We start from the raw sequence: 69088 nt of genomic DNA, 5'->3' as shown, positions 1-69088 counted from the left end.
CAGTTACATAAACGGGACTAAGGGGCTTACGAACCGTGAGTGAAGACACTTTCTCCAGCAGTGTAAGAGCTCCTTTAATTCATAGGATGGGTAAAGAATTTTCGTAGGATTTAGATTGTTGTTGATTTTTTCCTACATATCCCTCTAATTCATAAAAAGGAAGAAAAATTTGTATACCAACCAAGAGGTGCGACCTGTTTGTAAACTTTCCTTTGTTTTTCCTATTGCGCTCCTATTATATTATCCTGTATTTATTTTATTCTTGTAGGATTTGAAAATCATACTAAAGTTTCTTCTATCCTACGAATCTAATGAGACCTCTTATAGAAAGTTTTGTTCCTTCGCACTAGATATCTCTAATTTTCTACAAATTTCCTCCATTCTAAAGAGCCCTACACACACGTCATTATTCATCCCCACACCGAAATTGAAGTTGATCAAATTGCTATGATAGCGATAGCGCTCGCCAAACAACCCCAACCGGTGGACCCCTCGTCGAGATATGTAGTACTCACTCCGTCCCAAAATAAGTAGTTTTGTACTATTCACGTTCAACGTTTAACCGTTCGTTTTATTTGAAATTTTTTATGATTAGTATTTTTATTGCTATTAGATGATAAAACATAAATAGTACTTTATATGTGACTAAATATTTTCACAATTTTTTTAAATAAGATGAATGGTCAATCGTTAGGCACGGATATCTACGGCTGCACTTATTTTGGGACGGGGTAGTAGTACATATTGTACTATGTGTCTTAAGGACACCCACAATGTATGAAAAAGATAGCCTTAAAATATTGATTGTACTTATAAAATAATCCATAATAGTTTATTATTTATGAGCTCACTCTTAAGGTTGCACTACATCTTAAACAATGATCTTGCCCTAACACAATGTCTAATGTATCTCATGCATGTGTAGCCGCCCGGACGTAGCGCTAGCCCGATCGGTTCCGAGTTCCGACTACGACTTTGCGAGACGGCTGCGTCTGCGTTGTACTTTCACGCCACACCCGCGCGCACCACAGAAAACTCACGCTCTCAGCCTCCAAGCCTCCGGCGGCGCGTCGGCTTGACGGACTGAACATGAACAGAGAGGCAAGCGGGGGCGCAGCCGCGCAGGCAGCGCACATCCGCAGGCGCAGGGGGCGCGCATTGAAGCGTTCCGCTGCCGCGGAGGCAATCTACGGGGCCCAAACGGGGCGCGGTGGCGGGGGCGCACATGCATCCGCTGGGCGCGGCGCGCGCACAGCCACAACAAAACAAAGGGGGAAGGGAAGGACGTAACAAAAGCTGCACAGTGCGCGCGTCCGGCCCGGCGTCCGCTGTAGGCGGCATGCATTGCCTGATGGATGAACAAGGGGGTGGGGTGTGGTGGACTGGTGGGGTGGCCGGCCGGCGTCCATGATTCCGTAGGTCGGTAGGTTATTGTTGCCGGGCGGTGCGTCTCTGTTCAAGTGTTGGTCCTTTGGGGTTTCAGGTTTGACTCCGTATAGGTGACGTCGTTACCGATTGCACCAAACCTTGGATTACATGTGCATGCGAGAGATTGTGTGAGCCTACTACTAGTAACGAAAACAACCGTGCAGTTCTATTTCATTGTTTTAGAAATCAAGAGCATGCACTGTTGTGACTTGTGCGCCCTTTTGCTCACGAAGCTAGTACAGCGTTTTCTCAAACAAGGAAAAGAGAAACTGTACTCCTACACTCTACAGCTACGTAGGAGTAGCAAAGTACTAGCACGGCTAGTTTAGCAGGTCTACGACAAGAGGAATTGCGCTACATCGTGGCTGCTGCTGCAACCATTCCGTACACTCTCCGTAGCACAGAGACACAGTCACGCAGACAGGTTGGCCTGCGAACGGGCCAAAGCCACGTACTGTCGCCGTTGGACTCGATAAAAGCCTGGGGGCGCACAGCCTGCGTCGCCCACATGGGCGTGACGAGGCCTGCTACTGTGGGCCCTTACCTTGGGGCCCACCACCTCTCGCTCTCTGTCAAACGCCCTTTTTACCCCCTCGCGTATCTGGGCCTGCGGCCCACCCTTGATCTACCGCACGTAGTAGTAGTACAACTAGTAGTAACGCTGTTCTCTCTCGCGGTGCAACGGACGATAGAGACTTGATGAGTGAGAGGCATCATGGTCATCAGGTATCCGTCGATGTGCACGCCCAAAACGACAAGGCAGGTTGCAGCGTTTACTTATAGGCAAAGTCAAGACAAATCGAGCGATCATCAAGTTGATCACCATACCTACCTTGTTATAGGGTGTCCATGCCTAGCTTATTGCATGGAGTATTTGCATGTCGGCTTGATTGGAAGATTTTGCGGCGCTCCAGTTTGGGCCACAAGTTGGCATCACAGTAACCAGAAGGGATGGGAAACTATCAGCTTAATTAAAAGACGCCATTCATTCCAACCCTTGGCTTGGGGCCCAATATCATTTTTACAGATTGACAAATTAGTTGGGATAACTTTCTTTCTATAGAGCAATGACTAGACAGCTACAGTAATAGATGGTATAGTAATCTACAGATTCATTCAGCAAGATCTGAAAAAAAAAATAAAAAGGAGGTTCAAAGAACAAAGAAAAGGTGTCCTTTGTACAAGTGGCCTGCATCTGCTGAGGGGCGCAAATAACGCTGGTCGGCAGCTGACCGAGGAGGTGTGAGTGGGATCTTGCCACTCTCCTGATCAAACAACATGGCCAAGTAGGAGAACCAAAGAGATATTTTAGTACTAGCACAGGTAAAAATACTTCACAGACCACTTCTTGCCATGGCCATGTGATCCTTCTCCGGCTTCTTCTGGGATTATTTGCACTTGTCCATGATATTTGCATCCCCTGAAGCTAGCAGGATGCACCTGTGTTACATCTGACTTATATAGAAGCTGTTACTGGCCTTGTTTACTAGTTACTTCACAGTTAGTGCCTACAACTTAGATGAACAACTGGGTAAACATCAACTATATATGTTGTTGATGGCAGTTGTAATTGAGTACTACTAGTATATCTAATATTATAAGGGGGTAACACTGGATTGCTTATATATATTAAGTATCTCACAACACTGCATGTCTGCATCTACTGGCTTTTTTTCCTAGTCAAAGGCTAATGGCATCTTCACTTGTGGTTTTAATAGAGCTACCCACTAAAAAGGGCAACCAAAAAGAAATAAACAAGGGAGCTAACACTATGCTGACACTTCACTCCTTTTCTCCTATATTCCACTATCGCTTTTCTTTTGCTTCTTGTGTTCCTGTCACAGACAAATAGAAAAAAGGAGCGGAAAGAAAACAAGACAGCAAAATCAGAAGGTGAAAGGCTTATTATTTTGGAAGCATAGTGGGAATAAAGGAAGGATTAAGTGCTTACTATGATTAGGCTGGGGGATTCACTCATCCATTGCAGAGAACTTTACATCCCAATCGCTCCGTGATCAGAGGCCAGCCTGCTTATTGCGTTCACCAAATCATTTCAAGCATCGATCACAAGATATCGGATCCATCAATATAATCACAGTACATGCCATACCTGGAAACCGAGAAGAAGTCTCTTGGCGAAGGTATATCCAAAGTAGAGGGCCGCAGATGGTTGATTCCACCTCCAGCATTAGTGCCCGCGCTGATGCCTACATGAGATGCACTGCAGCTACTTGTCGCGACGACACCGGTATCAGTGGTGGTGAAACTTTGGTGAGCTGAGACAGAGGACTTAGTCGGCGAAGCAAACGGGCTGTCCGGCAAATTGTGCTCCAAGCTGCAGAATATCCATATCAAATGAAAGCCATGAGCCACTGAAGCAGCCCAACCTTTTCAGCTTCTATGTGCATCAAATCATGAAAGCTAACTGCAAGAATAATAAGCAAACAGAATGATGATGATGGTCTGTCTAGTGTAGTTTAGTAAGATCCACCTTTGGTCGCTATCAGCATTCAGGCTCGCCTCACCAGCAGATTCTTCCTTATCACCTCCTCCGTTGACCATTTTCCTCTCTTCTGTGAAGTAACCTGTTCCCTTGAGCTGCTCGCCTATAAACGACCAAGAAATTACAAGGATCAGTAGTGTCGAATGAGTGGATGAACTCGTCTTACAATGCTTGACAGGCAGACCGACCGAAGTAACACATACCAGAATCAGGCGGTGACTCGACCATGGTGGTGGCAAGAGGCTGACTGGAACCGAAGGCATTGGCGGTGGGAATTGTCATCGCCATTGCTGTTGTGACAGCAGCTGCGGCTCTATTCTTGAGGTCGAGCAGCTGGAGGTCCATGAGACGGCGACTGTGGAGTTCGATGGCCTGTTGCAGCTCGGCAGCCTGCTGCTGCTCCTCCAGTTTCCTACGAAGCATCATCTCGTTTGTGCTATTGGAGTGCTGCAGCATCCTCGCACCTGCCAGGCACCAAACTTCACATCAGCAGATCGCTCTAATACACCATACCAAAGATCAAGCAGGAAGGCATTGAGGCTGTTCGTTTGTGCGACTTGCAGCTGCGTTACAGCTGCAGCAACAGTATCCACTATGAAACAATGAACTACAGCTGTGCTGCCACAGCTAGCACAAACGATCGGAGCGAGCTAGGATATTTTTACCGAGCTGATGCAGATCGAATGGGTCTCTGCCGTCCAGGCCAGTGGGGGTCGTGCAGCCGGAGAAGTCACCTTGATGTTTCCTGCAAGATGAGTGGAAAAAAAATTATAAGCAACCAGGAAAACTGCATGCACGGATACAGTTGCAGTTTAAAGATGCGGAATTAAAACGCCGGAGCGTGTTCCAAGCGTGCCTGTACTTGTCGGGGACCTTGCCCTTCTCCTTGTAAGGCTTGACGAGCACGCGGGCGTCGCAGATGAAATGCGGATTGCCCTTGGCCAAGATCAGCTTCACCGTCTCAGGGTACACGAAGGTGACGAACCCGAACATGCGCTTCTGCTGGTACGGGATGCGCACGTCGTGCACCGGACCGTAGATGCTGCAGCGCGGGCGCATTGCCAAGAACAGCAAACATGCCAATCAGATCGCGTTCTACCGAGTCCGCCATGAAAGAAGAAACATCATTGCAACATCGCATTATACCTGAAGTAGTTGGAGACGTCCTCCTCGCGGAACGTGCTGTCGGCCGGGAAGGTGAGGTAAATCTGGCGCGATCCGGGGTTCATCATGCTGGCAAAGTCGACGCGGTCCAGGCGCGGCCGCCCCATGAACTTGTGCGCCTCGTCGCTGCCGCCGAGCATCAGCGCCGCCGCCGCCGCGGCTCTGCACACGCGCAACCAAACAACAAAGGTTGGAACTTTGAAAGCTTCGAGCTTGGAATATGGAGGTTGTAAAAGGCGGTCGGTACCTTTGGTTGTCGTTGTGCTGCTGCTGCAGCAAGAGGCTGAGGCACTTGGTGGCGGCGGATGGCGAGCCGGGGAGCGACCCTGTGGGTGAATAGGGGAAGGCAGCAGGGCCGAGGCGCTGGCTCTTGGAACGGAGGAGGAAATCCTGGCACTGCTGCTGCTCGGCGGTGGCCGCGTCCATGGCGGCGCCCGTCAGAGCGGCGGCGTCGTCGCCGTGGACGAACCTGCAGCTGCTGCCGTTCTTGCAGAACCCGCGCGCGTAGTACAGGCAAGGCTTCCACCCGAAGCCGTCGCTGCTGCCGCCGCCGAGGCAGAGCTCGTTGACCGACGCGCTCCGGCGGTGCCCAGGGCCACCGTTTGCCCAGCCGAGACCGTACGGGAACATCCCGCCGCCCTCGCCGGGACCGGGGCTCCGGCACTCCGCTCCATCGAACCCCTGGAGAGGGTGGCTGGGGTTGACGCCCCCCTCGTTGAGGAACGCGAGCTGCTCCTGCAGCTGGAAGTCGTCCAGGAGCACGTCCCCACCCCGAGGAAAGAAGGGCGGCGCGTTCGCCGCGGCGCCTCCCCCGCTGTTCGCCGGGCTGATTAGCTCCTCCCCAGCGCCCACCACCTCATCCACGGACCCATTGCTCCTCGAGAACGGCTGCGCCTGCGCCCACGAGGACGGCGAGGACGCGGACAGCGGCGACGGCGACGGCGCGGGGCCGCGGCCGGAGTTCTGCCGCGACAGCAGGAACGGCGAGTGGGCCGCCGGCACGGTGGGCGACGACGACGACGGCGGCGGCGGCGGCGGGAGGAGGGCGAGCTCCTTGCGAGCCTGCGCCATGACGCTGTGGAGCAGCGCCTCGGGGCCGAAGGCGAGGCGTATCATCTCCTTGTCGCCGTGGTCCTGGATGAGCAGGAGGCCCATGATCTTGGCGGCGTGGTCAGGGTCCAGCGCCTGGATCCGGGAGAACACCACCTTGGTCGCCTCGTAGGCGTCCATGGCCGCGCCCAAGAAACGCCCGGAGCAACAAGTTCTCCTTCTCCTTCTTCTTCTTCCCCTCCCTTCGCCCCACGCACACACACACACACACACACACACCGCTGCTGCTCACGAGCTTCTCGCTTCTCCCCTCGCCTTCACCTCACACACCTTTACCCCTCCTTTTCCGCTGGTGTTGTGTAGTGCCTACAGCCTTAAGTAGCGCAGTTGCCGCAGCAAAAACAAAACTAGCTGGCGCTGCTTTGGCTCGGTCCGGTTGCTCGGTAGCCTCCGCTTCCCGGAGCTGCGGCAGCGAGCAGCTCCATTTCCGAAACTTTGGTGCTTAGCCGCGGCCTATCACCACACCGTGCACCTCACGCTCCCTCTATTAAGCAAAGCAAAGCAGGCACAGCGGATGGCCTGGCCTCTTCGCCTCGCTTCTCGTCTCCTCTCTTCTCCTCGGGGGTCGGTTGACAGGGGACGGGGGACCGGCGAGGGTGGGTTTCTTGGGGCTTGGGACTTTGTACTGTTGCGGGACGAGCGAGTACGGGGCTGATGGGGCGGTGTGTAATTGCCATTGTTTTTTAAGGGGTTCCGGGGCAATGTTTGCTTCTGAAATTTGGGGTCTAGTAGTATCAGAGAGGAACAAATTAAATGTTGGCTCCATTTCCCCACCGGTTAACCACACACACCGCAGCTCCCTCCTTCTCCGCCCCCCGTCGCTTTTATGTCGTCACCGTTTCCCTAAGCACACGACTTCATCCGTCACGCTTTGTTTCGACCCTCAGCAATTCCCGACGTAATACCATAACTTAGCCCCTTTTATTCGTAGAAAAATTATAAGATATTTGGAGGATTTCAATCCTTCGAAAAAAAATTCCTATGAAACTCCTATTGAATGAGTAATGCTATAGAGATTTTGAAGAAAAGTTTGTAACAGATTCAACCTGTTGGAAAATTTTCTTTGAGTGTCTATTTCATTCGATTCCTGTATTTTTTGTGATCCAATTTAACAGTTATTCTTGTTTTTTTGTTTTTTTCTAGTATTTTGTAACTTTTACACTTACATTACTGTCATAGACCTCCGGTTTTCCTATTCCTTCGTTTTTCCATTTCTACGATTCAAATAGCCCCTTAAATGTATTTTATGGTAGATATTTGACAAAAAGAATAGGAGTATGTCTTACTCCCTATGTTCCATTTTTAAGTGTAGCCATGGTTTTTCGCGTCCAACTTTAAACATCCGTCTTATTTAAAAAAATTTGAAAAAAAATAAAAACATAAGTCACGAGTAAAGTATTATTCATATTTTATTATCTCGTAATAACAAAAATACTAATTATAAAAAAATAATACGGACGATGAAAGTTGAGCACGAATACTTATGATTGCATTTAAAATAGGACGGAGGGAGTAACTCTTAAGAAAATAATGGTTTTTTGCCATACCATAATTTGGATGTTATTTTACTATGACTTTGGCAATATAAATAGGGATCAAAAGTCGGCAATATATCTTACACGTGACATTTGTTTCGAATAGTAGATTTTTTTTTCATATTAATGAATAAAATGCCAGCTAACATAAATTCAGCATGTGCCAAATTTATTGAAGTATTACATTTAAACATGAGCTTTGATCATTGGTTTTATTGACTCCCTCCATTCCAAAATTTGATATTTAAAAGTGTATTAGGGTTAAGGATTGGGGTAAAAGATCTACTTGTCTCTAAATAATGTCATATAGGATTGGGAGATGGGAATTAAAATAGTCTTGTTGGAAAGATCAGGTCCACCGGGAGCTGTTTGGAAAGTAATGAGAGAAAAGCCATTTTTTACATGTCATGTGTACTTTTATTTAGGACAAAAAAGCTAAAATTAGCTTATTTGGGGATAAATGGATTGTCATTTATTTGTTAGGACTTATTTTTACCATTAAAGGTAAACTTTGCGTATTTATACCAAATATTTCTAAACTAGATAAATGATAAAGTATTATGTGAAAAAGTTAACAATATCATATATTAAAAAACAAGTCCAAAAGTTCAGTAGCTTCGTATAATTTAAAACGAAGGCCTTGTCGACAAATTTTTTATATTTAATATATGTGCTCTTTTGAGTAAGTGCAATATAGAAATTAACAGTTAACTATAAGATTAAATATGTTGCATCAGGCCCTTATTTTTTCATGTTAAGATTCAGATTTTACCTCGATTTCCATTATCACGCTTTTAAAAATAATAAGTGGTGTGTTCTATGTGAAAACTTTCTATATATAATTTTCTTTGATATTATATCCATTTGTCAAGTTTATAATAATTAAAACTTAACTAATTATGTGCTAATAGCTTTTTCTTTTTGCGTGCGCCATCTTCATCTTGTTTTAAAATTTAAACATCAATTTAAAACAAAATATATGATGTGTCAATGAGAAACATGCACTGACTGGCTATTTTTATAGGGAAAATTTAAACCATGCCACACAAATTTTGCAAAATTTGTGATATGCCATTCTAACCCACATGTCATTCTAATTCCAGAAAACAGTTTTAAGACTAAATTTTTCATAGTTTCGTGTGTAATATGTTTTTCTAACAGCTATAAAACCAATGTCACATGAAAATACTTTGAATTATAAATCCAATGGTATATAATTCTATGCACTAAATATATTTGTTTGCTATCTTAATTACAGCTCAAATGTTCCAACCTTGACTTCCTAAAATCAAATACGGTTATAAAAATAAACGGAAAGCAGAAAAATACAACTATCATGTAAGTCAAACATGTTTTCTATTTATATGATAAAAATATTTAAGCCAACATTAAAACCGATTTGTTTTATAAATCAGGCTACATTTAAATCGGTTTTGCTTGTAAGATGGTATGAATGTCCGGTTTTATATTTAATGATGTTTTTTTGACCGGTGTTGAGAGTAAGGTAAACTTCAAAATCCCTCTTAGTGCTTTTTTTTTGTCTTTAGGGAGTACTTAAAAAGGAAAATGTTAGGAGACAAAATCCCAGCACCCATTATCTAGGTAGCACGGTGCCCTTCTCCATTGTTCCACCCCCTTACTTGCATGCATGGCTAGAGAAGGGTGTACGCCACCGCCGCCTAGTCGGCCGGTGAGCCGCCTATCATCAATGCCTCCTTTCCTCCCTTCGTATCCTCTTGCCGGCATGCAAGTTCCATTGCCATCGTGCTTGAGAGAGGGGAGACTGAACCCGCCAACTGGATCTACTGTTGCTGCTCTCCTTCATTGCCGCACTGGTGGATCCACTGATTCTTGAGACTCAGTTGCTTGTGTGACCAGTGAATCCACGACGGATCCATCAAAGCCAAGCATAGAGCTATTGCCTTCTACACCCCAATTCAAAGAAGAGGAGAGAAAGAGTGGGAGAGAGGAGAAGAAAGGGGTGGGAGAGCTCCAATGCCACCGTCGCTATCAAAACCAATTTGGCCCAGGGGTGGTATCAAGCACGGCTCTATGAGTGTCCCTATTGCTATCCATAGGGATGAGAACTGCCATGACCGTTCGACGATGATGGCAAAGCAATGGGAGGTAAAGTAGAGAGGCTCAGGAATATCGGTCATTGCCAGAATGTCGATGATGGAAGGCAAGATGAAAATGCTTGGCAACGATGGTTATAGAGACATGGGCTCATGCTAGTATTGCATGATACAATGTGGTACTAGAGCATTGGTTTTCAAAGATATCATATGGTATCCATTTAGTATTATTCTGTTTAAAACGGGATCCCGCACAATAGTAGCCCCTTCAAATAAACGAGGAAGTTTTATTCGGTTTAAAGCAAGGCTAATAATACAGCTGACCTGCTGGCTATAAGGTTCTTTATAGCCTTCTCTCAGCCTACCCATATAATAGTTAGCTCTTCACAATTAATACAGGTCCCACTTGTCTCTCTCACAAAGTTTCTTGGTTCTTGTGTCCAAGCCAGCTGTTAGTTTACAGCCCGCTTCTCCTCTCTCTCCTCTCTTATTTCCTACAATTCAGCATTTAGCCGGCTTATAGCTTACTATTATACTTGCTCTTATGGTCTGACACTATATACAGCTTTATTTTTATTTATTTTTTAAAAAAAGGAGTATTACCGTTCGTGTCCGGACTCCGAACAATACATGTTCAAACCGGGAAAATCCATGCCAATTGCCAATAACTTTCAGACAGGCGGATTAGCAGAAAGGTGGAGAGAAGTACACTAGCTCGTTTACGCGAAATATCCAGTCATTTTTTTCAAGTATAGAAGATACTTGATTGCGATGGTATAAACTAAAGTAGTGTACCGATTTAGATGCAATACCACTATCCTACTTGATCACCTGTTCACCATCATAATCAAATCATCGATATTGTCTGTCTGTTACAGTTAAAAACCGATGACAGACTCAGGCGCTCAGCCAGGACAACTTTTTTTTAAGGGGAAATTTTAAGACGCCAGGACACCCTGGAACTACTCCGATAAAGTAGCAGCACAGGACAATTCGTTGGGTGCATGCATATCATCACTAGGCCCATGGACTCGCGATAGTGATATCACGCAGTATAGTATAGCGAAAACACGCGACTTCATGGACTGGCTGACCGTTGTCAAAGACAGGTCCAAGATAGATGATACCATAATTTGTCTGTAGTTTGGTCATAGCTCGGTCTTCAATTTGAGATGTCAGATGTCCCAGGAATTCACGAAGATAGTTACTAGCTGATAGCGTAAATTCGCCGACATATACGTACGCGCAAAATTGAAAAACAGAAGTTCGAGGGTGATCAGTCTGTTTCAAGCAACATGTTGGCACCTGACAAGCGATTCCAAATCACCGGCGAGAAGTCAGAGTTGATGAAAGGGGCAGTAGCCCAGGCCCCGGACAAGCTCCTTGTCACCCCTTGATTTTCTTTTTCCTCCCCCATTGACTGTTTTGCCTTAAGCAAGATGATCTCTTCAGTAGTTCAGTGGCGCTTTCGGATGTGGCTAATCAACACATAAAATTTCACCGTCAATCTCTATTTGGTTAGTTTGATTCAACTTCTAAAAACTCCATGATTAGATTTTCTTCAGAAGTGGTAATAGTAATTAATAAGTAAAATATTCTATGGATGATTGCGTCAGTCCAAAAACATACTCATTTGTGAGTGGAATTAGTGAGAGCACGACTGGGAAATAATGCTTTTATCAGAAAGAGTAGCCATTTTTTCGTATAGTTGTACGAATCCAATTGAAATCAAACTGCTGTTACAACTTTATTTATTACTTATTAGAAAAAAAACATTGTGTTACAATTGTCCATCGCTATTAACACGGGATTTTTTTTAAGTCTCGAGACTAAAAGAGAATAATCGTTTTATCTCTGCTTTAAAAACTCTCGTTTTCTAGTTGAGGACGATCTTCGCATGAATTTCACTGGATTAAAAGGTTCGAGAAAACATTATGTTAATATGTTTAAAACAATCATGGATGGTTTCAAGGTAACTTTGGAAGGATCAAAACTTACATAATGTTAGATTTGATAAGATTTGTTCATGTATACATAATTAAGTGACATCCATGTTAGTAAAAACATGCTAAGTCTTTACTACTGTAAAAATAGAGTCGATAGTCTTTAGGGTTTGTTAGAACCATGCCACCCTAATTTTGCAAAATTTGAGATATGCCACCCGTATCTCAATGACATGTAGGACCCACATAAGTTAATGACATGTGGGTCAGGGTGGCATATCACAAATTTTACAAAATTTGTGTGGCATGGTTTAAATTTTCCCAAGTCTTGATGTCCCATCATCCCAGCACGCGTGTAGCATGTCCATGTGCTCCTTCTCAAATCGCATGTACACCAATCAGGGTTTGCAAAACTGCCGGTAACCACGCTTATTGCAGAGTACAGTAAAAGGAAAATCGCAGTAACCTCTGTAAATTCAAATAAATTTAAAAAATAATTTGAAATTTTGATAAATTTTACACGGTTTCGTACGGCTTACCGCTGAGGCGTGGATGTGACATCCTGGCCCAGGGCTTAATAGGATTAATAGAATACTCATATCAACAAGTTGCAACTTCTTTTCCGGAATCCAATCTCCAAAGAACTCTGAGGTTCTTCTCGGGTGCACATGAGTGAGGACAAAGTGAAAAGACTTGTATTGGTCTGTGAGGGCGGTCTATGATCTATAAAAGCTGCCAGATATAAGCGGGTCCGGCCTCGGAGAGGCGGGACGTTACACGTGGCAACCCTGGCCCCAGTGGTTTTAGAAACCTGACAGCAACCCTCTCCTCTAGGAAAAAAACAGACTAGATCATGTGCTTTATCCTGAATTCATCCTCATGTCTCATATCCGCTCTTATAATCCTCATGTCCCATATCCGCTTTTACAGGCATAGCTCATTGCAACATACAAACATGTTATAATAAAAACGTGCTTTATCCTTAATTCATCCTCATGTCCCATATCCGATCTTATAGGCATAGCCCATTGCAACATACAAACATGTTATAATAAAAACATGCTTTATCCTGAATTCATCCTCATGTCCCATATCCGCTTTTATAGGCATAGCCCATTGTAACATACAAACATGTTGTAATAAAAGCCTTCACAGGTGAGAAAACATTGCTATGTAAACTAAGTAAGTCTTTATTTATCTAATTGTATAAGTTAAAAAGGGAAAAAAACAATGACTTAAAAAATACTAGTTACATGCTCGTAAGCTGCCATAGGATCACATGATAATTTTTTGAGGGATTTTTTTTTGGAAAGGGAACAATTTTTTCGAGTGAAGTTTTGTTTTTTTTGAAAGGAGATAGATCGGTTTTTTAAAGGGAGGAACGAGGAAGGAGGACGGCGAAATTAAGATATGGTACTAATATCGTTCAAGAAGAATCCAAGGCAAAAGGATATTTGCCCTTGTGAGTTCAGTTATTTGTGGGTCTATATTAAAAACAACTTTAGTGGTTGTTTAAATCTCAAATACCACACCTATGCTGCGTTCGGGAGGAGGGGTTGGGGAACCCCTCCTCCCCGGCACGCAAAACGAGGCATGTATTATTGCAGGATTAATTAAGTATTAGCTTTTAAAAAAATAGATTAATTTGATTTTTTTAAGAAACTTTCGTATAGAAACTTTTTGTAAAAAAAAACCGTTTAGTAGTTTGAAAAGCGTGTGAGCGGAAAACGAGGGAGATGGGTTGGGAACTTGAAGGTAAGAACACAGCCCTAGTCAGAAAACCAACTACGTTTTGGACAGTCACATACTCCCTCCGTCCCATAATATTGCAACCTAGTACCGGATGTGACATCTAATAGTACAACGAATCTAGATAGAATGATTGTTCAGATTCGTTGTATTATGAGATGTCCCATCCAATACGAGGTTGCTATATTATGAGATGGAGGGAGTAGCTTTTAAAACACCAGTTCAGTTTAATTAGTAGTGTAAACATATTAAAATCATGACATGCACTGGCAAATTCAGAGGGTGGTCCGAGTTGTCCCTGGACCACCCAAAAATACAGCGACCGGCTCCAATATTAAAAAAAAAGAAAATAGCGGTTATTAAAAAAAATAGCGAATCTATTCCTTCCCGATTCCTAGCGCCCGCCGCCCACAGGCCCCACACGCGTGATCAGAATTCAGAATTCCGCGTGGCTCTCTCCTCCTCACCCTAGCCCCTAGCGACACGAACACGACGCGTCAACGCGATCTCATCTGATCACACGGCAGAGCGAGCGCCGCGCCGCCGGCGGCCCACGCACGCCGCACACGAGTCCGCCGCCGCTGCGCCGCACTCACACTACTGATCTGTTGTGCTATAGTGTGCCACTACTGCGAGGAGCCGACGTCGAGCCGATCAACCAGGTAAAACTGGAAGACGGAATCACGGACTCACGGAGACTTGCCTCCTTGCTGCAGTGCGCAGCCGTTGACGCCCAGCCCACACTAACAATTTTAGGTTTTCTGCTTTAAACTTCTTTAAATCAAAATTTTACTTGGTTACTAATTTTATATGATTTATTAATATATGATGGTAAACTTTTGGTGATTTGGTATATTATATTAATCTATACATGCATTGCATATATTAGTGTTGTTAGATTTACTGTGTTTAGAAAAAAATTTAGGTTGAACCACCTATATCTTAAATTGTAGATCCACCACTGATGACATGTACTATCTTCAAAAGCTAATATCATTTGTTGGTTTATCAATCACATCTAAAATTTAAATCTTAAAACTTAATTTTAAAATTGATTTTTTGGGTCTTTTAGTCTATTTTTAAGCACATACTTTTAGGCTGCTAATAACACAGATAAAAATATTTTTACCTATAAATTCTTTTATTTGCCTATTCATTTTGCTAAAACTTATCTGGCATGAGTCAACCAAATAAGAGCCTAAATCCAAAGAGTAATACTATTGATAATCAGTTTAAATGCATCTATTGTACGTATTATTATTGTGACTACTGACTATAGCGGTAATTCAAATTGAATTTTACGAAGGGATCCGTTCTATCCCGCCAATCGAAATTTCTATAGCCATCGTAGTAGTCCTTCCTTTTCTTTTTCTTTTTTTTTTTTTGTCTTTTCTTCCTTCCCCTAACATAAGCCAGTATAACTGATTGCGTTTGTATCAAACACTCTTTTTTCTCTAATATATTAATGTGTAATTTTTTTTTCGCTTTTGTGAAAAGACGGGATCCGTTTTACGAGACACGTTTTAGAACTAATTTTCGGAAAAGTTAAATGTAGTTTCTTTCCACGTCAGACGTGTACGCCTACTACAGGTTCAACAGCGAGGTCGCGCTCCTTTTCCGCGCCGCGACTCACGTTTGTTTGCCTGCAGCGCGCATGATCCATGTGGACCAGAGCCAAACGTGCACCTATGCATGGGCCCTCTCGCACGGGGCCCGCTACGAGGCTGTCACTGCAGGCCGGGCCCCGCAAAACGCCAAGTGATATCCATTCTGTACGGCGGCCTCGCCGACTATGGGAGATTGACCAACTGACCCGATGTTAATTCTTTTTTCCTTAACAACGAGAAGCTCATCCAATGCCAAAAGTCCATTGAGCGATCAATGGTTCTTGTGATACTTATGTCCTGGCATACTTGGACTAATCTGGCACAATATCAGGTTTTAAATCTTACTTAACTACAACTCAGACACTGAGCTATGTGATCTGTCTAGCTGGAAAGATCGCATGGTACGGTTGATATCTATCATTGCGATTCAAATGGCTAATTGCTGCCGGCGATGGGCCATCGGGTGTTTAGCTTCCCTTAATACCATATCCGTAACCACCAACCTCATCCATTGAGCAATCCGTCTTTCTCTTTCTCCCAATCCTGTTCAGGCGTTGTATCTCTATCCCTAGACCCACTGTAAGTGTGTCCTCTTCGGCTGTGTTTGAGGAGGAGATAAAAAAAATTAGAAAGATACGCAAAACGAGGTGCGCCATTAGCGCATAATTAATTGAGTATTAACTATTTTAAACTTTAAAAATAGATTAATATGATTTTTTAAAGCAACTTTTCCATAGAAAATTTTTGCAAAAAACGCACCGTTTAGTAGTTTGGGAAGCGTGCGCGTGGAAAACGATGTCCCTTTCTCACCCAATCCCCCAGAACGAACGCACCTCGTCACTTTGCCAAGGATGCTTTTCCAAGGGTAGATCATGTTGAGAGATGATAGTTTTGTTCGTATCCATTGCAAAATTCCAGTGATTACTCCTTCCGGTTCAGATCTGTACTACTAAAAAATGTCCCATCCGATTATAAGTTTTTATATTTTGGGACGAGAAAGTAATTCTTACTTAACCATGTTTTTTTAATAGTTACAATATGAGTACAAAAATCACGAGAAGAGGATACATGAATAGGATGCTTACATAATAATCTAAGTGGGATCACATCTCTAGCTAATATTGACAATAGTAACACTTGTTTTGCATATGCGGTTTTAGCAACAAACATGGTAAAATTTGCTATAGGAACATCTATATTTTATGTGATTAGCTAAGAGAAACCGCAAAATCGTATCGCTACTGATGCCTCTGATAGACACTTCAAAATCTGTGTGCTTGGATGTATGATACCCTGAGACAATATTTTATCATTTATGGGCAAAAAGATGATAGAGCAATTTAAAAAGACAAAATTACCCTCGGCACTATCAACTTCACGGTTTCATCATCACTCCCTCCTAGCGGCGCCGCCACCATCGGTCGTGCCACCCATCGCCTAGGGTTAGAGTTTTGGATGGGGATCGGAAGGAGTTGACGGGCCAGTTGGACTGAGGGCGATGGTTCGATAAGGCTAAGTGCAATTATGTCTTTTTGAAATTTCTATCTCCACTTTTCTGCTTGAAAATAATAAAAATATTATCTCGGGTATTATTTTTGTTCCAAAACCATACTTTGTAAAAATATTTATCTCCTTTATTTGTCTGCGGTATAAAAATATTTATCTCCTTTACAACCATACTTTGTAATAGTATTATTTGTTTGACAAAATTTCTATCTCCACTTTTTTGCAGTATTATCTCGCTATAAAAAATGTTTTATTTGTCTACAGTATAAAAATATTTATCTCCTTTATAACCATACTTTCTAATAGTATTATTTGTTTGACAAAATTTCTATCTCCACTTTTTTGCAATATTATCTCGCTATACTATCTCTGTTCCAGAAAATTTAACTTTTGAGGGGTCCCTTTGAATAACAGGAATGGAAAAAAAAAGGAATATGAAAAATATAGGTTCTGATAGGAATACAAGTGTAAACAGAGGATTACAAAACACAGGAAAAACATAGAAATAACCATTTGATTGAGCCGTAGAAAAAACACAGGAATTTGAGGAGAGATAAAGACTTAACATGAGGTTCTACCTCATGTTAAATTTCTTGCAAAATTTATATGTAAAGAGGCATTCCATTGGAATTTCATAGAATTCATTCATTTAATTCAAATGGCTATATAGAAAAAATTCCTATATGAATGAAATCCATAAAAATTTTTATGAATTTTCTTTGAAGGGAGCCTGAGCTATTAGATCAACGTACAAGAGTTCCTCTTAGAGTAAAAATAACTGCTGCAACCAACACACCTACCTCTCGCACTCGATCATCCAGGATCCATCATTTGTTATATCCTCTCTCATTAATAGGCGCAATTATTCGCGTCAAAGTTCCCCGCTTTTGCTGACAGTGAAACATTCTCTCGTTGCACGTATACTACTCCGGTAGTACATCGTCCACTAATGCCGCAGCGAATGGGAATCATGGGATTCAATCTCACCACAAGACAATGATTTTTTTCTCTTAGGACCGCACGAGGACTCCATGCACGTTCGCTAGCTTTTCCAGCAGTTAGCTAGAGTGACCAGACGGGAAAACAAAGTTTCTCGATGGCTCCCAACCAGATGACAGGATCCGTTTATTTGTCACTTTGGCTAATTTAACTATTTGCCACTCTTGTGACACGTCTCGGTCAGGCTTCGGGGGGAGATACAGGTGTTTCTCTCCACATGCCCACACCGTCTCACCGAGCTCGACGACGGCCGGCGGCACGGACGGGCGGCTGCGGCTCGTTCTCTCCGTGCGCGTGAGATCGAAATCCGAAATCCTCCGTTGCTTTCTCACGCCTTTAACATCACGTCAACCTGGTGGACTGGTGGTGGGTGGTGTGGCGGCGAAACGCACGGCACGCGCGGGAGTCGGGACGCCGGGCGTACGCGGAGCGCGTGCAAATGCTGGGCCGAGGGAGAGGGGCCCCTGCCTCCTCCGCCGCGCGCAGCATGGCCTGTGACCTGGCCGCCTCGTCCCGTCGTCAGCCATGACCGGGTTCCGCTGTTCACAGCCATGTGCTGATGTGCCCGTGCCAGTGCAGCGCGTGTCCTCGCGCATCCGCGCGGTAATCATAAAAGTGAAAATTGCATCCATCCATCCACGGGGCGGCCATTTTTACGTATGCGTCCATCCGGCACTTTTGGCTGGGCGCTTTTGGTTTTTCGGAGGGGGGAAACCGGGGAAAGCATGGCATGTGAGTGCACGAAAAAGGGTCAGAATCCAAGGAGGGTCAGAGGTAGCTAGGCCACCAAGGCCAGAATCGCGTGCATGCAGCTCAGCGCAGCGCGCAGGCATGGAGGCGAAAGACTGGATGATGACGACGAGTCGTGGAGCTACAGCGATCTGGTTCGTCGTTTTTTTTTTACATCGTTACTCTCGCCGTTTAACCCAGCCTTCCTTCATCCCGAGCAATTATGTACCCAAGCATGGGTGCTCATTATCCCGTTCCTGGCACTACTGTGTCGCCGAGACTGATCATTGATAACTTGATGCCCATGTCTAAAGGTGGCAAAACCTGAAAAATAATTCTGCCGCAGCTGCATGGAGGCAAAATCTTTATACTAACCCATAAGAAGTATGCAGGGTTTAACAACTGTAGAATTCGATGATCATATGCCTATGACCATCAAGTAATTAACATCAGGATTAGATAGCCACAAAAGGGTGCGCCCGTGCGTGTCGGGCTTCTGTTGGATCAGGCGATCAGCATCTTTTATGGCGCATGAGGGCGCTCTTACTTTTCTTTTAATCTACAGTCCAGGGCAACAACAACAACAACTGTCCTAGTACTCGAGCTTTCAAAGTTTTGAATTACGGAGTACTCCCGATTAGGCATCTGAAGAGGGAGCAAGAGGCACATGGTGATCAGTGACTCCCACCCACCGGCCTTGCTCCTTCAATTCCCGCGCCGTTGTTATCTGCTAGTCAAAGCTGCGCTCCTGGCAGCCGCAGACTGTCGCGCCCGCGCGAGCGATCCAACAGAGGCACGGGCCAAAATATGTGGTACCGCAAGGACCAGCACGAGAGGAGAGGAGGCAGCACAAGATCACGGTGCAATAGAATATCCCCTACCTTCACGGCTCAGGCGCCGAGCAATCCTCTCGTCTAGCGGGCATAGCCGATCGACGATCGATTTTTTTTTTACCTTTTAATTTAGGCTGAGTTTAGTTCTAATTTTTTTTTCAAACTTTCAATTTTTCCACCACATCAAAATTTTTCTACACACACAAACTTTCAACTTTTCCATCACATCGTTCCAATTTCAACCAAATTTTCAATTCTAGTGTGAAATAAACACACAATTTCAAAAATGAACTTTCAAGTTTATTTTAAAAATATGAACCTTTCCATCAAGCCAATCACCCCAACGTCCCAAAATAACATTATCATACAACATGCAGCGGGTGTCATATATAGTTTTATCCTAATACATTAGGAGAAGAACACTACCACACCAGCAAATTGTCGACACGACTAGGGTATTTGGATGTATGGGGATCGTTGGTATCAGGGTATATGCGAGATTGAGGTAAAAGAGATGGAGACATATAATTTTATACAGGTTCGGACCCCTATCTTACAGGTAATAGCCCTACATCCTGTTGGCCGAAGCTGGTGTTGTTCTTTATTCATCTGAATCACACAAGTACAATAATTAGGATAACATATCTAACTGTCGTCGACTTGGCGGCTAGATAACCAACTCGTAGTCGACGACAGGGTAATCTCCTCCTCGAATCCGTACTCGGTGAGATAAGAGATGGCGCTAGATCCCTCTTGCCGGCCCCTGTAGGTGCCAGATGGGGTATGGCTAGGCTCATCTCTGATGTCGAGATCTGGCAGCATATTGGCTTGTATTTGCTTCATAGATTGTGGTGGGTGTGTCCCCTCTTTTCCTAGGGGGGCTTGTATTTATACCCATAGAATCCTTCTTATCCAAGTAAGACTAGGGAGATAAATATAGATATGATCCGAGTAGTCCTTGTCGTTTACATATAGAACTCTACTCGTCATTCCTTATCCAGAACTCCTTCTATATACGAGGTTTGTTTCCGTATAAGACATGGTATGTGATGGGCCCTGCCGAGCTTAGTCGATTACTATTGGGTATGTGGTATCCATGACCCTGACACAAACCTACGCGCTAAATAACTCTGCCACGTTATTTAGATCGGTGTGACAGTATTGTTGGTCACGCTGGCTCGACTGATGTGGTTAAAAAAATTAGATCTTAAAATCAAGTCCTGAAAATGTTTGTATTAAAAATTAAAAATTTAAAAGTATAAAATTTTATTTTTTTTAAAAAAAAACTTGACATGGTAAAAAATTATCTCGGCATCCTGTTCACATCCACGCGCGGTGCCCTGTATCATGGAAGGAAGAGCTAAGTCCTCGTTCAGTTCGTGAAAAGGAAAATTTTTAGTGTCACGTCGGACGTTTGACCGGATATTGAATGGGGTTTTCGGACACGAATAAAAAAATAATTTCATAACTCGTCTGAAAACCACGAGACGAAACTTTTGAGCCTAACTAATCCATCATTAGCACATGTGGGTTACTATAGCACTTATGACTAATCATGGACTAATTATGCTCAAAAGATTCGTCTCGCGATTTTCATGCAAACTGTGCAATTAGTTTTTTATTTTATCTATATTTAATGCTTCATGTATGAATCCAAAGATTTTATGTGACATTTTTAGGAAAAAAATTTGAGAACTAATCAAGGCACGGGGTTTTGAGAAATCAAGAAAAGTAAGAGTACAACTAGAATTTTGAACACGATACGAGTACATAATTGCATGCTTGCATGCGTGCGGCTTCTTGATGCCGCGGGGTCGTGAACTGTGTTGTCACGAGCGATCGAGCATCTTTAATTCGCGCGCGTTTCATGAACCATGCGAAGGCTGCAATGCGTCGCTTCCATTTTTCTTCTCTGTTTTCACGAATAATAATACTGGTACTACTCAGGTTCAACAGTCTTTAACAAAGCCCTTTCCTAAGGCAGACAGACAAGTCCTTGCATGCATCACGGCCATGGAGGCTTTCAGGTAGATGTGACAACGCCTCGTTGCATTTGTCTCCCATTAGTTTATGGGACTAGTGTTATTTGTCTCTGTCCATATTCAAGCGATCCTAATGCATGGCTTCGTCTGCATAATCCGGATATATGCGCTAGCTTTGCTTTTGAAAAACAAATAATTCAAGTACAGTAGTAAGATTAATTAGTGTATCATGTGAGAGCCATCAGATCATACGGGCCTACGTGTTTCACAATAATGCCAATCCGACCTTGTCATTGTACGGCAGCCTTAAAATACACGAAATGACAAATGGCAAGCTTAATGGATTGCATATGACATTGCATCCACTTGACCTTAGTTTAGTTCCGTTTGGGTATGTGTTTCTGTGGCCCTTTAGCAAGGTCCAAGGCTCCTTTTATGAGATGCCACTGCAAGTGGATATGCAGCTGTGCACAAACAGGGAAAGGTAGCATATCTTTTAAATATAAAGTGGAATAATTAGGAGCTTACCCATTGAATCACCTGCGTGAGAGGCTAATTCCTTGAGATTTGACTATCTGAGAAAAATTAATACTCCATCTATTTCATCTATTTCAGGTTATAAGACCGTTTCAAGTTTAACTAAGTTATATACAAATATAGTAATATTTATAATACTAAATTAGTTTCATCAAATTAATAATTGAATATATTTTCATGATAAATTTATCTTGATTGAAAATGTTACCACTTTTTCTACAAACTTGGTTAAATTTAAAGAAGTTTGACTTGATCAAAGTCAAAACGTCTTACAACCTGAAACAGAGGGAGTAATTAAGAATTATAAATATATGTTAAATATTATAAAGATAATAAACATATACTGTATATGTTAAAATATTATGAAAATGACAATGGCACGATGATTTCATATGTTTTTATATTGAGCTTAAAATATAATAAATCATACATAACGGAGCATGCTTATGTCAAATTTAAGATCTAATTAATAATTGCTCACGGATAATATTAATGTACTGCCTTCGTTATCTAATATATGACGTTAGTTGGTTTAAAATTGGACTAATATTGTCATGCGTAGAAAAAGAAGTGAGTGCCATTTTTACATGTTAAACTTAAATATGTAGTATAGTAGTAGCTAGGTTAAAATTATATGGAATATCTTATCCTATCTTATCCAGTGAAAGCATAAAACATTTTTACTACGAGGATACGCCACATCTCATCAAGACATATTAGTCAAGGGATAAAGAGTGGATAAAAAGGTACACATGCATTGGAAAATGTTGAGTTATGATCCAAATTTATTTGCACTTAATAAAGGCCAGCTTCTGTCGTAGTGGAGCGGAGGCTTGTCGCCGGGAGGCTTGGGCCGGATCGTCATCCCTTTTAGGGTTCCACCATATATATATACCTCTTGTAAGCCGTCGTGCGACAATGTAACCTTACCTCAGATATAGTGAAGAATTTTGCTGGCTGGCGCCCGTGGTTTTGTCTCTACTGCTTTGAGAGGGTTTTCCACGTTAAATCTCATGTATTCTGTGATTGATCTATTATTTTTTTATCATTTGTTCGCCTATCATTTCCTAACAGAAACAACAAATGGATAAACGTATGGGAATTTTCGAGGATTCTATTGCTTTCCTCTTAGACACGTGATAAAAAAGAGAGGGGGCAAAGAAAACAAAGAGAAAAACTTAGGAGACTTATAGTGATTTCTTATATAGTAACTAAATATATATATAGTTAGGTAGGCCAATTGATACTTTGAAAAAAAATAACTCATGCTAAAACCTTCAATTAACTAATATACCGTATACAAAAGTTATTATACGGGATTAAAAGTTGCACGAAGCATGATTACGTGGCTAGTATAGATGAAAGAAGAACCACCTGGATATCTTGAAAAAATATATACTGTACTAAATAAAACAATATAATAGCGGGTCTGTATGTGCATGTCTGGTCCATTTCGGCCCCTAATACAACGTGTAAACTTAACAGCGTGTTTGATTTGTTGTCCAAACCAACCCTAACATGATAAATCGAATATATTTCAGCTATCATTATGCTACTAAATTTTGGTAGCTCTGAAAATTTATACATTTAACAACTACACCAAAGTGGTTTCGAATAAATATTACCTCCACATCTTTTATCTTACCACTTTTGGTTACATCAAATTTTCGCCTCACGAAATATTACTAGGGTTGATTTTGGTTACGAAGTAGTACCCGGTTACTCATCATGTTTGGTAAACATAATATGATCGAGAGGGTAGTATAATCCTGTTACTCGTGTTTATTTTAGACGGACCGGTGTTGGACACGTTGTTATCGGATCCTATGCAAAAAGCCCATACCTCTAATGTCCGGTAGAGGGAAAAAGTGCACCGAAGGTCCCTCAACTTGTCATCGGGATAGAAAAACATCCTTGAACCGCAAAATCAGATACGCGGGGTCCCTTAACTATACAAAACCGGTCACCCGAGGTCTTTCGGTGGTTTTGACCCCGGTTTTGGCTTACGTGGCGGCTGAGTCAGCATGGGTCTCACGTGGGCCCCACATGTCAGCATGATACACGTCATCTCTCTTTCCCCTTTCTTTTTTCTCTTCCTTTTTTTTACTCCATCTAGGCGTTCCTCGCCAAGCTTGCCGACGACCTGGGCGTCGTGCTGCGTGCTATGCTCGCCAAGGAGGAGCTGGCCACGGTCGGCAACAACGGGTCCGAGCGGCTGGGACTCCTACTCCTGGGCCTTCAAGGCCAAGCACAGCGTCGTGTTGTTCATCGTCCACAACCCCGGTGTCTCTGATGACGAAGCTCGCGGCCCCCTCATCGACTCGTTCGCCATTAAGACCCCGCAACCTCCTCAAAGAACGAAAGGTAATTAACTAATTGAGCCGGGTGCTAACCTCTCCACAAAGCTGCTATCAGTGTGCATCTCTACAAAATTGAATACAATTAGGATGTGCTCACAGTGAAATAATCGAACAAACTGAACCAGGTAACATGCTGAAGAATGGGGGCTTTGAGGAGGGCCCGTACATCTTCCCCAACACGTCCTGGGGCGTGCTGGTGCCGCCCATGGACGAGGACGACCACACGCCGCTGTCCCCGTGGACGATCCTGTCGACCACCAAGTCCGTCAAGTACATCGACGCGGTGCCGGGCGGCGCCCGCGCGGTTGAGCTGGTGTCCGGCATGGAGACGGCGATGGTGCAGGAGGTGAGCACCGTGCCCGGGCGGTCGTACAGGCTGGAGTTCTCCGTCGGGGACGCCAGCGACGGGTGCTCCGGGTCCCTGACCGTGCAAGCGTACGCGTGCGGAGATGAGAGAGGCGGCCGGCGCGGAGGCGGGAGGAGGGCGGCGCTGCTGGCCTGCTGCTGTCCCGTGCGGTGAGGAGGGCGGCCGTCTGCCGAGAAGACCGATGCCGGGACCACCGCCACGGCAGTCCGCTCCGTCGACGGGCGCACGGCCATCGCCGCGGCGTCGGGTGGGGTGGCTGCCATGGGCAACCCCACCGCCGCCGCCATCACCCAAGTCCTCCACAACAAGCAGGAGTTCCGCCTCACTGCCGGCGTCGACGACCTCCTCGTCGTCTCCATCGGCTCCGGCTCCTCCAGTGCCGCCCCTTCCGCCACCCCGTCCTCCAGGGGCCTCCTGCTGGGGCCGGTCGGCGAGGCCGACGCGGAGCTCGCGGCCGCGCAGGAGGTGGCCGTGGAGGTCGCGGCAAGCGCTGCGGGTCGTCCCGACGGCTGGCGAGGGAGGGAGAAACGGGGCACACCGTCGATGCGGCGGGGCCACCGCGCCGCGGCTGGACCCGGACGCGGAGGAGGAGGAGACGAGGAGGACGCCGACAACCACCATGGCAACGCCGACGACCACCATGCTCACCGGCCGCCGCGCGCTCGCACGCCGCCTTCGCCGCCCGCCGCCGCCCGTTCTTGCTACTCCCCTGCCGCAAAGAGAAGTAAAAAAAGAAGAGAAAAAAAGAAAAGGGAAAGAGAGAGATGACGTGGCACGCTGACACGTGGGTCCCACACTGACTCAGCTGCCATGTAGACAAAACCGGAGTCAAAACCACCGAAGGACCTCGGATGATCGGTTCCCGCGTATCTGGTTTTGTGGTTTGAGGATGTTTCTGTACCCCGATGACAAGTTGAGGGACTTTCGGTGCACTTTTTCCCCGGTAGAGTAATGTTCTGGCCCATTTACTCTGATCGCCTCCCACCCATCATCTCTCTTAATTTCCAACAAAGGCCCAACAAAATAATGCGCCAAACTAACGGCCCTTCAGTTTAAGCTCGATATCCTTCAATAGACCGGGTTCTTTTTCCTAGTAATGCTTTTCCCCTGGTAGATGTGTATTCAAATTTAAAATTTTTATTTTTTAGAAGCATAATAAAAAAGCATGTACCCGTAACACACACATAATCTCCTTTATGAACACGCGCACACCCTATCCCTATGAGCATATCCGAAAGACTGAACCGGTGTATTTTGAGATTGACAAAATCATCACAGACGCTTTGCTGATATATCTTAAGATTGACAAAATCACAACGTGCGCCGCGCTGTCCGGGTATGTTGCCTGCCACTGAAATAAACAATTAGTCGAAAATAGAAGCACGTGCGTCAAATCTAGTATGTGAACCAGAATGGGTTGGTTGCACCATTAAAAATCTAACCGGTTGAGCCGTGTTATCGGACGCCAAATGAGATCATTTTACCCCCTTTTTTTTACATATTTTCAAAACATAAGTTACTTCTTCTATTCACTTACAAAACACAGTACAAACGTAAACGCTCATATAAATATGCACACAATTATGACAAAAAGACAAAAAGAAGAAGAAGATGAGAGCACGATTATTGGCGTGACACGCAGTTTCAACCCAGAAAGGTACGTAAAAACCACCGGAGGCGGAGAGAGCCAAAGGCTGCAGCGTGCAGCCAAGTGGCGGCCGCGGCCCAAGGCGCACCTCCCGTTCCCATTCCCGTCCCCGGAGACGCGACGCGAGCGAGCGAGACAAACCACCTCGTCCCGACTCCCGAGCCGAACCGCACCGTCCGATCCGTCCCGGTCTCGCTCTCCCCGAGCGGCGCGCGCGACTCCACCACGAATCCGTCCTCCCTGATCGAACCACCACCGATCCGCCTACCTCGCCGCTCCGATCGCTCGCACCGCACGCAATGCCGCCCCGGCGCCGAGCGCACCGCCGGTCGCCGTGAGCCGCGACGGGGGAGATCTCGCGCAGCCGCACCTCCAGCCACGCGCCCCCACGAGGCCGAGGCCGCGCGCCGCGGCCGCACCCGACCCGCCGCCCTGGAGCCGCCGCAGCAGGAGGCGGTGAAGCCGTCCCCGACCAACGGCCGCATCCGCTACCGCTCGCCCTCGGCGGCCGACCTACTCCCGGCCGATGACCTCGCCGCCGCCGCCGGCCCCTCCGCCGCGGATGCCGCGAGGATGCGCCGCTTCTCGGCCGCCGCCGGGGCGCGGCAGCAGCAGCAGCAGGGGGAGGCCGTGTCCGACCGCGTCCTCCGCTTCCGCGGGGTCCTCGTCGTGGTGCTCGCGCCGGTGCTCCTCATCTCGCTCGTGCTCCTTCTCATGCCTCGCGCGCCCGCCTCCGCTACCGTCGAGGGCTCTGCCGGTGAGCTCGTCGCCGCTGCCGGACGGAGGTGGGGCCCCCGGGCCGTCAGCGGACTTGGGGACGGATCCACCAGGTACGCTGTGATATTTGATGCCGGGAGCTCCGGGAGCCGCGTGCACGTGTACTGCTTCGATGGGAACCTGGATCTGCTGCCTATTGGAAAGGAAATCGAGCTGTTCAAGCAGGTGAATTGGCCGCGTTTCATTTTTGGTTGATTATCTTTAGTTGTGAAATATGGGGTGCTATCAGGTGGATCCGATCGGGATAGGTCTTGTTATGATCTTATATTAGCATGCTTATAGGGATAATTGATCCTGGTTAGAATTTGAAATGGGATCATTTCGTTTCTGCAAAGCAAGCACATGTGAGTAACATACTATGAAATGCTGAACTGTAGCATTTGGTGCTGACATTGCTAGTTGGTGACAGCAAGCCGTTAAAACCATGAAACCACCTATTGATGTTCACAGCTATTTAACAATTTAACCTGTCTTTGTTATTATGCCTGGCTTGCTGCAATTAGGCGCACTGCTTAAGTTTAGAATGCCTGTGATCAGATGCATTGCTTCATATTCAGCCAGGCAACGTTGTAAGTGTGACACATAATTAGCTGGTCTTTTGTAAGAGTATTGAGACAAAAGATACGGTGTAGAAAATAATCTTTGTGAATTTTTTTAACTTCAAATTTAAGACTACTTAGTACTGAACTGGGTTGTATTTCCAAACTAGCTGAAACTAGTGGCAAGCAAATACACATATATGTGGATGCCATCCAGATGCTCCAATATTTTTGCAAGTGCATTAATATTTGGGAAAATTTTCTAGGAACAATGCAATTTGCAAACATGTATAGATTGGAAAACAGCATTCAGGTGAGAATTGGGACCAAGGTCGATATGTCATTGACATATCAATGTGATTTTACAACATGCGATCTTTCTAGTGTTATTGATCAGTTTACCCCTTTATATTATTTGAAGATGGACGTTGAATTAAAATCTGAGAGTGTATGAACATTCTTATATACTGTAGATAACTGTTCTCTGAAATTTGTATAAATTGCTGACAGGCACTGGGCCTTGGGCTATATATGCCGGGTAAAGCTTATCTGAAGCTTTAAAGTATGTGTCGATTATAGATTTCTAGGTAGATACATTGTAAAATTGCCAAGAGCTACATCCTGTTCAGAGAAGTATGCACCACTAGTTTACTTCCTTGATTAAGATGTTCTACTTCTCGAAAAATTTCATGCATACAGTTGTTGCGGAGACTCCTAACTTCTAAATATAAATGAAGAAGGATAGAACTGGGGGAATGTACAATTTTATCTGAACCTTCATCCTTTTCTCTTGCCTCTTGCCAGAAAAAACCAGGCCTCAGTGCCTATGCCATGGACCCACAAGAAGCTGCTAAGTCACTTGTTTCTCTTCTAGAGGAAGCTGAAAAAGTAATTCCTGTGGAATTACGTGAGCAAACTCCTGTCAGGGTTGGGGTGGGTGGAGGCCATTCTATTTCACTCTATGGAATGGAAGCTGAAAAACACATTTTTTTGACTTTCCATAACATCTTTTTTCTGTGAAGTGATGTTCACCCTTATGCAGGCTACTGCAGGCCTGAGAGCATTAGGGACTGAAAAGTCTGAAGAAATTTTGCAAGCGGTAAATTGTCCTTGTGATAAGCTAGCTGTAGCATATCTTATTCCTGTCAAGATTGGACTGCCTTTTTTTATTATAATCTCACTTGAGATTGTAAGATTTATTATGCTTTGTACTCTCTTGTAATTTTTGTTACTTGGTCATTGAATTCTTTAGGTAAGGGATCTTCTTCAAGACAAGAGCTCTTTCAGATCCCAACCAGAATGGGTTACCGTTCTAGATGGATCTCAGGAAGGTGCATTCCAGTGGGTATGGAAAGTTAATTTGTTTCTATGCCCCAGATCATTATCTTATTTAGTCTATTTTAGCAAATATAAAAAGGTTCTATGATTGGTGTTCCTTTGGATTTAGCAATGTTCATTGCCACCACTTGCCTGCTTGCCCCTTCTTATATGGAAGTACAAAGTTGTCCGTACTCCATATGCTGCTCTTTTTGTACTCCATACAAAAAAAAAAAAAAATCAACATGATTACATGAGTGCTTCTTTGCTGTTTTTTAGGTTACCATCAATTATCTGTTGGGAAATTTGGGAAAGCCTTACTCACACACGGTTGGAGTGGTTGATCTAGGTGGTGGTTCTGTCCAAATGGCTTATGCCATCTCAGAGAAGGATGCAGGAAAGGCTCCTCCAGTTGCAGAAGGTGAAGATTCATATGTGAAGGAGCTTCTACTTAAGGGAACAACATATTATCTTTATGTTCACAGGTACACGTCAAATGGTTTGTTGCATTCCAGTTTTTTACAGATATTTTACATCGTTATTATTTGTACCAAGATATCGTACTAATGATGTCTAAAATCTGTCATAAGTATTGAAATATTGGCGAAACTAATTTTTGACTAGTCTTTATTTCTAGTAGGATTGCCTTGCAGTATCTTGTAATTTTTTTTTAATCTCAATCCTTAGGTGTTTTAGAACTGTAAAGAGAGGAACCCTGACATTATTTAGGAAGCTGCAACTAGAAGCTGATCATTACAGAAATAGAATAAAGCACACCTGGGCTAAAAGAAAGTTGAGAAGTTGAACTAGTAACTTAAGGATATTGTTTCCTTGCAATGCAGATGTCAGTACATATGTCCTTCAATTGATTTTATTACTTCTTGCTGTTACTTTCAATGGGACATGAACAATGTTGTTGACAATATTCTGATGAACTGTTGTTGGCACTGGCATCGCAAAATCTATTCCATCTATGAAATCAGTGAAGATTGTACATATGACTGCAAAGTGATTTCTGCACTGTTATTTACACTGCGATTCCAATCTATCACTTCTTTTTGTTACTCTAAATCTGACATGGAAATGGAACATTTTCTTTTTACCACATTTTGATGAACAAATGTTGGAACCAACATCACAAGTAAAAGATCATGGAATAACAAGAAACATTGCTTTCTACAGTTATTTGCGTTATGGATTGCTGGCGGCTAGAGCAGAGATCTTAAAAGCAGGTGAAGGCAATGATTACCGCAACTGTATGTTGGAAGGACATCATGGTATGGTTGCCCGCATCTTCTTTAATCCACAAAGCCAACATGATATTATCTTCATCTGCCTGCTTGGAAATTTAAATAGATTTCCTGTGAACTTCATTGAAACTATGTCAACATGAAAGAGCAAAAGCTCATTATTGAAACAGAAACCAAGATACAGAATGTCATTTGGATTTCCTTGAGAAATTCTGCAATCATCGAATATTAGTTAAGATCATTTTCGATATTCTGAAGGCCTTGGTAAAAGAATGACTATTCTATTGGCAAATTATGGTCGCAATGTATAAATTTAGAAAATATGTATACACACACGCACCATTTACCCCATAATTGTTTTCTGAGTAAATTTCACAAACTGCAATTGTTTGTTCAAAACTATCATTATGCTATAACGTTAACTAGGTATTTCACAAAGCTGCAATAACAACAAATAATTTCATCAGAAACTGCAATTTTATTCACTCTGTGCGTGTCACATCTGGGTCCAATTTACAACAGCATGAGTATTTCATGTGTATATGACAGGTGGGCCCAAACTTGTCAAACAGATAAAATTTGCAGCTTTTTGATAAAATCATATATGCTATAGTTGGAGTTATCTGAAATGCTTGGTTAAATTTGTAACATACTGATAATTTTAACAAAATAGTTGTAGCTTTCTGAAATTCTCTCCTTTTTTTTTTGTTCAGTTGTATCAATTTACGTTTTCTTGGAAAGATGGTACCGGATTCTAATTGTCCTTGTAAATTGTACACAGGACAATACAGATATGGTGACGATATATTCGAAGCATCAGGTTTGTCATCTGGTGCAAGTTATTCCAAGTGCAGGGCTGTTGCTGTGAGAGCTCTCAAAGTTGACGAACCAGCATGCACTCACATGAAATGTACATTTGGTGGTGTGTGGAATGGTGGTGGAGGAGATGGGCAGAAGAATCTTTTTGTTGCATCATTTTTCTTCGATCGGGCTGCTGAGGTAAGTCCTTGTGGCAACAAAACTTTTGAATCTACCAGTAGCTGATTACTGTTGGATCACTGGCGCAATACATCTAGTTGCCTCTTGTTCTCTGCTCAGGCCGGTTTTGTAAACCCGAAGGCACCATTTGCTAAGGTTAAACCCTCAGACTTCGAAGAAGCTGCACGACGTGTTTGTAAACTGAATGTGAAGGATGCACAGGCCACCTACCCGGATGTTTCAGAGGAGAACGTTCCATACCTTTGCATGGATCTAGTCTACCAGTACACGTTACTTGTGGATGGATTTGGTATATCTTAATGCAAAGTGAAAAAAAACACGATACTTTTTGTAAGATTTAGACATTTTTAAATTCATTCTGTTTGCTGTTCTTTCAGGTGTGGATCCCTACCAGGATATTACATTGGTAAAGAAGGTGCCTTATAGCAATTCATTTGTTGAAGCAGCATGGCCCCTTGGTAGTGCCATTGAGGTTGCATCTTCATCATAGCAGAAATAGCTTGGCTATAACTTATGAAAGAAAGGAAGGTCTCAGCATATAGTTTTGGCTTAGTTCACCGACTTAGTAGGGAGTGTAGATCCTATGTTTGAGGTTAGATTCTTTTTTTACTTGATTCACCATTTGTTGTCCATTTTCGATTCTATTTGTTTGGCCGCCTACACCTTGACGTACACATGAGGAATATAGCTTGCAGATGTTAAGTACTGACCATTGTAAGGATTTTTTTTTTGTATTAATGCAAAGCCATATCAGAGCCTTTTTTTCATTCTTTTGGACTTATAATCTGATGCATAGATGTGTCTCCTTCAGTCCCATTTCTGTTATGTACTTATGCGGGCTTTAGTTTCATGAAAATATGCCGGCATTGTGACCCTTTTGTTAGCTTGGTATAATTTACAGAAAGCATCGAACATCCCAAAGACTAAACATGTGTATAGCTTGGTGAGCGCTCTTCCGTAAACCGCCAAATGACACCAGGCACTTTCAAGGTCTGGAACTCTTGGAGCACATTACCGATAAGTGAAACAGCCAACAAAATGCTGCAGAAAACAAGCAAACGTATGAGATGGACTTGCACTAATTTCCTTTCTGAAGAATAAATGTACAGTGATGAACTCGGAGAGAGGCAAGACCCTCCGAGTTCATTATATTTGTACATGATTTTTTTTTTGAAAAAAAAAATCAGTAAGGCATGGCCCTCCTTGTTCCATCTAGTCCCTAAAGTATGTGTCTTTTTTGGAAGAAAGTCTTTAGATGCCACAGCTGCAGCCCTGCAACTCCAACGCAAACTGCCAGCGATAGCAGGGTGAACGAGTGTATTTTCATGGTCGTGTCTTCGTTGAGCTTTTGCATCTCACCCTCGCTGGCAGAGAAAAAAAAAAGAGATCAATAAGCAACAATGTTACATTGGAAAGAGAACTTGGAATAGTCTTCGAGTACCGTACCTCCGTCGGAGAGAAATCATCTCTTCATGTATGAGCCGAGTAGAAACCTCCAATTTCTTCAACTCTCCAATCATCGACTAGGAAAGGACATTCGAAAATGAAAAAAAAATATCGTACAGGACTGATTCGAAAATGAAAATTCTTATAATACTGCTTTTAGACCTCCCATGAGAGAATTAAATTTAAAAATACACTGTTCATACAATTTTTTCTCAGTATTATTCGACATGCAAATTTTTTTTATAAAAATATACCGTCGGTCTCGCTCAACCATTGCGCGAAAATGACATCGCGGACGGTATCGCGCAGGGAAAGCGCGAGACCGCACGGTCTCGTGGAATGGAAGAGCGAGACCAAACGGTCTCGCAAAATCAAACAACTATAGTATCCAACGGCTCGATTTGATTAGGGATTAATTATTTAATATACAATTAGCTAATAATAATTAGCGGTTAATTATCCTAATCAGTGATTAATCAAATCACTAATTAGGATAATTAATCACTAATTAGAATTAACCGCTAATTACATCGGCATTGAACCGCTATCGCTCATGCAATGAGCGAGACCGCGAGACATCCCTTTCAATCTGCTCAGTATTGATATTCTAATCCACGAGATCGCGCGGTCTCGCGCTGATGCCCGCGCGGCTCGCGCTTTCTGCGTGCGATACCGCCTGCGACGTCATTCCCACGTCGTTTTCGTGCAACGGTTGTGCGAGACCGACGGTTTATTTCTGTAAAAAATTTTGCATCCCGAATATTCGTGAGAAAAAATCGAATGAATAGTATATTTTCAAATTTAATTCTCCCTTGAGATTAAATTACATCCTACTGAGCTCAACACAATGAATAGGCACATTTCTAATCTTTGAACGTCAGCTATTAAAAAACAGACTAAATTATAGTAACCTAAAATCAGATTAGACACCTCTACTACAAATCTCGATAAAGCCAGTACATATTCGTAGTACGGATATATCCTATCTTATTCTATGCTGTTATATTTTGAGACAGAGGCACTACATGCTACCATTGTTCACCTAATTTTGACTTTCAACTTACAGAAGCGTGTGCATCTACATTCCTAATCCCCATTATGCTTGTGTGAATTACAATGAAGTGAAACATCAAAATCACCTGTACACACTGCATTTGGCACCAGAATCACCTTCACGCACCACACGGATCAATCACTTCCATTTTCATTGACCATCTAAATGAGATTTGTAGTTGTCTTATTTCCGTTTCATAAACGGAACACGCGGACAAATTTCTAAACAAACCGCTGGACGAAATCTAAAATACATTAAACCCATTAATTACTTATAGCTTTGTCCAGCACTATATCGACACAAATTTTGTAGCTTAAATTAAATCTGATCTTTACACTATCTGATCTAGTGACAACTAATCTGCAAGTAGTAGTAGTGGAGAGAGAGAGAGAGAGAGAGAGAGAGAGAGCATACATCGATGTGGCCTTCCTTGGCGGCTGCGACGGCTGGCGGGGAGCCGGCACCACCGGCGTGGTCGCGGACTTCGGTGGTCCACTGCACGTCGATGGAGACAATGGCGCCGCGCAAGTAGCGTGGCGTCCAGAAGCAGGCGGTGTACCTGCCGTCCTCCGCCGCCTCGAACCTGAACTCCCCGGCCTCCACGCCCTCCGTCAGGTGCAGCTCCTCGCCGCGGGGCCCCGCCACGCGCGCCGAGACCGCGGAGGACGCCGCCGACGTGGCCTCGGCCACGCGGTACGACGCGTGGGAGAGCGCGCCGCGGCGGAGCTCCTCGGTCAGGCACTTGGAGCCGCCCGATGGCACGTCGAACACCAGGGCGTCGACGTCGGCGGCGGTCGCGGCCAGGAGGATGACGGCGAGGAGAGACCTCGAGGCGGTCATTCCACTTGCGAGATGAGATCTAGCTGCCGGTCATGGAAGTCACTGGAAGGAACGCTCGAAGCATGGGAGGGCGGGATAGCTGTAACTGCAGGCTGCAGACCTATCATCCCTTCGTGTCATTTTAGGTGTAATTGCGGTTTTCTTTCTTGAACATTTGATAATTTTTAATATTATTAGATGATAAAACACAAATAATAACTTATTTTTAAATTTTATCATATTTTTTTAAAATAAAACTTTTGGTTAAACGTTGGGCAAAGAAACCTACAATTACACTTAGGATAGAGAGAGTAGAAGAAAAGCTTACATTTTTTTTGGAACATAATAAAAATGTATATACTCATAACACATGTACATCCCTATAAACGTACACACCCTACTCCTCTAAACACCTTCAAAAGACTGGCCATTTTTTAAATTGACGAAGTCACTACGGACATCTCGTTGTCGACATTTTTTTAGATTGACGAAGTCACTACGGACTTGTCGACGGATACGTCGCCTACCATTAAAATAATAATTAGCTATAAATGAGAGCACTCATGTTAAATTTAGGATTTGATTGTGGGTGAACTGGTTCCACTATAAGAAACCTAACCAGTTGTGCTACGCTTACTTCACGAATAAAAGTTGATTGATTGCATGTCAAATGGCTCATTAGCGATCAAATAATAATTTATAAATACTGATCCCTCAGTCCCAAAATATAACAACTTTGAGCACTTAGGATTTGTTGCACAATATAACAACTTATTCACCAACATTCCCTTCACAATCAATCATAATCTTCTGTCATTCACTTTTCTCACCTACCTCCATTTCTCAGCCAATCATAACCCATTCCTATTTAATTCTACATATTTTCTTAATAACCGTATCCAATATATTCTGGGACGGAGGGGGTAGAACTTATATATAAGATACTTAGCGACTAAAGATCTGTTTGGAAAATTGATGATGCAGCTGCTGGCTTGGTGTTTATATGTTTGCAGCGCTTTTCGTGCTGGCTGCGCTATAACTATAGCCAAACAGAGCCCTAAAATGTCAATGCTAAAAAAAATAATTAAATATTATCTTTGAAAATATCCTAAAAATAACTTTAAATTTAAATTTTGTCAGCGGTTGATACATTGTAGAGTAAAAGATGAGATTATCAAATTATATTAGGCTTCACCCAAATGGCACTTCGTAAATGTTACCCTTAACCCATGTCTACATGTTAGAATACCACCAGAGACCAAACTAGTTTTCGGCTCCTTCCTAATCTTCTCTCCCCATAAATTTTACTAGTTGCCATTCAATTCATCGGGTTTTTTTTTTAGAAATTACCTCAAATTCACCCTTCTTTTAAAACGTGTCACCGAAGTATAAATGGCTAAAAGGCCCAAGGCCCGACAACCTGGCCCACGGCATGGCATTTTGGTCCGGCCCAAGCACGGCACGGCCCGACGGGGGTTGGACCCATGCTGGTCCGGCCCGACCACCGGGTCGTGCCTGGGCCCCTCCACTGGCACGTTGGGCTGGCCCGGCACGGCCCGACTACTGGTGGGCCGTGCCTAGGCCAGAGGTGCAATCCATGGGCCAGCACGGTCTGGCACGATGTGCCGACCGGGCCGTGCCAGCCTGATGGCTGGTGGGCTGTGCCTAGCCGTGCCTGGGCCGGGCCTTTTAGCCATCTATACATCGAAGATGTGAATTTCTCGATTTCGTGCCACTCCTTCTGCCCTTCCGCACCATTCGTCTGATGCCCATCGCCACTTCAGGATGCCATCACCATGTGCGAGCCGCCAATTCAAACTCTTTGTCTGTTGTTGTAGGCTGACGCAACTGCAATGGCAACATATCCGCTGTCTCCTCCTGCTGCTAGGTAGTAGGCAATGGACCGACTGCAAGCACTACTCGAGGTTGAGCCTGGGATAGCTCAGGCGAAGACTGACTTGGGGATGGCGGGTAGAGGTTGAACCAACAGCTCGAGAACAATGGTGGTATCCCGGATTAGTGGCGGCCAAGCTCGCGGACGACGCAAGCGGGTTATGGGGCAAGCGGCAGCTATTGACCAAGCTTGGGAATGGCACAAGCTCAGGGAAGACGCGAGCGGGGTACGACACATGCAGTGGCTAAGCTTAAGCTCAGGTATGATGACTCGTTGGCGTCGAACGGTTATGCACGGATAGTGCCCGGTTTAGATGGTGAAATCTTTTAGGATGGGCCAAAAAATTTTGGCATGGGGCCACTTTTTGCGTTTTGTGAACTAAACGGGGGGCAAAATTTTTTGGCAGATGTGCAATTACTGTTCACCCATGGACGAGTAGTACCCCTCACCCTGCTCCTCGTCGCTCCACCAAAATCCCCAACACAGCCGCTCGCCCCTTCGTTCGTCCCACCGCTGCTGCATGCCATCCCTGACACCGCCCCCTCCCAGATCGACCCCCTCCTCCCCTACGCTCGCCCTCCTTCTCTCAGCCGCCTCTCGCCCTCCCTAAAATAGCCAGCCGCCGCTCGCTGTCCGTGAGACCCCCGCCGCCCAGATCCAGCAGGTTCTGCTGCTCCGGCATTCGTTGCTCATAGCGGAGCCGCCCGTCGTCTCTCACACCGCCGCCGCCCAACTCCAATTCTTCCACCGCTTGTGTGGTCGTCCCTCCCCCGCCGACACACGTCATCCCTCCAACCGCCGCCGCCCACCCTTCCGATTCACCGTCGGTGCCCAGATCCGCCTTCATTCCCGTGATGGCCAGCTACGGGGGCGGCTACAATGGCAACGAAGGCGGCAAAGGCCACGATGACGACGTGTACGGCCACGACGGCTGCACCAAGGACTTCCTTGCGTCCGGGCCTTGGTGCGCACGCCGAGGGGGCGCGGTCGGCGCTGACGCGGCGCATCCCCCGCCTGATTCCTCTAGCGGCAACACCTCCCGGGTGCGGTTCGAGTCGCTCGACCTCAACGACAGCGACGGGTGGCCAGAAATGGCTACGTACGCGAGCATGCTGCAGGCCGACGACGACAACATCGAAATTCCTCCACCGCCCGTTCAAGTTCCTCCCCGGCGAATATCTCGCACCCTCGGAATCCGGCCCACTCGCAGTGCGGGGGGAGGAGGAGTACAAGGCGCGGCCGCTGGAGGAGGACGAGCAGGGGCCGCAAGCGCTGGAGGAGGAGTCGCAGGCGCAGTCGTCGGAGGAGGAGGCGTGGCCGTGAGCGCACGGCCTGCATCACGCGCATCAGTGTGCCACAATGTCTCGGACCTTGCGGCCGAGCACTCCGATGCTAACGACGGTATTCCGGTACGTACAACAATTCCAATTACAATTGATTGCCTGCTTCCGACTAGTTTAAAATTTTGTTAAATGCAAACTTAGTTCACATGTTCGATGTTGTTTTCCATGACTATTGATGCATTTAGGTTAGGAAAGATAAGGCAAATTGGTCAGCGAGAAATACTCGCACCTTCTGTTCCATCTGGTGCCATCAAATGGACATAGGAAACTGTGTTCGCGGTATTATGCAAAAAAATGGCTGGAGGGACATCATTAAGAGGTACTTCCAAGCCACTGGTTTAGTTCACAACAGGGAGCAATTCATGGGGAGACACAGGCAGCTTAGGAAGCAATGGGCATTCTGTAATAAGCTTCGCTCCAGCTCTGGCTTAGGGAGGAACCCTGATGGGACTGTTGTCGCCGAAGATGATTGGTGGGCTGCCAACACCAAGGTAAATTGGTCATGTCTCTCTAATGTTGTGAACACATGTTAAGTTCAGCAGGTCATGACATGTGCTTTCGTTGGACAGGGACATCCCGATTGGAAGAAGTTCAGGAAAGGCTTGCCTGAATATTTGCCTGAAATGGACAGAATGTTTGAGGGTGTTGCAGTGGATGGTTCTACATCCTTTGTTGCGACTGCCGACCAGCCTGTAGAGTGTGACAGCTCTGATGAAGCGGATGATGATGAGGACGACGATGAGCTGACTCCTCTTAGTGTCGACAACAAAAGGACAAGCAGCACGAGCACCACAGCCTCGAGTCCAAGTAAGAAGTCTAGGAGTCCAGCAGTGAGGGTAATGGACAGAAACATGAGTGAGTACAACGAAATTTCAAGGAACAAACTCAGTGTCCTGCAGACCATGATGCAAGTAAAGCAGGATGCTATGCAAGAAGAACGCAAAGCTATTGAGCGGAAGGTGGCAAAGGTTAACGAGCTGGGAAAGGAGTGTGGGGTAACTCCCTCTGAGACCCCAACATTGTTCATGGGTGTCCTCGAAATCATCAAGTATCAAAGTGTGATGGACTTGTTCATTGTCACCGAGCCTGAAGGAAGGATGCTCATCATCAAGAAATATGCAGGGGTCGACAACTAGTCCAGCTAATGTTTTGTCATGGCTATATTTCCTACTTTATGTACTAATGGCCGTATGTTCACTCGGATGTATGGTGCATGTATTTGTGTGTTTGGACTATGTTCCCGATGTGTGTTATTTAAACATCAGCATGGTACTACTATTGATGAATTCTATGTATGCTGCTGATTTGAACTATGTAATGCATGGCTGAGAAAGAAATGCATATTAATCATGTCTATATATTTTTCATTGCTAATATTTTGCATTGCTTGTTTTGACAGGATGATGACCAATCAGGTTATGTAGAGGATGATGACCAATCAGGTTATGAGGAGTCGCGCCGTCGGCTTAAGCGTTGGGAGGATGAGATAGACGAGTTGATCATTGCATTGATGGATGATGATGACGACGGTTATGTGTACGGTATGTACAAGTATGCCATGCACATTGACAAGCATTTGACTAGAGCTGAGTATAGGCAACCTGCCATGACTGGTTTGGAATGGGTACATAAAAAACTTGGGGATAGAAAGGCCTGTTATAACATGTTTAGAATGAGTCCAACTATGTTCCTTCGCCTGCATGATCTATTGGTACAGTCGTATGAGCTTAAATCTAGTAGCAAGTCAACCTCGGTTGAGGCACTTACGATGTTTCTTTGGATGGTTGGTGCCCCACAATCTGTTAGACAAGCTGAGGACAGATTTGAGAGGTCAATGGGGACTGTAAGTAGGCTGTTTAACAAAGTTTTGCAGTCTGTCATCAAGCTTGCCGTTGATGTCATAAAGCCGGCTGACCCACAATTCACAACAATGCATCCAAGACTGAGGAACCGTAGGTTCTTTCCCTACTTCAAGGATTGCATAGGGGCTATAGATGGGACTCATGTACCTTGCGTGGTGCCAAGTAACAAGTTTGTGCAGCACTTGTGCCGCAAGGGCATGACAACACAAAATGTGATGGCTGTCTGTGACTTTGACATGAGGTTTACATTTGTACTAGCTGGATGGCCAGGTTCGGTACATGACATGAGAGTATTTGATGATGCCCACACAACATACACCCATGTGTTTCTACATCCACCTACAGGTATATGCTTGAATGGTACTTGTTCCTTCTTTGTTATTTGAAATATGTCATACTAACTCATGTTTGATGCTGTAGGGAAATATTACCTTGTCGACTCTGGGTACCCTAACCGGCCAGGTTGCCTTGCTCCTTACAAGGGAACCAAGTATCATCTTTAGGAGTATCGCGATGCCCCTGAACCACAAGGTAAGGAAGAGAACTTCAACTATGCACACTCATCTCTTAGGAATGTCATTGAAAGGTCATTGGAGTTTTGAAAATGAAGTGGAGGATGTTGGAGAAGATCCCTAGTTATGATCCTCGTAAACAGGCACAAATTATAGTTGCATGTTGTGCGCTACATAACTTCATTAGGAAAAGTGGCATACGTGACAAGCACTTCGATCGTTGTGACTGTGATGAGAACTATGTGCCGCCACAAGCTAGTGACGATCAACCTGAGACCGAAGAAGTGTTTGATGATTGTGATCTGATGAATGCATTTCGTGATTCCATTGCACTTGCTTTGGTACACGGTTCTTGAATTTTGTTTGTCATTTGGAACATGCGTATGGACTGTCATGTATGCGGCTGATGTGTATGTTTGACAACTTATTTGTGGATTTCTATTGCTTGCATAATTGTTGACTGCATTTGTAATGTGCTACTGTTATGGAGGATGTAAGCCAAGAGATTTATGTTGTATGTCAGTATGTGTGTGACGTCGCATGGCAGCTGTGTTTGCTGTACCATGCATGTATGCCAAATTTATTATTTGTTTGTAGCAACATCGCCTATGAAGCAAGTTTGAAAGTCAGCCATGCATGCATGGCATTAAATATGAGCAATTCAGGAATTCTGTCAGGACCCAAAACTTCTTGCCAAAACTTTCTGCATGTTTCCCAAAATCCAAAAACTGTGCAGAGGGAGTGGTACGGAGGGATAGAAATTTGTATCTCCGATAAAAAAATTTGGAAGTGGTGTGAATTTAGATGATATTTTATTGACATAAAACAGTGAAATTCTCCTATCCCTCTCTCCGAGCCCTAGCTGCCCCTCGTGTCCACGTCCTTCAAAATGGTTAATATACACGCCATATTTGAATTAGGACGAGACTAGTGCACGGCACACTAGTCCCCTTGCAATGAGAAAGGCCACCAAACTTTCCGGTTGCAGTTAATAATCACCCTAACACCGATCCAAATCCCAACTGTTCTTTCCGTCACGTCACGCACAAGTCAAAATAACGGACACTGCTCTTACCGTCTTTGCCCTTCCACCACTAGTAGTGGGGAGCACTGCAAAGCGTAGCTTATACCAGTAGCAGTAGGAAGAAGGCGCCATGGCCAGGCACAAGAGCTCGCCGCCGGCGATCCGCCGCCGCGGGGTCGGCATGCTCCGGTGGGCGGTGCGCGTCGCCTCGAGCATCGTGCTCTGGACGGCCCTCCTCCATTTATCCAGCCTCCTCGGCCTCCCCCGCCCGCCGCTCCTCGCCGCCCGGCCCTCCTGCCTAGGCGGCGGCGGCGGCAGCAACTCCAGCGCCTCCTCTGCTGTAACCGTCGCTGCCGCCGACGAGGTCGGGCGCCTCGCGCCCCCGGCTGTGCCTCGCAGGAGTGAGTGGTTCTTGTCTTGTTGATCTCGCTGCTGTGGGCGGCTGGGCGGTTCTTGGTTCTTGGAATCATGACCTCCTTGCTCGGGTCTTGGTTGGGGTTCTTGGGTAAGGCGCTTCCCACTATCTGAATGGATGGAGTGGAATGTGGAAGCTCTCGAGCATTCATGAGTTGGATCGAACTGTTCCAGGAAGTAACTGAATAAGCTTAGCTAAACTGAGTCATTGGTTGTGGTCTTGTGGATCGTTAAACTGGTGTTGTTCGGGGATTTGGGTCTTGACAGACTTGCGACTGAATTATTTTTGCTCGCAGCGCCTGTTCTTGGTTCTGGGTGTTTGAGTTCTTGATTTACCGTTTAGTTTGTGCTACCGATTTTAGTTTGTTTATCGAAAACGGAGTTCCACGGTTTGTTGTGATGGATTTTGTGCTATGGATTTTGGTTCTCTGAAGCTAGTGATACGTTAACGTTATGTCAGAATTTGAGATCTTCACATGTTGGAACTTGGAACCTGGAAGCTGTAAGCCGTAACTGATTAGCAAAACCTGGAATGTGCTTCACTTTTAGCAGTAGTAGTATATAAAGATTGCTCTCTTCATTAATTATTCCTTGTTAAATCATGTGACACAGGGATTTGCATCCTTCATAGAACAAAATGATAAATGTGTTTCCTGAAAAAAGATTCGATAAATAGTTGTATACCTGGATACACTTTGGAATTTTTTTTTCCAGGATAGCTGTTTTGGTTATTTTCACATGAAGCTGGAAAATAGAAATTAGGAGGTGGTTTCCCTTGCAAAGTAAAATTCCAATCACCATGTGGGTGATAGGCTTCAAAAAGAAATAATTTCTAGCTTCCTTTTTACCATTATATGTAAGCGAGAGGACCTGATGCCTCAAGAATGAAGTTTGCTCGATTTTACTTGAATTTACCCCATCTAGCTTCACCCTTGGCATATACAGCATTCTGGTAGCAATATCAACAGAACAATACAAAGCATGTCTTGGTTTTAATGATAGGTTCAGTCTGATAAAGTACAATCTCTCATGCAGGGGTTTATAAGAGTAATGGTTATCTTCTTATTTCATGCAATGGTGGTCTGAACCAAATGCGAGCTGCGGTAGTATCTCACAATGCTTCTGTCTACAATAAAACCTGTGTAATTATGTTTTACTAATGTTGCAGAAATGTTTGTTTTCTGCAGATATGTGACATGGTAACTGTAGCACGCTATATGAACCTGACTATGGTGGTACCTGAACTTGATAAGCAGTCCTTCTGGGCTGATCCTAGGTGTGTGGTTTTCCCACCAGTCCCACATTCTCACTTCCTTCATGATTGATTTTACAGTTAGAATGCACTATTATTGATTCAATGTAGTTATATTTTCCAGTGATTTTGGAGATATTTTTGATGTAAACCACTTCATCAATTCTTTACAAGATGAAGTAAAGATCATCAGGGAACTGCCACAGAAATTCAGCAGGAAAGTTCCATTCTCAATGCAGCCAATCAGCTGGTCTAGCGAGAAGTACTATTTGAGACAGGTTGATACTAATCTTCCTCCAAGGCATAGGTTTAGGCCCCCTTTTATTCAAAGGAAATTCATAGGAATTTTAAAGGATTTCATTCCTATAGGAATTTTTCTTATATAGCCCTTTGAATCAAAGAAATGAATCCTATGGAATCCTATGAAATTCCTATGGAATGCCTCTTCCCATGCAAGTTTTAGAGGAAATTTAGCATGAGGTAGAACCTCATGTTAAGAATCCTTAGTCTTTATCTCTCCTCAAATTCCTGTGTTTTTCCTACGGCTCAATCAAACGGTCATTCAATGTTTTTCCTGTGTTTTGTAATCCTCTGTTTTACACTTGTATTCTTGTGAGAATCCTATGTTTTTCCTATTCTTCCGTTTTTTCATTCCTATGATTCAAAGGGGGCCTTACATTTCTATGCTATCCACTGCTTCTTTTGACTTTTTTAGTGCTCTTGCTTTCAGATCTTGCCTCTAGTACGGAAGCATAAGGTGGTACGTTTTAGCAGGACAGATTCTCGCCTTGCAAATAATGGCCTTCCTTTAAAGCTCCAAAAGCTTCGTTGCCGTGTTAACTACAATGCACTACAATTTGCACCATCAATTGAGGCTCTTGGCAAAAAGATGATATCAGCTCTTAGGAAAACTGGATCTTTTATTGTGCTTCATCTGAGATACGAGATGGATATGCTTGCATTCTCTGGTTGTACACATGGATGTTCTGACGAAGAAACAGCAGAGCTCACGAGAATGAGGTTTCATTCGATATTGAACTTCATAACTGTCTGCACTTACTTCTCCCAGACTCTAATCAATCTCTACTGTTATCTGCTATTTGGACATCAGGTATGCGTACCCTTGGTGGAAAGAAAAAGAAATAGATTCTGAAAAGAAAAGGCTCGAAGGATTATGCCCCCTAACACCCGGAGAAACAACATTAGTACTCAAAGCTCTTGGTTTCCCCAGGGACACTCGGATATATATTGCCTCGGGTGAAATCTATGGTGGTGAAAAAAGATTAACTGAACTGAAGACAGAATTCCCTAACATTGTAAGCACATCATAATTTAACGCCCATGAAAACATATACTAATGCTAGAAAGATGCTTATCCACTATTGCAATTTTAGATTCGGAAGGAGATGCTTTTATCTGCTGATGAGTTACGCCCCTTCCAGAAGCATTCGACTCAAATGGCAGCCCTGGACTATCTTGTGTCTATTGCTAGTGATGTTTTTATCCCCAGTAATGACGGAAACATGGCTAAGGTTGTAGAAGGACATCGCAGGTCTGCCACTTCGATATTCCTTCTGTTTGTTCTTGTTTGACTTGCCATTGTGTGTGTATTACTGCAATATGTTAAGTATAGTAAGGAGTGGAACAAAATGTTTATTGGCGTGCACACTTACATCTGCACTGTGTCCTGTCACAAGGTTATAGGTGTTCCTTTTTTTGTCCGAGAAATGGTATATGTTTGCTTTTAAGAATCATCACAATAGTGAGAAAGACTAGTTTAGAAGAACACCACCACTAGGTTAACTGCAAATGTTTATGTTGGAAATGCAGGTTTATGGGCTTTCACAAAACCATACAGCTTGATAGGAAAAAGCTAGTTGAGCTTATAGATCTTCTTGAAGATCAGGAGCTGTCCTGGGACGAATTCTCTACTGCTGTGAAGGAGCTACACGAGGGCCGAATGAGCGAACCCACCAGAAGGAAAGCTATTGCCGGGCAGCCAAAGGAAGAGGACTACTTCTATGCTAATCCACATGAATGTCTTGGAGCTGCGAGAAAGCGAAGGGAGAAGCTAAAACATACTGAGATATGAAAGCTGCCTGGTAGGCTGCAGGTACATAGGAGACCAAAGTGAATTGCGGTAAAGCAGTATCAATTCAATGTCATTCTAATAGTCTGATCAGCTGATTTCAGGAAATGCAAAACAAACTTCCTCATTTAACTGTCAAGGCTCATATTTTTGCTGAGCCACACCCCAGTTAGTGTGAATAAGTAGTAGCACTTGTCTGCCTTCGAAAGCTGATCGTTCTGACGCAAATCGAAGCAAACATTCTTCTGAAGATCCACGTGGTACGTGGAGTGGCTTATGTCATCCAGAAACAGAGAACTTGAAGAGCATCATTGGTCGTTAATACTTGCTGATTCTGTATTCATTTTCCCTGTAGGTTAGTTCCCTTTGACATATTAACTGTAGATGTAATGTTGTTCTTGATTTTCTGTGTAGGTGGTATAGTGTCAGATGCCATGTTGTGTCGGTTGTATTTGCTGTTGAAGACTTGAAGTACGTATTTAGTGTGGAAAATGCAATGTTAAACTGTTGATGGACCTATTGTATTGATGTAGACTAATAGTATATACATTGACCTGGTAATCTCCCCATGCATTGCATGAAACATCGTTGAGCACTGGTACATTATATGACCATCATTGATTTTTTGTATTTTCAAGCAATATTTTCCATATCACCTGGTTGAGTATGTGGGTCCCTGAGTGTATTCGTTATCATATTATCTCTATCCTAAAATATAAAGAATTTTATCAGTATAACATTATAGGAAGGAGGTACCAAACTCTAAAACGAACTTGGTTTGATGTTACAAGGACTATACTGGGTAGAACATCTAATAAAGTATCCTGTCCGGCCTATGATGGTACAAGGACTGGCTTGATGATATAGGCCGAGTTACAGTGAAGAACAGGTGAGTAACTTACAAACACTGCATATGAATTCACGTCATGTGCATAGAATTTTTTGTCAAAATTAACTAAACCTGTGATCAACATAGGTTAAATTTGCGAGAATGCCCGTTATGAAGGAAAGAACACCCAGAACCATAGCCATTATATATCACTCCAGATGAACACAACTGTCCACTCGAATAGTTACTGCTATATAGCTTGCTATTAGTCTACAAACCGCATAAACAAGGTAATAGAGATACAACACACTAAGGATTACACAAGCTTTACACCCCCAAAATCGTGGCACGGCATTGCAAACAGAACAGAATTGAAAAGCCTAGTTAGTTTTCCAGAACTATACAACCAAACTAACGGAATTATGGACAAGGTGGGGAGCCCCAACTGAAAGAATGAACCATTCAAATGCTACCTACTTGCCAGCTTGCTAGAATACAGTTATAGCTCTGAAAGAATTGCAGGAATATAGTGTGAAAGCTCAGCTGTGAGCGACTGAAAGCCATTGACTAGTTGAGTGTGGAATTCCTGGTCTTCTTCCCCTATCAATCTAAAATGCACACGGATTGCGCGCTTGCAGACGGCCATGAATTCCAGCAATGCAGCGATGAGCTGCTGCAGTTCTTGAGATCGGAGCCTAGTTGCGGGCTCACCAGATAAGAATGCAGTGCACACACTTAATACACCACTATTTACCTGCATCGTCAGGTTTTTGTAAAAGTTAGCAAAAGAAAGAAAATAGAGGAGCATATACTCAAGGCATTCTTAAAAAATGGTTCAAATTCTGCACAAGAGTTACAGGCTTACAGCTTACCTGAACAGCCACACTTCCTTGGAGTATCCTCTGCAGGCTTTGGAGTCTTGGGAGTTGGTCACCTTCCGAACTGCGTGGTTCTTCTAGTTCATTTCGCAAGGCAGCTGTCCTTGTCTCGATCATTCCAATCGCATTCTCAACAGGAGAAAACTCTAGAGATTCTGATTTGATCACTAACAGACGATTCACCAAAGCAGGAAAGGAACCCTCTGTCTGGAGTACTGTGCGCCTCTTCCACTGATCTTCAAGGCCACCTTGTGTTTTTCCATTCTTTGTGAATGGTGTATCAAAAAGAAAACGGTCGAACACACGGGCCCGGACAGTACCAGTAGATAAAGAGAAAATCCTTTCCCTTCTACTCCCTAGGTCCTCATCCTCCATTACAGGATCAACAGCAGTTATCTGCAGATAGCAGACACCAGGTTGCAACTCATCAGCGTTGACTTGTCTCGAATCCGGAATGATGTGTAAGGTGTGATTGCCATCCATTTTAGCCTCATAGATATGACTAAGCTTCTCCATTATGTCACCAAGACGAACATCTCTTGGCTCTCTGAACACATACTCCTTTTTGTTGAGTTTGCCAAACCGCTCCCCATAAAACCCTACCCGGTAGTAGGTAGCATCAATGAATGGTATAGGACTAGCCTCCTGTTCAAGAATTGACTCATAGATATCCTTGAGTGATGTATGACACTTAGCCAGATGCCCATATGCCCTTCTGCTTTTATACACAGGAATGATGAGTTCCTGAATACTAGCACAAAAGTGATAGAGTTCGGCTTGTGCAAAAAGTTTGTTTGCCAGCTGAAGATACTTGACAGCTGAATCCACAGTAAGCTTGGATGCACCATATCCCTCAACTTCTGCTGCAGATGCTTCTGAGCTAACATCAGTGTTCACAATAGGGCAAATCTTACATAGGGAAGCAACATGCTCCTTACTCCACACCGCATCATTCCTTCCAACAAGTGCCTATAAGAAAATTTTAAAGATAAAAAAACTCCATAAAGGAATTACAAGATTCTTGCAACAAAAGACAAACTCGAGAAAAAAAATTAAAACCTGCATGATAACACCAGCTACAGCAACTGCACATTGTGCAGCTTCAGCCCATGATTGCATCTCCTGATGTGCATCACATAGATGCAGTAACCACATTATATGAAGATCTGGCACAGGCGCGTAGGCCATTGCTAGCTTATAGAAACCCTCAGCAGCAGCGTACCTGTCCAGAGTCATTTCAGAGCCCTGCAAAGAACATAGAAAATATAGAGTTTTAGAAATTCAATTCACGAAAACACAAATGGAAAGAAATAGCATAGCTGATATTTAGGTGTTTCAAGTGTGCAGTATGACAAAAAAGTAGTTAAAATTTCCACGGATTGCCTATTCAATTTAGCATATGGGATGGCCCTTTCACTTCTGGGAAGCATAAGAGGATTCATTAACAAGAATTGCTTACCAAGAGGGCATGTTCAAGACCAGCATCAAGGGCCTGGACTAGACATTTGGATAGATGTTTAACTTCTACCCAAGACCACCTATTATCAGTCGACCCTTCAGGCGCTGCCTCCAGTGCATTAACAGGGAGGCCACAATCTTTCAAGAGATCCTTACTTCGTACATCAGCCATTTCCTCTAGTGATTTCCTAAGGCACCGAGTTTCACCACTTTCCTCAAGAGAGCCATCAGATTTCATCTGAGTTACTTGCACATCAGACATAAGTTCTGACAAAGTGATTGTCAACATCACCCTCAACCTTGTGGTGTTCTTAAAATAATTAAACGAGTTCTGCAAGGATGAGAATATCTATATTAGAATCATTCAGTTCATGACTGTATAAAATTGAATGTAACAAGCAGCTTACCCTAACAAGAATCTGCAACCCAACAACAGCCCTTTTTCTAATAGAATCATTCCGGAAAACAGCAAGGCGCAAAAGATGAAAAGCAATTTGCTTCAAGAAGCGATCATTCTCCCTTGCCATCAGTGTTGCGCCATGGAGGTTAAATATATTATACACCACAGGAAGGAAAGCTTTCCAAAAAGCTAAGGGCTGGCTCCTTGATAAAAGACCCATTAATACAGATGTTACACAATCTAGCTTTGCGTAATCAGTAGTGATGCTACGAGAAGCTGCAGCGACTGAAAACTTATCAATTATTCCCAACACTTCCAGGCTCACAGCAGTACTGAGATTTTCTTCCCACAGTTCCTGTAGGAATTTTCTGTCAGATTTTTCAAAAAGAAAAAGAGAAGAAACATAAAGATCCACATAAGATTGTAATACGTACCAACTTTTGTCTCAGCACTGGATGTAGAGATTCTCTCAGTGCCCTCGCGGTTGATCCAATCCTTGAAGACTGCGCTTGAGCAAGTGCTTCTCTCAATGAATAGGGCTGGTTAGGAGAGCTCAGTTGAGGACTAACCCTGTTCCACATGTATCCATTTTCTGGTGTTCCCTGAGGCTGCATTAAATAGCAGTGATCATTGTGAAAACATGTGACTAAAACGTTTACCATAATCAAGGAGTTTCTTTGTCACAACCAAATTTCTACACGTATGAGGGGAAGCACCAATGGTGTGGTGGAGTCATGGGTGCATGACTCCACCCACCAGGGTTAAAATCCTAGTGCCCACAAATATTACACACATGCAGATGGGCTTTCAACAGGATTTTGGTGAGCTGGTTTCCGTATCTTTGACCGTGGTGCACTGGTTTCCGTATCTTTGACCGCATGTTAGGAGGCGCATTCGCGCAGTGTGGGGTGGGGGTGGGTTTAGTGGGGTGTGTGAATCTGCCGTGTAATCACAAAAAAAGAAGTATCTGCACGTATGGTAGGTACAGAACACTTTCTTCATGACACAGGCTTAATTGCACTCCTGCATAGTTCACTAGATATTGTTAAATCTCAGTAACAATTGAGACACTCGGTAAACATTTCCACTACAGCAATCCTTTAAATAACCTAGGGAAAACATTAGTTTCTGCACTTTGGACCATAAATAATGTTTGCACACAAACTGCAGATAACTACTGGGCAACTACTTACCATGTTACCATCTGAAATATTCTTCTGAAAACATCATTTCAGTGATTACATGAGATCAACTACCTAGGTTTAATGGTACTAGTATATGGAATATTCGGCATATTGGGAGGGGAACAGCAGTCGCATTTACATGGTTAAAATGCTTTAATGCTGTCGATGGAGTCCTGTTAAGAATTTGGCTATTCCAATGGCATTAAACCAACAAGGCAAAAGTTATGGTAAAATTTGTACATGTGTAGCAGTGTGACTATCACAAGAGAACTCGCATCATTATTTTACCCTTGGGAATACAGGGGGTAAAACCAGAAAATTGTATAGGGATGGTCTCCTGGGAACATAGTATAGGTTATCCATATGTAATCACTTTCTACTTGTGTGCCTGCAATACATATTCTTTGCAATTCCAACCAGCAACAATGCTGACAATGGCAATCTTAGGTATCTGATCCAGCACACATTCAAAAACCTACTCAAGACATATCCAACCTGACTCTAACAAAGATACTCCAAGAAAGCTTATCAAATATGTGACAATGCTCACTAAAATAATGCACCAACATACCCTTATTTCATGGCGTGATGCCTCAGACAAATATGCATTAACTGATGGGGATAATCGATCGGAGTACTTTGGAGATGCAGGGCGCTCAGCATCAGGGCTCCGTGAACTTGAGCCTAGTAACAAGCTGTCTCCTGTTTTGTTGTGCTGCAGAATACATTAAAGAGATTTAGCATCAAATAAACTGTAATAATATAAGAGTACTCATAATCAGTGATAAATCAACGCACAAATCTTACCAGATCAAAATTTGTATATCTGAGGTTAGATGGATTAGATACTGTTATCATGCAATACTACCAATTAAAAAGGGGGAGGTGCTTGCCACTAAGTAATTTATATGTGTGTATGTGTCAGTTTTGAAATGCCCAAACACAAATATATAACACCACCGCAATGAAAAGAAATTGGATTCAGATATACTCCAAAATCCGTCACCTGAAAGAGTTGTTTGCCATTTTTTTAAAAAAAATATATATTAACTATCAAATGTAGGGAAAGGAGATGTGCTCCACCAAGAAAATCCTTAACACACAACCCTTTACTCTATTGTGTGGACGCATTAATCAGGGTGCATTTCAACACAACCACCATAGCAGTGGAGTTACAGGGAATGTCAGAAATACGTTCGATACAAATTTACTGGCAGCGATAATACCAGTATGTCTTCACCAATGTTAATAATATTGAAAACACTTCACACCAATGCCAAAAATATTGAAAATACTTCTTTCTAAGTTCTGAATGAAATCATGCTACAGACCTCAAAATGGGTAATGCATTCTTCAAGTAGCTTGAAGAACAATCTGGTTCTAGCAATGCTCTGTTGCCATGCTTTGATCAGAGTCATGTCGTCCAAGTTCCTTATGATTTGCAAAATGACTACCAGCACCTCACGCTTTTCAACAGCATTTAGATTATAGAATACAGGCATCTCATCTAGAATCTGCAAAAATCAGAGTTTTCCACAAGCAACAAATTTTGTAACTACAACCCTGTGTATGATAAATCTTGCAGAGAACAATGTACTAATTACCAATATTCATTGCAATGTAGTTATTACGAAGTAAATGTGCAAATACCTGTCCTATAAGAGAAAAATACAGCTGAGCAATATACAGCTTGTCTTCACTTTTTTGATATCGTGCATCAAATTCATGCTTGCATATTAGAACAACCAAAATACGGGCTGCCTACAGTAAATAAAATTCCCATAAGCAAGAAAAGTTATTTTCCATCACAAGTAAGACAGGTTGAAAAGGTAGAAGAGAATGTATTGAGTGGTGAACCAAAGTGTTTGTCTTGCAATTAAGATTCTTACTTTCGCTCGCTGAGATAGATCATCATGGTCAAGGGTGAGAAAAATCTCTTGAATAAGTACTGACGAGAGATAATTTCTGCAAAAACAGAGTATTTAGCTCAAACATGCTAATTCACAAGATATAAAGTGCCTAAAACTTTTAGCAACCTAAGGCAAAGAGCATGCAGGGATAGGGTTATTTATTTAAAAAAAAAACAGGAATGACCATTATAAGGATTAGAAATGTATAAAATCCCCATACCAAGATTTGTATAAATAACAGAGAATGAATGCCTTCATGTTAAGAAATATTTCGAACTTAAAGAAAGAAGCCTAAAGTCTCTGAATAAATTGCCAGTCCACCAAAATATGTTTGAAAAGCAGATAAGTATTGCCAACATATATTGGGAAGGCAAACATCCACAAATGAGGGACCTAAGGGCCAACATACCTATCAGAGGGGTCACGACCAGGCATCTCAACAAAAAGATCATGGTCACATATTATCTGAAGGAATGTCAATTTGCAATCATGGAGAATTGACTGGCAAACTCCTGCAAACTTGTCCATATACAATGAAACCTGAAAAGCAGAGAGGGTGCATTTATTTACCAGCGTTTTATGCACAAAGATGCATGAGACAAAGCTTTTCACTGGCGACTCATACAAATTGACTCAAATAAATCCCAAACAACCAACAGGAAAAAGGGGTACAAATATTAACAGAAACAATACCAAGAAGTCAAATGGCCACCCTTAAAAGGAACAGGAATGTTGAAGCAAAGCAGGATTTCTTTGCGAACAAACAGAAGAATTCGATGCATAAATAACAAAGAATCAGGGCAAGAACGAAAAATTTAAATGTGATTTCCAACATTACCAGCTCAAAAACTTGGCGTGGCTCAATAATTGATAGAAGATCATAACAAAAGAAAGCAAGTGTGCTGTTCAAGCGCTTCGCCAAGCTTAAACCCTTTTTACAGCGCTCATGAACCTCAGTTAGAAGGCAATCAAACAGCTGCATGATACATCGGAAGACACCATCTTTCAACTGTAGCGGTGGGACATCTTCACCTAGAGCATGACAGCAAACAATCAAAAACACACTTTATTTGATGATCACATATTCTTATAATGAAAATGTTGTGTGAACTGCTCTGAGACAGGTGAACATATGCTGCTACCTAGTGGAAGATTATGGTAAAATAGACGACTTTGTTCCAATCCCATCGATTTTACAATAAGCTCCAGAAAAAACCAAGCCATTGCCAGCACATCATCATAGACTGGCCCAACTCTATAACCTTTAGCCTAGAAAACAAAACAGAAGAATTAATAGTGAAGCAAAGCAGCAGAGAAAGGTAGGCCTGTTAAAGGCTGATTGAATAAAGCATTCACTCAGGAGAATTCAAAATATACAGGAAAAAACATGACAAGGACGAGCGTTAACAGATGATATATTGGGATGCAAGAACTCAGGAAGCAAAATGGTTTTAGGTATTCAGGTGGTTGTTAGAATATAAAGTCATTATGGTATTCAGCTTAGGCCTTTGGGTTAAATTGGTCTGTGCAAGAACATCATCAGGAGTTTAACTTATCCATGCAAGTGCATGAGTAAGAATTTAATCTTTATAACTAGAAAATTCTGGCTATAATGATAACTTCATGGATGTCTGCATGATATCAGTTTTAAACAGTATTAGTAGCACCAAGGGTACCCTCTACTTGGCTTATAAGGCTCAAGCACAAACATTGAAAGCCACAACTATAATAAACATGATGATATCAAGCAGAACACACCCAATAATAGATTGCTCAAAACAGAAAGAGGAAACCTATACTAACCTTACTCCGAGCCAGGCTTCCCCAAACAGTAGACAGACCAGGGTATACAGGTGCTTGCCGATCACCAAAGTCATCAAAAGCATAATCAACATAACTAACAAGAAACCGATTTCTCTCAGCCCCATCAGATGATTCCTGCTGGACCCTGCAAGAGCAATGCATTGTCTGTAACTTAATTTGTGGTACATCATATGGTCCTAAGTGCTGAACTGATATAACAAGAGATTAGCAGTTTTCATATTGTGTCATGGATTCAAACACTCGATCAGCACAGAACGCTAGAGCTCTAGAGAGAAGCTAGTAAAACCAAAAGTGAAAAGATGCATATAAAACAAACAAGAAAGCACAAAATTACCGGGTTAGGATATTGACCATAGCTCGAAATGCGGCAACCTGCAAAATACATAGACATGCAACATCAAGCATAATTGAGCATTATTGAATAGTAAACTTATTATGTACAACAGAAAGACAACAACCAACAACCTGAAGGGTTTCACCACCATCACCGATAAGATGAAGTAGCATATTAAGTATGGGTTGGAGAAATTGCAACAGTGCAGTAGATTCAACATTCTTTAAACTGTTTATGGCCTGCAACAGAGTAAAATCCAAAGCTTAGATGCCAATGTATATATAGTGTTGGTATCTACTGTACGGCTGTGTTTGTTTGGAGGGGTTGGGAACCCCTCCCCTCCACACGCAAAATGGAGCAATGGATTAACGCATGATTAATTAAGTATTAGCTATAAAAAATGAAAATAGATTAATTTGATTTTTTAAAGCAACTTTTCTACAGAAACTTTTTGCAAAGAAAAACACTGTTTAGCAGTTTGGGAAGCGTGCACGCGGAAAACGAGGGAGTTGAGTCGGGGACTTAGGCTAAAGAACACAGCCTAAGTATGCATATAACCAGAATGAACAGCTTAAATAAAGAGTTTTCACAAACAGTTGAAGAGTGTGAATCCCTCTGGCCTGCTTCATGAACGAACGAACAGGCCAAACAGACTATTACCATCTGTTGGCCGCAAAAGGCAAATGTCTTGCTTAAGTGTTCATCATAAAAGACAAATAGCAGCAGGAGTAGAATAAATAAGGAAATTAACAGCAGAGGCTCCAAGTATAGTCATGTAGGAAGTGGAACAAAATAGATACCTCAAGAAGCTCAGAACCCCAAGGTGGACTTGTATGAAGTGTATGGCGGTCATACTCGACAAAAAAGTCTCTTATTCTTTCATTAACTGGGAATAATGAAGAACAAAGTCTTAATCGCAACCTAAAAACAGTTTTGCCATCCTCCAGATAGTCCATTCTTTCCTGTATAAGAATGAAAATGTAAATAAAAAACACTACAGAAAATGTTTTTGAAGATGAAATTTGCACTACGGTAAACAAAAAGAAGGGGAGAGGGAGGGGGCAAAGATAAGCAGCAAACCTTTCCACTTTCCTGCAGGTAATGTGGAACAAGTTCTCTTAAAATTGGCAAAGATACGTCTGAAAGTAACCTATTAGATTCAGAATAATGTTGCATATCAATTTCAATTCCATTATAAAAACTCAATAAGATATTATAAGCACTTCAGAGTTCCTCATTAAACTTGTGATAACAGTTACAGATGGTATGAGATTGTGATCTAATTTTCAAGATGGCCAATGGATGTTACGTGGAAAGAAAAGGGCAGTTTCCATACATATATTAAAAGCACGCTGCTACTAGCATTTGATCAAAAGTATGGTTGATATGGTATGCAGCATTCAGGGCTCCTATTGAGTAAGTACCACGGTGCTTTCTTTGATTCTTAGTACACGACAAAATGATAAATACTAGTGATCTGAATTTCTTCATTAAGCTTTCATTATCTGCTGGAGTCAAACCATGGTGTACATATAACTTGATGGCACAACCCTATAAAGATTGCTCTCCCAAGTTTCAACAAAATCCTAGTTCTTCACATATTTGCTTAAATAACATAAACTGAATTAGTAGGTATGCTAGTAAAGCATCAATAGGATGAGGTCCCATATATGAAGCAGCTGTCCAAGATTAATTCAATACAAATATTTCAACTTTGAAAACAAGAGGAGGAAAAAATGTATAATTGCATACTGAATGTGTGTCGACAGTGGAAGAACAGCATATCCCACGACAACCTGAAGGAAGAAAATGTTAGGCACTAGCAGAATGCACACGAACCAAACACAAGTGTACCTTAGTGATAAGGAACAGAAAGCATACTGGTTTGGGGGCTTCAGGTTTCATTTGGAGATCTACATGGTAAAATGTGAACAGAAGATGATGTTGGGGTGTCAAGAGAGCAGGCAGACTGATTTTAACTTCATCATGGTAGCAAGCCATTCTCGTTCCAACAGCAATCTGAGTATGCGCCCACTTCTGTAGTGTTGTGTTCCGATCCCTTGGATGAACAGCCTGAAATTCGATATCTAGTGGCTAAGCATACTGAACAACAAAAACAACAAAACACAAAGAGTATAATGCATGTGTAAACAAACCTCTAATGGAGGCTTGCGGATGTCAGAATCATCCTTTCTCAATTCCACTCTTACAAATAGATTTCTTTTACGGCCCAAGCTAATAGTCAGTGGGTACACATAGAGACAATGGAAGAGTTGTGAAAATGGCTCACTTCGGGTCATCATCCGAAAGTCAAAAGCTTGAAACTGAAACAAGAAAGAACCATGTCATACAAACAGGAAAGCAAGTGTTAGTCCATGGTACAAGCCTCAAAAGTTAACACTCCACAAAATGAGGTAGATGAAGCATTTTTGTAGTTACATTTTCACCACTCTCTGTATTGGAAGCTTGACCATTCTGATGTGCATCTTTCTGGGCCACGGCACTAGAATTCAAAGAACCATGGATCCCATCAAAGCTACTCCGGTTGTATCTACCATTATTGAGTTCACCAGCATCATTCAAATCATTGGCCATGCTACCGCCCTCAGAAATGTTATCCATGTCGTTGTGGCCATTATGAAGTTTTTCCACCTCTAACCTCAGTACACCTTTCACTGGTTTGTGTACTTTTCTTTTGGGGTCCTACAAGTGGCCAAAAAATAAAATAATCAATTATCTATCTGTTAACAATATGAACTAGCTGTGCTTAGCTGCTTGTGCTTACTTGGAGGGAGTCCTCTATGTAGCTTTCCTTCACTTTGTTCAAATTTGATATCTCTACAATAACTGAGCTTCCACTTGAATAATGATTGAGCTTTCCATCCAAAGTGAGCTTGGAAATAGGCTCCACTATACTATCTTGAGAACTTGAGCCTGACATACTTGGTGCTAGAGGGCTACTGGGAGAGGCAGCACCACCAGCCTGGTTGTTCTCAAACAGTGGAATCATAGCCCATGCGAACGACTCTCTATATGGCATGATTCGAGACCAGACTTGCAATTTTTGCTTCTCTTTATCAGTCAAGTGAACCTATATCATGAAAGTTAGCACAAGGGTCATAAGTGCATATGATACACTTAGGGATCAACACTGCTTTTTTACAAATGAATAATTTCTTTCTTACAGGTTCTTTACGAGAATAAACAGAGGGTGTTACTCCCCCTTCCTCAGTGGCAGCCTTCTCTAGCTGAATCAGAAGGCACACTGATGGTGAAGGGGCATCCAATGAAAAAACACCTCGGCGGTCTAGAGAAATCTGAGCCTAATTGAATACAGAAGAAAAGAAATTTGTTTAGTAAGAAAGCAAATAAGATTAGGACAGAATTTCAGAGTAATTAATGAGATACAGCTGTTTCTTTTTGTAAATACTAATTGCAAAAATTTAGAGGGATGCAATAGAAGCCCAGAAGGAAGTTTTCAGTTGCTCCTTACATCTTGCATTTCTGTTGGGAGTATATGAAAATAGAAATCTTCTGACAATTTTTCTCTTCTGTCTCTGTTGTACAAGCAGATTGTACCACTAAAAGGCTCTGCAAATGATATGTGATCAGAAGGCAGGTCTATAAAGTCTAGCAGTTAAGAGACAGACAAACTTCAGTGTTTATTTATGCTCACCAACTAATCCAGCTTGAAATGACAAAGATAACACCTTGACAGTTATCTTCAATCCACTGTAATCAGTAGAGAATAGTTAATAACATGGGATTAACAAGAAAAGGAAGCTCAGTGCATGATATATGTAATTCTTGAGCGTGAGGTTGAAAACCTGCTGTTTATTGCAGGGACACTTTCTGGCACCCGTTGGCCGAATATCAAAGATCTCTCATTTTCCCAATCAAATGCCGGTTCATATGCTGGTAAAGGTGATAGACTGCAGTGCTGAAAAAACAATAACATGTTGTTAATGCCCTACATCAAGATGGCAATTGCTGCTGCACATGCTATTGTCATCTAGATCGATGAAGGTGAACTATAGACATTAAAGATAATAGATGACTGACAGACAGGCAAAAGGAGAGCATGTAACGCGGTGAAGAATAACTATATAACTATTAAGTAAAGAAAAATCAGTGTGGCACAAAATGTTTCTGCTTGAAATGTCCATGTCAACAATAATAGTTTGTGCTACATAGCCTACTTGCATACGAATTAATAAATCAGAAAGCATTTGAACAGTACTACAATTGATTGAAACATAAATGGATTCAGACAAGTAAACTGAGCGCACAAAATGTTCAACAAGCATTACAGAAGATGAAACAGAGGCCTAACATGCAATTGAAATACATAAAGAACTTAACATGAAATAGGCAAATAGCTTAGATCAAACGCAACTAGCCTCCTGTGTATTCACTCAGATTAATCATAGGGGAGGTGGTTTAAGCAAGCATTTTATGGCACTAAAGGTGAAGTAGGCAGGAAATAATATAACACCTACATGACTAGAAATTAAATGAACTAATACATACTTTTTTTGAGGATGAAGCGGGCACTTCAGTCTCATATAATTGTCTCCCTGATGTGCTTGGCATATCATCTTCAGTAACTTCATCAGGCTTGGATTGCCTATCATTGCTAAGCTGCAATTCTGTGACCCAAAAGAAGAAAATCAGCTACTATCCCTGAGGTACTCTGCACTGTGCATCTGAGGCAAATTCAGTTACGGTAGAATACCTGTTTCTAAGTCAGTATCAGGTCCCTCAAAAATTTGATTCTGAAAAGATGGTGGTGCAACACTTTCATATCGTCCATATTTGCAGTCGTCTTTCACAAAATCAGCCTTATAGCACTGAACCAGCTCATTTAGATGTGGCCATTGATCTAAATTTTCATTAAGCTGAAATCCAAAAGAAGAAGACTATTAAAACCATGCAGCATTAGCTATTGGGTTTTATATTGTCAACTGTGATAAGAAAAGAGCAAAATGAAACATTGTCAACTAAGGATGTTCAGTACTAAATGTACAGTGAATAATTCTACGATAGAATGCTATAGGTGAGAAAAATATGAAGTCATTAACCCATAGACCAGAGTAGTGACTAGTGTGTTTCCAGTTAGAGTGGCCTATAGCAATTTTAGATAATGGGATATCAACATATCAACCCCTGCACCCAAAGATGCACAAAACCACCAGCCTATAGCAATGCAATGAACAATTTAATAGATACATTTTGGCATTACAAGCATATCCAACAAAAGGAAAAAATAAAGCATTGCAAGTCCAACCATATAAAGCAGCCAATTTGGTGTGAACACTACATACACAAGCATCGTAGCAAAGAGGAGATTTAAAAAACACATCACATTGTGCAGGTTTCACTCAACAGCACAATGCCAGCAGCTCCTTCACTTCCACTGCACTGGATATCACCACTGCCATTTTGCACTACTCAGCCCTCACCGAACAATTAGTACACTTAGAAAATATAAGCAATAGAAGCTGAGATATTGAGATCTCGACCGTGCCCTCTTCACTGCATTCCAAACATCTCCAGGTTCACACGCACCACATTGTCTGCGGTACCACCACCACTCCTGGTAGCTCAATACACACCGCACCCACATTCGCACCACCAAATGAACAGCGCCACAAGCAGGACTACAGAATATTAGAGCGAAACATACCAGTGGATCCAGCTCCAGGTTCCCCGCCAACGACTGCCGCGGAATGCGCTTGAACCGCTGCCCCTCCCCCGCCGCCGCCGCGGAATCCATCGCCGCCACCTGAGCCGCCACCCCCACCAACCCAGACCAACCAATTAAGCACAAATCCGCGCGCAGCGCGAATCACTAACCAGCAAGCACCATCAAACCGACCGCACGAAAAAAGGAAAAAAAAATCCAACCACGCACCTTACCTCCGCGACGAATCTGAGCTCAGGATCTCGCCGCCGCAGCCCAGATCCGGGCGAGCGGAGGCGTGCCCGAGAAGCGAAGCCGCGCGCCCCCCACCGAAGTCCCCGCCGCACCAACCCGAGCACTAAGCTAATACGGCAGGCGCTGGGGTAGAAAAGGCGAGGCTACCGCGCACTCATTGGCCATTGCTTCCGCTCGCCATCTTCCTGCTCCGCTCTCGCCTCCACCTCCTCCACGGCGCGCGAGGGTTTGGTGAAGTGGAGACGAAGCGAAGCAGCAGCAGGTGGAGTTGGGGGGAGGGGGGGCGAGCGAGTGTTTTTTAGTGGAAAGGGAGGGGAAAAGCGAAATGTGAAAAAAAAACAAAGATTTGGTTTGGCTTCTACCGGTGCTTTTTTAAAACAATTTTTAGCGGATAGTAGTAGTAGTAATAGTTTTCTTTTTTCAAAAGCTTTTTGAAACGCGCACCGCTTGCCAGCGCCCAGCGGCTGGTCGCTCTCGGGCACACATGATGGCCTCGCTGTCAAGAGGCTCAAGGACACCAGCAGGCTGTTTGTGTCTGAGATGGGGCACATCATGGGTTGTACTGCCTGTGAAGGGTTTTTCTCTTCACACTGCGTTTCTGTGGTTGTACTCGAATGAGCTTTGTTAGGTTAGAGCATCTATTGTGCGTTCTAAGGGTGTGTTTAGTTGGGAAAAAGAAAATTTTTGGGTGTCACATCAAACGTTTGACCGGATGTCGGAAGGGGTTTTCGGACACGAATGAAAAAACTAATTTCAGAACTCGTCTGAAAACCGCGAGACGAATCTTTTGAGACTAATTAAGCCGTCATTAACACATGTGGATTACTGTAGCACTTATGGCTAATCACAGACTAATTAGGCTTACAAGATTCATCTCGCGATTTCCCCCATAGCTGTGCAATTAGTTTTTCTTTTTATCTATATTTAATGCTTCATGCATGTGTCCAATAATTCGATGTGATGTTTTTGGGAAAAAAATTTGGGGAACTAAACGGGCCCTAAAAGTGATTTTATGGGTCAGAAGCAAGGATCATTGTACAAATTAAACACAACGTAAGCAGGGAATATAGAAAAAGGTACTGAATAGTATATACTATGAACTATTACATGGGTGATTATTATATAAGCAATATAGGTATATGGGTATATATATGTAGGGGTTTTCGCTATAATAACTGGGAACAATATTTCTCAAGACGAATCGGGTCTTACGCTTCTACCCATGGACGCCATTAGTCATCATGGTCTCTATCGTCATACGTATCAGGTGCTCGGACAGTAACAACCACGAAGCACATAGGAGGACAACAATCATCAAACATGTGGTTAAGAAGAGCAACAACGGATACAAGGTGGAGTGAACAACCGTAAAAACAAACAAGGAGCAAATTACATGATTATATCTAGCATGCCAATGTCCTTAGGATAAAAACTATCTTGGCTTTGTTTGAGGGTAAATGAATGGTTTAATTAGTTCAAATCTAAATGATCCCGATATTTAAAGTGTAAGGTTGTAAATGGTTTTAAAGGATTGTTGTGTTATTAAAATGAAAATATATTCAACATGAATTGTCATTATCAAGACGTAGAATCTACAAGGCAACTTTATCATGTACTACTTTGGCTCAGTGCAATTCTAACTAATTGGTACACTCTTTACTTTCATTGTATAGAATCATGAGATTAATTCTCTTTGAAGTTAGGTTCACTTTTGAAATTAGTTTAGGTTTGACTCTATGGCTCTAGGCCTACTTCACATCTACAACTTCATTCTCCCTACATATGCAAAATTATTTATTCTAAAAACATCAAATTTCCTTCTCTTCATTTTGGCAAAAATGTGTGGGTTAAGTTTTTTCTAAAACGTGGAGCCATCCTTTTTCTCATCCTCCCACCGCGCGTGCAATGTATCCGTTCGTTTTATTCTCACGTAGCGTACACAATCACCATAGGATACAATGTTTTATGTTCAACACACCCTTTCAATCCATCCGCAAATTATACGAACAACACAAAAGGTATGTTACTAGCTTTTTAAAAAAATATATAGTTTATCTACTATAGTAAAAGAAAAGTCACCCTTCTCCTCTCCACGTCGCACTTACCAAGTGTCTAACAAAATCAGTGCCATCCCTCGATAAGAGACAAACGGTTTCTCTAGAAACCAACCAATTTATTTATCTCTACTACGGTAAAAAGGGAGTCATCCTTCTCCTCTCAGCCCATGCTTCCCATGTGTTTGCAGAAATTCGGTGGAGAAAACTGATCATACGTCCCATCCCTTCTTAAAAAATACCTGAACAGTTTCCAAAGAAAACCAGCCAATTAAAAAAAGCTAAAACAAAACCACAATGCTCCCTCCTAAAAACACAATAAAGCAGTTTTATTTTATATCCTATGATTCTTGTGTTGCTAACTGACCATATATTCCATACCGGTATGGTGTGAGTAATTTGCTAGTCATCAGAAATACCATACCGGTATCTCCCTCCTTTACTCCATGATTCTTGTGTTGTAACTGACCATATATTCTCATGATGTCATCAGCATCGGTTGTACACACATGTGGTGTGGACCAGCGGTATTCCACAAAATTGCATCATCCATCCAGTAGCCTGGCGTTGTTCCTCACTGCTCGGTGTGGTCAGTGCCTCAGTGGTGGCCTGACCTGGACCAGCCCACGCTACGGTACCGGTTGCAACCAACGCGATTAGAAAATTACACATACGTGAAACCAAAGCAACTTTGAGCCGAGACCGACGCCCCTCTTTTCTGCATTTTGATCTTTGATGTGTGGGCAACGCCGCCGCCGTCGTCTTTCTGCCCCGGCTCATGTGCCCCACGCCGCTCCACTCCACTGCACACTCCACTCCTCCCGTGATCCCTTCAGAACACCGCAAAAACCACCGTGCCCGCATCGATCTCTCGCCATACACACACCCTCTGTCTGGCTCCCCACCCATCCGATTACGTATAGCATGTACTCCTTTTCACTTGCTTTTCTTATCTCTGTCACTTGCTTCTTTTCAGCCTCTCCCTTTGAGAGATTACTTTGGCGAGCTGTGGTTGCTTGGTTGGTGTCGCCAATAATAATCCAGTGTACTGTAGTCGGCAATGAACTAGTCCGGAATTTGAGTTGTATTTTTCAGTACATAAGTCTTGAATCCTGATCCTCGAGAGCTGCTCCAGCGGCCAAATCAAAGCGGACAGCGACACTCGGTTGGTATAGATGGTGGCAGTTTAGCACTGAGTCAAGCTTGCAAATTTTGTTTGATTTGGCGTTAGTTACATGTAAATTGGTCGTCTGAATTTTTAGCTGGCCAAATTATTCTCTACGCTAGTCACCATTAACAGGTTCGATTTACCACCGGTAACCGGGCTTACCGCGGGGTACGGTAATATAAATACCGTTGTAACCTCCTTAAATTCAAATAAATTTAAAAATAGTTTGAATTTTTAATAAATTTTGTGCGGTTTCATATGGTTTTTCACGGTTACCGCGGTTACCGCGCGGTAACCGTGCTTACCGCCGGGGCCGGGTTGGCGGTAACCCGGCCCCGGTAGTCTGGGAAACCCTGAGTCACCAACTTCGACGGCTTGAACGATGTAAAGTCCGAAGCAGTTCGTCCATGAAATGCTATCGTTTTTTCAAAAGGAAACGCGCAAGCAAAATCCAAACACCGGTCGAATCCATCTCGTTAATCCTTCCTGGTGTCGTCATTAGAAAGGTGCTGCTGCTGCCAATATTTCTCCGGACAATTAATTAGGTCGGCTTCGCGACGAGGAAATCAACTGGCAGCTATCTTCGTCTTATCTGTTCGTGGTGAAAGTGAATCGCGCGGTCGTAAACAAGATCATTTCCAAGGACGAGAGAGGTAGATGCAGAGGGGGAGATTGAGATGCCTCTGCACTGCGTGGACAGCAAACGCTTTTGTCCGGTATTGGATGTCACGCTCTACCAATACCATATTGCGTGGAGCCAATGGGACAGGGGCCTTTTCGCTAGAAGGGATCATGACAACAGATAAATTTGTCTGACAGCCATCACAAGAGATTGCTATAGAATTGCGGGACCACCTATACATTTGTAGACAAATTTTCTCCTAAAAATTTGACAGATGTAATTATAGTACAATCGTAGTGTAATTACACTGTAACTTATATGTAATTACACTGTAACTTGCATGTACTATAGTGTAACTTGTATATAAGTTTCACGTAATTTTGAATCGTTAAATCTATTACAAGATTTGTTTTGGTGAGGAAGAAAAAAAAATCACAGCACACACATATGTGTAAGGATTTGTTCCCACGACCTCCATTTTACCGAAATAACATATTACAAAGAGATTTTTGAAAGTTACTTACAAGTTACACTATAGTTACAGTGTAATTACATGCAAGTTACAGTGTAATTATACTACGATTGTACTATAATTACATCTGTCAAATTTTTAGGAGAAAATTTGTCGACAAATATATAGCAAAATCATAGAATTGCTATAGGAGTAGTTTGTAGCCGACTATATAATTTGTAGCCGTCGAAGTTGGTGACTAGCGTAGAGAATAATTTGGCCAGCTAAAAATCCAAACTTCAGAGATACGGATGGCCCGATATTAGGTTTAAATCTTAGCGTCATAAATATTTCCCACGTACAAGTGCATTTTAATAAGATTTTAGTGAAGTTAGGGATTTACTATTAGTCCCCGTTTCTTTGAAGATGTATTAGACGATTAATTCAGAGTGTGATATGCATGAGGAATTAAATTTAAAAATATATTATTTTATTTTTTCCTTAGAAATATCCTAGATGTATTTTTTTTGACACAAATACAAATATACCGTCGATATTACTGGACCGTTGCGAGACACCGAGACATGGACGTGACGACGCGAGCGGGTCGCGCGGCGTAGCGAGCGGCGAGACTGTTTCTAAACTGAATGATTAGAGATTAATTAATAATTTATTAATTCACTAATCGGCATAATTAGTCACTTATTAGCGGCAAAGAGTGACATGCTCTTCGGTCTCGCTCGTTGGGCATGCGAGACTTAGCCGCCACCGAGCGGTCTCTCGCATTCACCGTCGGACACCGCAATATCGACGGTATATTTGTATCAATAAAATTGCATCTCGCATATTTCTGAGAAATTAAAAAATAAATAATATATTTTTAGATTCAATTCTATGCGTGTGTATAACGGTGTATATGCATTACAATGAAAAAAAAAATCTAGCCAACTGCCAGTGCTCGCTGATCAAGGAGCACTGGAGCACAGCACTGCGCTGCACCGTATTAATCAACGCCGCTCGGTTGGTCTTGGTCAGGTGCCCCACACCCCACAGTCTTTGGCTCCTTGCCAGCAACACGCACACTCTGCAATTAAGCTTTCGGTCAGCTTTTCAACTTGAAACTTCAGAGATACAGCTATTCATATCATCGTAGATCGTTACCAAACACACATGACACCAGGCATGATCACAGACATACTTTCAGAATAGTTTGTTTACGAGAGAATTTGAGAGCATCCAGTTTGGCAACTCACGGTGAGAAAGGACCTAGTACTAGTAGCCAATCTTATGCTTCCTTTCCTCACCGCTTTGCTTACATGCTATTGCTGGACTGCTGTTCTTCTGGCTGCTGGATGTTTGAGGAGCTACCGCTAGTTTGCTAGTCCTTGAGAACCATGTGGATGAGCTTGCCGTTTCTACTTTATCACAAAGGAACAGGAAGATCTGACCGAAACACATAGGCTGGGCTGAATCATCAAATCAACTTTGGTCCTAGGAACCTCTTCACCTTTGGATCGACACCAAAATTTCCCCGACGGAATATAACAGTAATAGCGTGTAGTACCAGCTGCGGACGATGGAGTGACTGTAGCTGGTCACGGGATTCTTGGTCACTTCGGCAACGCAAAAGGTTCAACGACGCGAAGTCGCGAACAGCGAAGACCAGTGTGCTACCCACAAGTCCGCTGCGGCCCGGGCGGCCATCACGTGAGAGCGGATCAGGAGCATGCAATTCCACTCCAAAAAGGGATGTGTTCAGCCCATTGGCCCATAGTGGACTGCATCGACTTGGGCTTATGAACTGGAGCTGTACAGGCCGAAGAAAGGAATAAGTTCATTTTAGTTCCCTTATCTTGACTTTGAGTTTAAAATTCGTACCTACCCCCTGGACCGCAATACCATGTATTACTCACAAAACCGTATCAATTTTTGTCCCAAGGCAGTATGGCTCTCAGTTTCGTCCGACGTGACACTTTGACACTAGTCAACTATGTTGAGCCAATATGGGATCCACATATCAACAACCAACTCTTTCCTCCTCTCTCTCTCTCCCCTCTCCGCTCTTCCCCATCCTCACCATGCTGGGAGGCAGGCCTCGGGCGACGTGGATAGGGGAGGCGGCTGGCATCTGGCGGACGCGCAAGAAGAAGGATGGCCAGCCGCAGGCAGCGTGGATAGGGGTGGCGGGAGCTGTCATCTGACGAGCGGCGAGAAGAAGGGACGACTTCGCGCCAGGCGACATCGCCTAAGCGGAGGTCGGCTAGTATTTTTCACAAGGTCATGGCAGCTTCTCTTCTCTTCTCCTTTCCTCGTGGCAGCGGTGGTGGTATCCCGATCGGGCGGCATGCAATGTGGCGGCGGCGGGCGCCATCTGGGATAGAGCTCTAGGCTACGCTCCTCGTCACGACCATCATGCTAATAGGATCCCTATCCCTCTTCCTCCTACCAGTGTCGATGCCCTCCTCGAACGCCTACATGTCCATCCCGCTCGACCGCACCTTCCACCTGGTCCATCTCATCCCCGGCCACCGACGCTCAAGCGGAGATGTTGGCCACAAGCGCCCTGATTGCGACTGTGAACCACGAACTCCAAAGGTAATGGCCTTGGTGGGATCCCCATGCCTCTTCCTCCGCCATCGACGCTGTCCTCCATGTCGTCACTGGTGTGCCGCCAACAGTGCTTGTTTCGCACCGCCGACACCCTACTCCAGTGATTAGACAACCATCACGTCTCATCCCCGGCCACCGACGCCGTCAAGAAAAAGGGTAGAGAGAAAGAGAGAGAGAGAGAGAGTGAGAGGGAGGAGAGGATGTGTCATTAAAATGTGGGATCGACTATTTTTTGTTATTTTTATTTCGATTGAATTGCCCTAACACGTGGGTTTTGTGCTGACTCAGCCGCCACGTCAGCCGAAACTATGCATTATATTGCTCTCGGATCTCAGGGATAAATTTTAAACTCGGCGTTAACGTAAGGAACTTACAATGAACTTATTTCCCGGAGAAATGGCCCTGGGAAAAAGGCCCATAAAAAGAAGTGCTGAACGATCGTCTGAAAAACATGAAAGTAGCAATAAACCCGCCAATGAAGCGCCTTTCTTTCTCCTGCCCCGTACACGTCCGTGTACAATACGAAAGTACAAGCACCGCATTTGGCTTAACGGCTGCAAATAGAGAGGATTTGACCAGTCCAACGTTAACGACGGCACGTGCTTATCCGAACTGGAACTATTTAAACGTACACCTCGTCAAGACGAATCCAATTGTACTAGCTCTCCATGTCCATCGCATCATCGACTCATCGTCAACACTCAACACAGACGACCACGTACGACACGGGAGCAGACGAGTATCCCTCCTGTACACGATACGAGAGCATATACGCACTGCCAGCACAGTCTACTCCACGCCAGCACGGCCACTTGGCGTTCAGGACGCGCACGTCGCGCCAGATCTTCTTCTTCTTCTTCTCCTTGTTCTTCTTTTGGAACGTTTACCCCTCGACGCGCGCCAATCGGATTCGCATCGCATCCGTGCGTCCAAGCCACGCGCGCGCGCGCCTAACCCCCCCAAAAAAATGCGTCACTTTCTGGCACGCGCGCGCGCATGGCGTGGCGCCGTGGCGCGTGGTATGGGTCGCCGCCCTCCTCTCGACGACGTGACAAGTGACAACCCCACGACCCGCCGCCGGTCACCTGTGCCGCCGTCTTCTCCGCCCCGCAGACCGCGCTGCGCCGCCTCGCGGCACTTGGAGTACTTCGTAATAGTTCGTACGTAGCGGATGCTTCGACGCAACGAATTATTACTGTGGCCGGAAGGGGCCGCGTGGCGGGGGGGACGTACGTGATGATGCATGCATCGTTCGTGCGTGACCGATCGACTCGTCAGATGCACACAGATGCATATGCGTGCGTGCGCCACCGCTGACGCGCGCGGTAGCTATAGCTGTGCCTGTGGACCTGTATTTTTGATGATGTAAGTCACGCATGGAGTGCGCTTTGCGCGCGGCGGTGGATTAATTGACAGGGGCGAGCTGGTTGAAGGAGATAAGCACCACGTTGCTGTCGAAATGGCCTTGTGCCCAGGGGGGTGCTTTGGATTTCTTTAAATTCATTTCTGTATTTGGCACTCCCTTTTCTTTTCCCAAAGGCTTAAAGGCTTTCCCTTTTTTAGGTGTTTTCCATCGGGATGTACCTTATCGCGACTTCTATGTGATCAAGCAACGTACCCAATCTTATCAGTATAGTATTCCTCTAGAAGGAAAAAATGACACCTGATATTCTTATTACTGTGGAGATTCTGTATTCGGTGTGCATTGATATCCGATATCAGTACTCTCTCCTCGAAAAAAAGTCATTACTCTCTCCATTCCATATGTTTTGACTTTTCTTCCTATCATTTTTCTTAAATTAACTAAAATTAAAAATATAGCATCATTTTTAACATAAAATAAACATATTACAAAAATTTATTTAATGAAACTAATTTGGTGTTATAAATAGTTGTCTTTTTTCATAAACTTAATTAAATGGAAAAGATCAAAATGATTATAATATAAAACAGACTAAGTAATAAGCATGTGTTCTCGGCGTCAAGAGCAATACGAATCCTATACTATGGCAGATCAACGAGAATGCTTGAATTGATATACCGTTCGATATGCGTGGATATCTAAAGACGTACATAAAAACCATATATGCTCTTGCAAGTACACTTTAAAGCTAAAGAAAGGAGCTAGAAATAAACTGGACATCCATTATCTAAGAAAACAATGGACAAGGAGGAGAAATGCTATCCGTGGTCGTGAGGAAATTAAAGTCCAGAAGCCCTATCAGTTTTGATCTAAAGCAATGAAAGCAACTGCAAACCATATGACTGACTGTTCAATGTGTTATCCTGGTCATGGCTTGAAAACTCTCTAGAGAAGGGGCCGAGAGGAATATTGCTATCAGCATCTTTTCGCCGAGTGCAACGTACAACTTAACACTTCGAGCCTGTGAAGCTACTACGACTAGTCCAAATCAACGGGCCACACATGCATGCATGCATGTCCAGCTCTCGCTCCACCCGATCAGCATTTCTCCCCATTTTCCACACCAAAGTGCGTAGCATTTTCATGCGCACAAAAGCGAGCGATATGATCGATCTGGCGCAGCTAGCTAGCGCCAGGAAAGAAACACACACAGAGTTTCCCATCAAAACACACACAATAATCATTTGTCAAGTCTCTCCTCGCAGTCGCAGCTACTGCCAAAGTCCATGTTATTCATGTATAGCTCGCAAGAATGTACGCGGATTCGTGATGACGCGCGCGATCCACAATCCTGCAGCTAGCGAGCTTTGCCCACGTTCGGTTTCAGAACACGACGTAT

General features: G+C 43.5%; 7 protein-coding genes and 1 pseudogene across 19 annotated transcripts; 5 read left to right on the top strand and 3 right to left on the bottom strand.

Moving 5' to 3' along the window:
- Window positions 1–2395: 2395 nt before the first annotated feature.
- On the bottom strand, window positions 2396–6797 carry LOC4332722 (zinc finger CCCH domain-containing protein 22-like). 4 transcript variants are annotated; one of them, XM_066308142.1, is made up of 9 exons: window positions 5343–6797; window positions 5078–5257; window positions 4783–4973; window positions 4597–4671; window positions 4135–4395; window positions 3920–4034; window positions 3539–3763; window positions 3380–3458; window positions 2396–3263 (listed from the first exon to the last, which is right to left on the bottom strand). In XM_066308142.1, exons 1-8 carry the CDS (start codon window positions 6323–6325, stop codon window positions 3422–3424), a joined length of 2067 nt encoding a protein of 688 aa, XP_066164239.1. In that variant the 5' UTR covers window positions 6326–6797; the 3' UTR covers window positions 2396–3263; window positions 3380–3421. The 4 variants fall into 4 exon arrangements, with proteins under 4 accessions (XP_066164239.1, XP_066164240.1, NP_001404574.1 ...); XM_066308143.1 differs by having other exon boundaries at window positions 3380–3455; NM_001417645.1 differs by having other exon boundaries at window positions 4597–4676; window positions 4788–4973; window positions 5343–6703.
- A 17013-nt stretch (window positions 6798–23810) lies between these two features.
- LOC136355528 (protein BIIDXI-like) lies at window positions 23811–25399 on the top strand. The gene is made up of 2 exons (XM_066308221.1): window positions 23811–24064; window positions 24186–25399. Exon 2 carries the CDS (start codon window positions 24191–24193, stop codon window positions 24578–24580), a length of 390 nt encoding a protein of 129 aa, XP_066164318.1. The 5' UTR covers window positions 23811–24064; window positions 24186–24190; the 3' UTR covers window positions 24581–25399.
- An 840-nt stretch (window positions 25400–26239) lies between these two features.
- LOC4332721 (probable apyrase 1) lies at window positions 26240–31724 on the top strand. 2 transcript variants are annotated; one of them, NM_001417640.1, is made up of 9 exons: window positions 26261–27017; window positions 28196–28324; window positions 28434–28490; window positions 28644–28736; window positions 28988–29193; window positions 29891–29985; window positions 30740–30957; window positions 31057–31246; window positions 31335–31724. In NM_001417640.1, exons 1-9 carry the CDS (start codon window positions 26649–26651, stop codon window positions 31445–31447), a joined length of 1470 nt encoding a protein of 489 aa, NP_001404569.1. In that variant the 5' UTR covers window positions 26261–26648; the 3' UTR covers window positions 31448–31724. The 2 variants fall into 2 exon arrangements, with proteins under 2 accessions (XP_025879956.1, NP_001404569.1); XM_026024171.2 differs by lacking the exon at window positions 28196–28324 and having other exon boundaries at window positions 26240–27017.
- Window positions 31683–34416, bottom strand: LOC9270833 (transmembrane emp24 domain-containing protein p24delta9). 3 transcript variants are annotated; one of them, XM_015777196.3, is made up of 3 exons: window positions 33872–34416; window positions 32404–32480; window positions 32021–32321 (listed from the first exon to the last, which is right to left on the bottom strand). In XM_015777196.3, the coding sequence occupies exons 1-3, from the start codon at window positions 34295–34297 to the stop codon at window positions 32177–32179; spliced, it is 648 nt and encodes a 215-aa protein (XP_015632682.1). In that variant the 5' UTR covers window positions 34298–34416; the 3' UTR covers window positions 32021–32176. The 3 variants fall into 3 exon arrangements, with proteins under 3 accessions (XP_066164857.1, XP_015632682.1, XP_015632684.1); XM_066308760.1 differs by lacking the exons at window positions 32021–32321; window positions 32404–32480 and adding an exon at window positions 31683–31998; XM_015777198.3 differs by lacking the exons at window positions 32021–32321; window positions 32404–32480 and adding an exon at window positions 32789–33139 and having other exon boundaries at window positions 33872–34414.
- Window positions 34417–37704: 3288 nt separating this feature from the next.
- LOC4332720 (L10-interacting MYB domain-containing protein) lies at window positions 37705–38799 on the top strand. The gene is made up of 2 exons (XM_015773315.3): window positions 37705–38004; window positions 38083–38799. The coding sequence occupies exons 1-2, from the start codon at window positions 37768–37770 to the stop codon at window positions 38647–38649; spliced, it is 804 nt and encodes a 267-aa protein (XP_015628801.2). The 5' UTR covers window positions 37705–37767; the 3' UTR covers window positions 38650–38799.
- A 270-nt stretch (window positions 38800–39069) lies between these two features.
- LOC136355837 (uncharacterized) lies at window positions 39070–40381 on the top strand (annotated as a pseudogene).
- Window positions 40382–40969: 588 nt separating this feature from the next.
- Window positions 40970–45296, top strand: LOC4332719 (rhamnogalacturonan I rhamnosyltransferase 4). 6 transcript variants are annotated; one of them, XR_010739996.1, is made up of 10 exons: window positions 40970–41312; window positions 42361–42428; window positions 42513–42601; window positions 42702–42855; window positions 43308–43597; window positions 43689–43893; window positions 43972–44129; window positions 44408–44690; window positions 44771–44926; window positions 45081–45296. XR_010739996.1 is itself a non-coding variant. In XM_066308548.1 (9 exons), exons 1-8 carry the CDS (start codon window positions 41042–41044, stop codon window positions 44667–44669), a joined length of 1497 nt encoding a protein of 498 aa, XP_066164645.1. In that variant the 5' UTR covers window positions 40970–41041; the 3' UTR covers window positions 44670–44679; window positions 44771–45296. The 6 variants fall into 6 exon arrangements, 4 of the variants coding, with proteins under 4 accessions (XP_066164645.1, XP_015629068.1, XP_066164644.1 ...); XR_010739995.1 differs by having other exon boundaries at window positions 44771–44980; XM_066308548.1 differs by having other exon boundaries at window positions 44408–44679; window positions 44771–45296.
- Window positions 45297–45724: 428 nt separating this feature from the next.
- Window positions 45725–59526, bottom strand: LOC4332718 (guanine nucleotide exchange factor SPIKE 1). 2 transcript variants are annotated; one of them, XM_015775852.3, is made up of 31 exons: window positions 59398–59526; window positions 59170–59268; window positions 58219–58381; window positions 58014–58132; window positions 57311–57423; window positions 57160–57215; window positions 56977–57074; window positions 56669–56806; window positions 56269–56574; window positions 55923–56186; window positions 55640–55807; window positions 55365–55556; window positions 55236–55279; window positions 54564–54633; window positions 54284–54445; window positions 53615–53722; window positions 53484–53521; window positions 53129–53273; window positions 52468–52594; window positions 52164–52357; window positions 51735–51865; window positions 51305–51380; window positions 51066–51176; window positions 50747–50929; window positions 49987–50130; window positions 48666–48839; window positions 48239–48586; window positions 47833–48162; window positions 47433–47618; window positions 46368–47342; window positions 45725–46249 (listed from the first exon to the last, which is right to left on the bottom strand). In XM_015775852.3, the coding sequence occupies exons 2-31, from the start codon at window positions 59257–59259 to the stop codon at window positions 45995–45997; spliced, it is 5508 nt and encodes a 1835-aa protein (XP_015631338.1). In that variant the 5' UTR covers window positions 59260–59268; window positions 59398–59526; the 3' UTR covers window positions 45725–45994. The 2 variants fall into 2 exon arrangements, with proteins under 2 accessions (XP_015631338.1, XP_066164643.1); XM_066308546.1 differs by having other exon boundaries at window positions 59403–59526.
- Between the last annotated feature and the right edge of the window lie 9562 nt (window positions 59527–69088).

This window comes from Oryza sativa, chromosome 3 (genome assembly GCF_034140825.1).
Source record: "Oryza sativa Japonica Group chromosome 3, ASM3414082v1".
NCBI classification, from domain to species: Eukaryota; Viridiplantae; Streptophyta; class Magnoliopsida; order Poales; family Poaceae; genus Oryza; species Oryza sativa.
Note: the sequence above shows the minus strand (reverse complement) of the source record. Positions and strands in the feature narration are given on the sequence as shown.

Bases quoted from the DNA above. Each gene is read 5' to 3' on its own strand.
- LOC4332722 (XM_066308142.1), bottom strand. From the start codon at position 6,325: ATGGACGCCTACGAGGCGACCAAGGTGGTGTTCTCCCGGATCCAGGCG. The intron at 4,974-5,077 runs GTATAATGCGAT...CCCGCGCTGCAG, and splicing joins GACGTCTCCAACTACTTCAG to CATCTACGGTCCGGTGCACG. The intron at 3,764-3,919 runs GTGGATCTTACT...GATATTCTGCAG, and splicing joins AATGCTGATAGCGACCAAAG to CTTGGAGCACAATTTGCCGG.
- LOC136355528 (XM_066308221.1), top strand. From the start codon at position 24,191: ATGCTGAAGAATGGGGGCTTTGAGGAGGGCCCGTACATCTTCCCCAAC.
- LOC4332721 (NM_001417640.1), top strand. From the start codon at position 26,649: ATGCGCCGCTTCTCGGCCGCCGCCGGGGCGCGGCAGCAGCAGCAGCAG. The intron at 28,325-28,433 runs GTGGGTGGAGGC...ACCCTTATGCAG, and splicing joins AAACTCCTGTCAGGGTTGGG to GCTACTGCAGGCCTGAGAGC. The intron at 28,491-28,643 runs GTAAATTGTCCT...TGAATTCTTTAG, and splicing joins CTGAAGAAATTTTGCAAGCG to GTAAGGGATCTTCTTCAAGA.
- LOC9270833 (XM_015777196.3), bottom strand. From the start codon at position 34,297: ATGACCGCCTCGAGGTCTCTCCTCGCCGTCATCCTCCTGGCCGCGACC. The intron at 32,481-33,871 runs GTATGCTCTCTC...GTCCTTTCCTAG, and splicing joins CCAAGGAAGGCCACATCGAT to TCGATGATTGGAGAGTTGAA. The intron at 32,322-32,403 runs GTACGGTACTCG...TTTCTCTGCCAG, and splicing joins ATGATTTCTCTCCGACGGAG to CGAGGGTGAGATGCAAAAGC.
- LOC4332720 (XM_015773315.3), top strand. From the start codon at position 37,768: ATGGACATAGGAAACTGTGTTCGCGGTATTATGCAAAAAAATGGCTGG. The intron at 38,005-38,082 runs GTAAATTGGTCA...TTCGTTGGACAG, and splicing joins GGTGGGCTGCCAACACCAAG to GGACATCCCGATTGGAAGAA.
- LOC4332719 (XM_066308548.1), top strand. From the start codon at position 41,042: ATGGCCAGGCACAAGAGCTCGCCGCCGGCGATCCGCCGCCGCGGGGTC. The intron at 43,598-43,688 runs GTTTCATTCGAT...TTTGGACATCAG, and splicing joins GCAGAGCTCACGAGAATGAG to GTATGCGTACCCTTGGTGGA. The intron at 44,130-44,407 runs GTCTGCCACTTC...TTGGAAATGCAG, and splicing joins GTTGTAGAAGGACATCGCAG to GTTTATGGGCTTTCACAAAA.
- LOC4332718 (XM_015775852.3), bottom strand. From the start codon at position 59,259: ATGGATTCCGCGGCGGCGGCGGGGGAGGGGCAGCGGTTCAAGCGCATT. The intron at 57,424-58,013 runs GTATGTATTAGT...TTGTTTTTTCAG, and splicing joins CCGCTTCATCCTCAAAAAAA to CACTGCAGTCTATCACCTTT. The intron at 50,131-50,746 runs GTCTGTAGCATG...TGTATTCTGCAG, and splicing joins AATGCATTACCCATTTTGAG to CACAACAAAACAGGAGACAG.